The 63646-nt window shown below is 40.6% G+C and overlaps 1 protein-coding gene across 1 annotated transcript; it reads right to left on the reverse strand.

Moving 5' to 3' along the window:
- Window positions 1–17578: 17578 nt before the first annotated feature.
- On the reverse strand, window positions 17579–60041 carry EPSTI1 (epithelial stromal interaction 1). The gene is made up of 11 exons (XM_010129301.2): window positions 59843–60041; window positions 49865–49923; window positions 47794–47877; window positions 43575–43648; window positions 42863–42946; window positions 37328–37401; window positions 26402–26495; window positions 23065–23148; window positions 20229–20302; window positions 18570–18675; window positions 17579–17740 (listed from the first exon to the last, which is right to left on the reverse strand). Exons 1-11 carry the CDS (start codon window positions 60037–60039, stop codon window positions 17579–17581), a joined length of 1092 nt encoding a protein of 363 aa, XP_010127603.2. The 5' UTR covers window positions 60040–60041.
- Between the last annotated feature and the right edge of the window lie 3605 nt (window positions 60042–63646).

Here is a 63646-nt window from a genome sequence, read left to right on the forward strand (position 1 = left end):
GAAAATAAATCCTGTTTATAGTATACTGCTTTCCCAGCTGTAGAAGATTTTAGCAGTTCATATATCATGCATTTACCACCTTCTAAACATTTAAAGAGAGCCTGGAATTTATACCCTTTGATGACTCACCAGTCCCCGTTGCTCAGATGTAATCATCACTCAATAAGAAGTGGAAGAACTGAGTGAACATAATGCTGCAGTGCCGACCGGATTGGCAGAGCTGAGCAAAGTGGATTAATAAATTACAGCATGATCTATTCCTAGTGACGGACATAGACTAGGTCTGATCCATACACGTGCAAGGCCAGGTAACAGAGAAAGTGAGACTGCTGGATACTCAAAACAGAAGTTCATTATAAAAGTTTATAGTAGATTTTTACTGGCACTTGAGGAATTAAACCTTTGGTGAATGAATTATTAACCATTTGCTGGGAGCTTGTGGAAATCGTGGAACAGAATATTTGTAGAATCTGTTTGAATAGGCTTTGGCACAGAGGACCACCTTTGACAGGATAACTGTACCTTGTCCTAGTAGGAAAACAGTTCATAGATCCATTTGCAAGAAAGTGTCCAAGGAAAGGACTAACTCGTCACTACTGGGAGTCATTAGCACGCAGTACAACTGGCCTTTTTCCCTGACATGTGGATGGGTTGAACATAACAGCCAAATATTTGGCCTCACAGCTCTGCAGTTAACGTCCTTTTGCAATTTAACACAGTGAGTTGGTTCTGCCTTCATCTGTGGGCTTTAGCTGTAACTGGGATCAGGCAGTGGCTTGGCATATCAATGATGCTGCCGGGCACCTCCAATATCTCCTTTACTGATGTGCACGACTGCACTGCTTTGGCACCCGCAGCAGATGCACAGTTGGTGTGTTTAGGAGGTGGAAAGAGGTGCGGTAGAAATAGGTGGCAGCTTGCTGAAAGGATTCCCAGGATTAAGTCTGTTGCCAACCCAATCTGCCATAGGAGGTGTCTGCAAATCCCCCCAGCCTGCCCAGAGCCAGCTGTGCAGCTCCTTCACAATGCATAAGACTCAGATGCTCAGAGTTGTTCGCACTGAGATATGTAATTCATGTGCAGTTTAAAGGACCCAATTTCACTGAGGCTACGCTGATTTAGCCCTCTTTATGATCTGACCATACATATTTATTTTAAATGCTGTCAGATTCAAGGTACCTTAGAGTTTTGTGTGGTCTATATTGCCTTTAGGATGAAATAGTGTATCAGGTGACAAAATCCGCAGTACTGGTACTAGGTATTTATAGGTGTTGTCATCCCCTTCAAATGGATGCCTGGCAAACAGCAGCCAAGTGAAGCAAGGTGGCTCAGAGATGAAAAGGTTTTTTAACAACCATAAAGTCATAACACATCATCTTCTCAAGGCCTGACCCTACCTAGGTGCTTCCAGTTTGGGATGTGAATGAACTCTCATCAATTGCAGAGGCAGCTCTGCAAGCCATAGAAGGGGAAGGAACAGAAAGATGCTGGTTAGCCATAGTCAGAGCTCCTTCCTAGCAATCTCACTCCAGAGCTATTGAGTGATGCCCCTCCAACTTTAGCACAACCATGATACCCTGAGCCATTTCTCTCTGCATTTTGTCCCCAGAGTAATTTTTTCCTACCCATCAAGCCATGTGGACTTCATGGAAGGCTGTTCTAGGAAGATGCCACCTTCCCGGGACCACAAAAGGTTTTAAGCTGGCTGGCTGCTCACACACTGTTTCTACAACCATTTCACTTCAGCTACAGACTCCTTTGCTCTCTTCTGCCCCATGCTAATCACCTTCCTTCCACTCCTGGTTCTTCTTCACCTTCCCTTATTTCCTTTGTTTAGCTAATCCTCTCTAATGAACTCCTGAAGAATTAAATAATTAGAAAATGTATCTAAGAATTCATTTGTTGTTTGCCAGTCATTGCTCTGTTCATATACTATATTCCTTTTTTTCCCTACCCTCTGCCTTGCCTGTTTAAACAAAGCCTTTTTGGGTCAGGGACTCTCTGTGAACAGCAATGCACAGCACTGTGTGCCCGTACAATAGACTCGTAATCTCAGTTGACCCTTCAACAACCCGTAAGCTTAGACTGCCACAAATATCAACATCTGATTTCAGCTAAGAGACATCAATGAGTACCAAGGCCTCAATTTTAAAGTGTGATCCCTGTATTTGCCTTAAAGACCAATTTGTGATAAGTGACAGACTGAAGTGGGGAGTACTGTAATCTCATGGAAAACCCTTGTGTTTATTTGTGAAAACAATTTTTTTAAAGGCCTCAGGAATGCTCATGTAGTTGCAACTATGGGAATATGTTGCAAGTAAATCACTTTTCTTGGTGCTTAGGCTGCTATAGTTCGGATTCACGTCACCCAAAAATTAGAAACATACTCTGTGGTGATCATTTGTGTTCTCTCCATAGACAGCAAAGACAGACAGACATCCTCAGAAGCTGAATCATCTTAGATGTCAAAGATTCCCTGCCAGATGGCTCCATAGATCTGCTCTCCAGACAGTTCAGAAAACGGAATTCTTCCTCAGTAAAGACACAAAATAAACTACTCCTGCAGGACCAGTTTGCGTTCGCTTCTCCTCTCCACATGCAAACTACAAACCTAATGCGTGGTCTATTTGTACCACTTACATATTTGTATTCCACCTACCTCACAATGTTAAAAGACCGCTATAGAGGTTACTGTTACTTATGTTAAATTGAAAATAGAAGCAGTAAGAAAGATGTCCTCTATGAATCATAGGTTTTGCAAAATGCTAACACAGTAGCATTTGTTTTCAGTACTTAGAATCATAGAATCATAGAATGTTTAGGGTTGGACGGGACCTTCAAAGATCATCTAGTCCAACTCCCCTGCAAGGAGCAGGGACATCCCCAGCTAGATCAGGTTGCTCAGAGCCTCATCCACCCTGGCCTTGAACGTTTCCAGGGATGGGGCTTCTACCACCTTTCTGGGCAACCTGTTCCAGTGTTCTATAACTCACATTGTAAAAAAGTTTTTTCCTAACTTCCAATCTAAATCTACCCCCCACTATTTTAAAACCATTACTCCTTGTCCTATTGCAACAGGCTCTACTGAACAGCCTCTCCCCATCTTTCTTGTAGGCCCCCTTGAGGTACTGGAACCCCACACAGCCACCCCCAAATCTTAAAAGTTGTTTATTTTGCACATCCACTTTGTGACGCCAGAGAGCTAACCTGCAGGAGACCCAAGTACTGGCTATCCCACTTGAGATCAAAAGGAGCTGCAACTTGTAAGGCAATAATTGCACTGAATCTGTTTATTAAATTATTTTATCTTTATGGATGTTTTTTTTTCCTATCAGTTTAACCTATTTCAATTCCAATATTTCTCATTGCCTTCTACTGGAGACAATTGCCAAGGTACAAAGAGCAAGCAATGCATTTTCCCAGAGTAAACAGAGAAAGCTGAATGAATCTCTCCTTCATACAGTCTTTTTTTGAAGGAGAGTCAAGGGAGACATTGATTTAAAGAGTAAAGTAATTGGCACTTTGGGTTTTAATCTCACATACAGAAAATATAAAAGTTCAAGAGAACAGAGAATTCATCATAATTGATCCAGTGTGACAAGGTACTGCAGAACTGCTGAAAAGTGATGTAAAATAAAGGCCAATTAAAAAAAAAATTCTAGCCCATTGTTGTGGTTTTGTTTAGTGAGGGGGGCCTAAGGTGGTAGCTTCTGTAGGAAACTGCTAGAAGTCGCTCCCCTTTGTTCAGTGGACTCGGCCGGGCCTAGGGCGGACCTGCTTCTGGCCAAGGCCGAGCCGATTGGTAGCAGAATGTCCCGTGATAACGCCTCTGTGATAACGTATTTAAGAAGGGGAAAACAGAAAAAAAAAAAGAGAGAAGAGAAGATGTGAAGAAGCTGAATGGGGGCAGAGGCGCAGAGGGGGAGGTGCAGGCCTCATGGGCCTTGCAGGCCTCACCCTCTGGCCTCTTGCCAGGCAGCCGACTGGGCCCAACTCGTCCCGGCCTGGCTGCAAGAAGTGGAGAGGAGATGAGATGGATGATGTGAAGAGATTCTGAGAGGCGTCTGCCAGCCTGTTGTGAAGAACTTTTCTTGTGAGAGGAACAGCTGCAGATGCCAAGGTCAGTTCAGAAGGAGGGGGAGGAGTAATGCGGCTCCTGGCCAAGATTCCCCTGCAGCCTGTGATGACGACCATGGTGGAGCAGGTTGTCTCCCTGCAGCCCACGGAGGTCTACGGAGGAGCAGAGATCCACTTGGAGCCCGTGAAGGACCCCGCACCAGGGGAGGTGTATGCCTGAAGGCGGCTGTGGCCCGTGAAGGGCCCGCTGGGGCAGCTGTTCTGGAGGGACTGCACCCCCTGGAAGAGATGACCCATGCTGGAGCAGTTTCACGAAGGACTGTGGCATATGGGTGGGATCCCACAACAGAGCAGGGGAGGAATGTGAAGAGTTCTTCCCCCGACCATGAAGCAGCGGAGTAAACCAACGCGTGATGAACTGACCACAACCCCCATTCCCCCTTCCCCCCTGTGCCGCTTGGAGGGGGGAAGGTAGTAGAGACAATGTTAAGCTCTGGAAGAGGGAGGGGTGGGGGGAGGTTATCTTGTTCTCTGTCTCATTATCCTGCTAGTTTTAGTAATAAATGAATAGTTTTCCCCAGGTCGAGTCTGTTTTGCCCGTAACGGTAACTTTAAGGATTTTCTCCCTGTCCTTATCTCAAATCTCAAGCCATTTTTTTTCTTATGTCATCTCCCCCTATTCTCTTGGAGGGTGGGGGGAGTGAGAGAGAGACTGCGTAGTCTGGTCCCAATCAGGGCTGAACTACGACATCTATCCAATTCAACAATTTACTCTCTTTGAAATAAAGGAAAAAATAAAAGAGTTTTATTTTGATTTGGTTTGTTTTTGTGGTTTAAGTTTGAGGTTTTGGGGGTTCTTTAATATTTTATTCAGATTTAAAAGAATTTGGGCAAAATAGGTGAAATTTACCTAAGAACTTCCTCACGTATTACAGCTTCGCAGTTACAATCCACTTGCCTTTACCTCCAGTAAAAGGTCCAGATTAGTTCATTGTAGCAAGTTCTTTTGATTTATTTAAATGGGAGTGGATCAGGTACGTGAATAAAAAGAAGTAGACTGATTTCTAGGATTGAACGCTCTGGTATCTGTTTTGCTGTGCCAGCAATTGCTGACCTTCAGGATGTGCTACAACAGCACATCTGTTTCCCAGACTCTTCACGAAGAAGGAGGAAGCAATTCAGTTGTGTAGATCAACAAAACAAATACAAATCAACATAAAAGCATTCCAACAAGCCTTTTGCACCTTTTTTTTTAAAAAAAACAAACAAAAGAAACTCAGTAGCGATAGACTCTCTCCACAAAAGTAGAGCAAAATCAAAACAGCATAAGGTACTCTACATTAAAGAGGAAATTGTAGATTCTCAAGATGAGAAATGCCTTTTTTTTATGGCTTTGCATTGAACAAATACACTTTAACAAACCAGAAAACTTTTGGCTGCAACTGAGAGGGCAGTAATGAAGAGTAAACCTGGCTGTTTTCTTCTTGGCTGCTGGGCCATGATATTACTCAAAGCTTTTAAGTGACAGATGAGAGCTTTTGTATCAAGGATACATCAAGACTGCATTTGTTATTTTCCTCTTTTCATAACTTTGTAATCCAAGACTTAACTTTTTTCCTTGGTGGAGTAAATATGGAGGGTGGCTACTAAAAGCTTATCTGCTGTGAGGCTGACATTTTACAAAAGTGAGATAGTCGCCTTCTCTGGTGATCACCAGTCGTACCACAGCTTGTGAAAACAGAGCCTCTGGGACCATCTGTAACCCAACGGGAGTTTGGGAATCACTGGCAGTGATGCATGTCTGCAGTATGTCTCCTATTAAGGGGCCAGGGTCATTTGAGGGGCTACTGCTACTATGTACCTACCTCCATGAAAACACCTCACTCCAGGCAGAGACCAAAATATCTAAAACAGGGAGCACCAGCAAAGAAACTCTGCCACTCCCACAGATAAGCTCAATAAAAAAAAAAACACTGTGCCAAAGAGAAGGCAAAAATGCAAAATCTTCATTTCTGGTAATAAAATAAATTCTTATTTCTTTTGGGGTAACAGACAGATGTTTATTTTCAGCTTAGAAGAGGGAAATACATATTTTTTATTCCTTTAGTAAAGCTGTGGGTTACTAAATATGAACAAGGCAGAAAACTTGGACCATTATCCGTAGACATACTGACTGATGAGATGATTGTTAAATTGCTGTTTTCAAAGTAGGATACTGGGTAAGTCCTCTGAGATACGGTGACTGTCCAAAAGATTGAACAGAGAAGATGGAAGACAAATTTTTCAATATTTCCAAAGGATAATGTGCTGAAAATGTAACTATAGATCTGTCAGTGTAATGCTTACCCATGGCAAAATCGCAGGGAGGCAAAATACGACATGCTCAATAAAGAACTAAAGCTGAACAGCATAATTAATACCGGAAAACATGGTTTAATGAAAAATAAAACTTTGAAGATAAATAAGTTTTGGTGGGATTACAAGTCTGACAAAATGTGCATTTGTTAAAATAGCAGAGTTATACAGGCTACATGACTTTCTCATTTTGAAAAAAAAAAAAAAAGAACTATTCAAACTTCAAAGTTTAGGTAAGCAAATTAAAAATTTACAAAAGAGATTTTAAAATAAAAGACTAAATGGGAATGATCTTTCAAAAATAATGTTTCTGGTAGGATTTTCTTATCCAAAGGTTCAGGGGAGGTCATGGATTGGGAGGGAAGGCAAGAGAAATTGGTGGTAAAGGCTGTGGTTGGCACTAACTGAATGAGGGATAAAGATTGCTTCTAGAGAGAGGTCCAGACAGCAGGAAAATCTAGCCTTGCTTTCTTTTAATTAAAAAGCTAGGTGCAAAGATGAAACAGCTAGGAACAGGGAATGTGGGCTGTAAGTGAAATAAAAAAGGAATTAATGTTGGCAAGAAGAAAAACCAACCCTTTTTAATGAGAGCAGACTGAAGAGAGTTCAGATGAGATCCTTAGGATGGTTTGAAATTTGGGAAGCCTTTAATGAGAGACTGAGGAAGCTCAGGTAAATTTTCTCTCATCTTCAAGCTTACATTTCTACCCGACTCCAGTGACAGCAAATGCTCTGCCTCTACTAACAGTCTCAGTATCTGCTTAGTGCCTGCCCAGGATTGCTGGGACTGAGGTGACTCCTTTATGGCCAGGACAAGAGTAAGTGTTTATTCCAGATAATACCAGACACTTACAGGTTCCTCCTCCACAGAGGAGGGAGGGAAGTGAGGATTTCAGTCCCCATGTACTGAAGCTGGTGTTCAGGGTCCTGCAGAGCTATCCAGAGCTGCCTGGGTGAGCAAGAGGAGAGCTAGAGCAGAGCTACCACAGGCAGAGCTTGTGAGAACCAGGACTGGCTGTTGCTAAAAGAAAGGAGGGTGAAGACAAAGGGTTGACTCCAAGATTTAGACAAAAAGAATACTTTGAGATATTGATTTAAACTACTTCTTAAAAAAATAATTTTAGAAGTGTAGAATTACTGTAAACAAGCTACAAAATGGAAAGAGAAAAAAAAAGAGAGAGTTGGAAGCAGCTAAAATTAATTTGGGCACCAAAATTTTGGTTTATGTCTGCAGGATGAAACAACAACTCTTTCTTGGATTGTGAGCTGAAGTGGAAAATGCAGACTGAGGAAAGAAATGAGTGCTAGCAGAAGATGAAAATTGCTATGGACAGATTAGGAGATCACTGCAGGATAGGTGAGGTTCATAGGCACCTCTGGAGGTCATCTAGTCCAATCTCCCTGCTCAAAGCAGGGCCACCTACAGCAGGTTGCTCAGAACTGTCCAGTTTGGTTTTGAATATCTCCAAGGATGGGGACTCAGCAGCCTCTCTGGGAAGCCTGTGCCAACCTCACAGTAAAGAAAAAGGGGAGTTGTGTGTTTAGATATAATTTTCTGTATTTTAACTTGTGCCCATTGCCTGTTGTCTTGTCATTGGGCATCAAGAAGAGCCTGGCTCCATCTCCTTTACTCTCCCTCTTCCAGTATTTACCCATATAGATAAGATCCCTCTACGCCTTATACTCTCCAGGCTGAATAGTCCCAGTTCTTCCAGTCAGTCCTCATATCAAAGATGATCCAGTCCCTTCATCATCTTCTTGGCCCTTTGCTGGACCCACTCCAATATGTCCATGTCTTTCTTGTACTGGGGAGCCCAGCACTGGATCCAGCAATCCAGACGTGTCTCACCAGTGCTCAGTAGATGGGAAATGGGAAGGATAACCTCCCTTGACCCATTGGCAATGATCTCCCTAATGCAGCCTCATACCAAGATGAGAAAGGATAGGATAAGTAGGGGACATAGAGAGGAGTCAGGAAAACACGTCTGCCTCTCAGAAATGATTGCAAGAGAAAAAAGTTATGTTGAAGCAGCAAAAACCAATAGTATTTTGACCATTTGTTCTTCAATGAGATATAGCAGACAAAGAGTCTGTTGATGAAGGAGTCAAGAGTGTCAAAGAAGAATCCATGGATTACAGGCACCTGATTCAATTCAGCCAGTGAAACAGAGGGATTTAACAAGAAAGGGGGCATGACTGAAGGAAAAGGAGGAGGAGTGCTCAACAGAGGGTGTGGAAGGGATTTCTGCCAGAGAGATAGTACTCTAGGAGCAGGACTAGAGAAAATAAACATCTGGAAGTGTAAAGGAGTGAGTGCGCTACGTGAGGGAGCCCTTAGGGAAGACTATGAAGGGGAGCAGAGTCATAGCATGGGCCACAGAAGGAACATCCAGCTCCTGGGCTACATAAAACCTGTGCCTTCTCCCTTCGCATGAATTTCTATTGTTTTGCATAAACCAGAACATCCGTCACAGCCTGGGTGCTGAGAACTACCCTCAAGAGCCCAGTGGTTAAGATATTCTCTAAAACAGGAGACAGGGATTTGGATTCTTCAAACAGAGGCGTGAACTGAACATGGATGAGTACCATAAAATGTAAGCTATGGATTAGCTTCCTTTCTAGTAGCTAATAATATTCTGACTCAGTGTCTGGGTAAGTAGGGCACATACCAAAATTAAGATACACTTATACCGAATCCTGTTGCATCTGGGATATTTTTAAGAGTAAAAGTTGAACAAATTGAATGAAGCTGTCCAAATATGCACGTTGAAAAAAAAAAAAAAAGAGCCCCAAGAGCAGAAAACTCTTTAATTTACCAGGCAAGTGGTGAAGAAATTTCCATAACAGATACCTGAAACTTGGCAAGTTTGAACTAGGAGTCAGGAAGATATTTTTAAAAGCAAGGATAGTTAAACCATTAGAACAAATTTTAGGTACATAACAGAGAATCAGTCTTGTATGTCCTTAAATGAGCATTGCATTTCTTCATAGGAAGGTAGTTTCTGATTTAGGCAGACCATAAAATCTAAACATAGGAATCTTGCTGTCAAGGTATATCGGAATTCAGAATAGTTGATCATAATGTTTTAGTCAGTTTGTTAAAACGAGTTTGTCTCAGCAATGAAAAAGCAAGGGGGTTTCCTCTTATAACTTCCAGCCCCATACCACTCCCTGTTGGAAGGTTTGTTTCTGAAATAGCAAGGAGATGATCATCAGTGCAGATTATATTGAGACAAAAATTTTCAAAACCAAAAAATCCAAACATCCATTTACTATTATATACTAATAAATTGTTTTATGCCACTGCATAAATAGATAATTAATTCAGTCAGCATAAGTTATAACTAGAGGAACTTATTTTTATTTGAACACCTTTATCAAAAGTTTACGCTCATAGGTAGATAGCAAACATACCCAACTTTCAGTTCTTAACTCTTGACAGTCATGAAGTCATTTTCCCAGTTTATCATAAGTTCATTTCATTATAACCCCTTTAAAGAGATATCATAACATCCCTTTGCTGTCCCTGCTCCTTGCAGGGGGGCTGGACTAGATGACCTTTAAAGGTCCCTTCCAATCCAAACCATTCTATGATTCTATGATTCTATGATTTTATGATTCTATGATTCTGTGATGTGTGTGTGGAGAGGTGGTAATTCTGAGATAGTGGAAGCTTTCCAAGAGAGTAAGAACAGCACTTTCCAGAAATCCTGCTAACATCAGTTCGTGGATGCATGTAACATCTTATCATCTCCATTGCAGGCTATGGCTCTCAGACATTTCCTGGGCCACTGTTCATATAGATTTGTTTGCTCTGTTCAGAAAGATAGGAGAGGAAAAATTCAGATACTTCGCCAATAAAAAGGGCTGTAATAGTTAATGTCTGAAATAGTTTGTAGAGAGCATTTAAAGTAAGAGATTGAGATGCTGGATAAGGGGAAACACTTTGAAGATTATGATCAAGTCTCATCTATGAAGACAGTCAAAAGAAAGTAGACATACTTAATGGAAGAGGTTACTCAAGGTGACTTGCCATCACTATTCCTGAATGTGAAAGTAGCAGGTTAATAAAAAGTTCTTCTTTTTCTTTGGATATAGAAACACAGTAACATGATCACAATTTTAACTTGTCAGTGACCATGGTGACTTCCCCTCCCACTTAGCCTTTGTCCGTGGGGTCTATGGGTACCATCTATCAAGCGTAGAGAGGCTGCAGGTCCACTACAAGACCACCTACAAGTCTTCATCTTATTAGAGTACAATACGAGGCTCTGATTAAAGCAAAGACATTTCCTTTAAAACATATGTGCATGCATGTACATATATCTTGCTCTCCAGAGATTTAGTCCCAGCCCTGATATCTACAAAAGGAGGCTGAGTGAGAGAGTTCTTGGAGGGAGAAGTGAGTTTAATTTCCAAAGCAGCAGTCCAATAGCACAGCCAAGTACCACTTGCAATAGAGTGCCATTGTGTACGTATGCAAAAGTCTTCCCAAGGACTTTTCCCAGTGTCAGATACTTAAAAACCAGCTAAACCAGAGAACATTGCCAATCATTTCCTATTAACATCAGCTAGCTAGTAGTATGAGAGATTTGAGTCACTCTCTGAGGCAAAGAGTGCCATGGGCAACTAAAGAGAGACATAGAAAGGAAAGCTAAAATAGCAACATCCATGGTTCAAAAGAAAACGTCAAGTGATCCATTATAAAGTTTCCATATTGCAAGGGTGATGGAAAAATATTGTGGCATACCTGCACAGTGAAAAAAAACCAACTGCTCAGGAAACCTTTGACTTTGCCTAAGATATACTTGTAAATTCTGCAGATACTTGTTCTCGTCTGCATGATTTATCAAACATGTACTGTGGACCTTTCTTTTCCATTAGAAATCTCTTGGTCATGCATCTGACTTTTGGAAAGCATTAAAATATTGTCCTCTGCAGAAACGGGGAGATATAAATTAAATTCCGTTAGACTAGAGGGACAAAGAAAAGCAAGAAACTAAATCTAACCTTGCAGTAGTTTTCCCCACTCATGTAACAGAAGTTAGCAAGGTAAAATAGGCAAGGTGAAAAGCTGCTATAGCACATCACAGAAGATGAGGCGGAGATTGAATAAATTTTAGTGCTATTTCAAGCTTTATTTCTTTTCTGTGTTGTATTTTTCTAAAAACATATTTAAAAGATCTTGCCTACAATACATACATCTGTTTCTTCTTGAGTGTCTGCTGTTGAATATAATAGCAAAACAGTCCACAAAATCCCCACAAAAAACAAAACAAAAAAAACCAAAACCAGCAACACTTCCCCTTCCCATCCCAAAAGAAAACCTTCTACCTGCTTCTTTACTTCAAGTCTCTGAGATGTATTTGGGTGGGTATAGAGTATCAAGTAAACACAGATATTACTGCAGCTTCTGCAGCCACTAATACCTTCTTTTTTTTCTGAGATCCCAAAGACTGGATAATTACATTCTGCAAGAGGCAAAACAATTTATGAAAAAAAATGACACATTGTCTTATTAAAAATTAAATAGGACTTCCATAATCAGCTGCTTCAAATATGCGTGAATAATGACAGCTAGAAACCAGTCTGTGCAGATTGCTCATGAAGTGGGTGTTGAAGCTCAAGTCAGGGTAAGAGAAAACTCACAATGATAAAAGAGCGTTTTCTTGGAGGTTTTTCAAGGTCATTTGGCTAAAGCCAGATAAAAGTGAATATTTCGCCAATACCCTGTAACAAGAGGGAGAAAACAGAATTTAAAATTATCTTTTGCAGCAAAAAACAAAAATCAAAGTCAACTTCTTTAGGATTAAGTCCACTGGAAAATAAGGTCTCTCTATTCTTCCAACAGGTTTTAGCTTTTAATTATGTAAAGACTTAATTAAGGAATTTCTATCTTTTTATAAATTTAATTCACAAAATGTTCTAATTATCTGCAGACATATTAATAACTCTTTGAACAATATATTAACATAGTAAGCTGAAATGGTTTTTCAAAAAACAGTAAAACAAAGCTTAAAAAAGTACATTCATCCATAATTCTTATACAGTTCATATGTAAATATATTATTGGTATTGCAGATATTGTGAAAAACAACAAAGAATCCAATGTGCTGAAGTTCTTCAGCTGTCCACACTTTACAAACCTAATAGCTTTGTGGGCTGCAAAACATGGTCATTTCTCCCCCTGTGGGGAATTGTCTTTATCTACTCATTGTGGTTTCTTTAGTGAATTTGAGTTGATTTTTAATAACTATTTTACTCCTCACAAAACTAAAAAGACAACTCATGGGAGGCCAGCAATATTATTTAGGTACCATCTTCAGCATACAACTCTGACGCAGAAATACGAAAATCACTGTCAGAGCATAAAACAAGGAAGAAAGTCACAGAAGAGAATATCTGCATTTGTGGGAGAAGGCCTGAAAGCAAGGGGCTTTTTTAAGTTGGATTTTTTAAAATTCCTTTTTATAAAATCCTAGCTTTCCAAAAAAGAATTATGTCAAAGCCATCTCCTAAGGCAAGAATAACGTGTATCAGTACCTGAACTGGCTTCAGAAGTCTTCAGGCCTGAAAGTAAAGGCTCTGCACAAATCTTTATATCGGAACTGAGAATTAGGGTAGGGAATCCCTTTCAGAAAACAAAAAAGGTGCAGTGAGCCTTATGAAAAGGTCATTTGAAAAGAGAGGGACTGATTTCTCCGATTCAATAGTGATGTTTTACCGACAGCCCCCGCTGATACAAATATTCTTTTTTGCTCATGGGAAATAGCAAGAAGAATGCAGCCCACGACAAAGTCATCCTCTTTCACTTAAGACCACTGAAAGCTTGCAGAGTCACTTCCTGCATTTCCAGTCACATTCCTCAGCTCCCCAGGTTTATCCATTCACAGTCCATGACACAGAGAACGTGGCTGTATTGAAGTTTTAGCACCAAATATCACTGCAGATGATATTTACGGATGTCTCCCATGCTGTCAGCACTTCTTCTGACTTGAAATACATATTCTGCAGTTCTTCAAGAGAATGTGTTTCAGAATAGGTATGGCCCCAAACACAGAACTGAAAAGCATTTATTTTAAGATTCCCTCTCATATTACTTGAGAATTAAGCCATGTAAGTTGTCAGAATGAAATGTCAAATATGAAGCTACATTAACACCAACATTGGTACTGAAAAGAATTAACAAATTCATGATTCTTACCTTTCTCCTCCTTTACTCCAAGCAGTTTGATCCCTGGATTAAAATTTAAAAAAAACCCCCCCATTAGTACAGTACAAAGTACATGATATAGTGTAATGACATATTTATGGAAGGAATTAGGTTGTTCCAGTTGTGTGGAACTTTCTTGATTACTTGGTGCCCTTTCCTGTTTTTTAAAACTCCACTTAAAAAAACAAGTAAACCCTTCTGCAAGATGCCAGTTCTAGCAATAAATATTTCTTCGGTTTGAACTCAATGTGAATAGCAGGATGTATCGACTCAGGAGATAAACATATCTTGTTTTGGCTGGAAAAAATCAATCTAGAAGTGTTCCAAATATCTTCACATGCCTCAGTCCTTTCTTGATCTCACACAACTTGAAGGAGTGAAAAGTTACTTCTGCTCCTCCTCAGACTCCTACTATTCTCTTTTAGGATGAGATTTTCAAAGGAAGGAATGGTGGAGCTCAAAGTCAAGCCAGGCAGAATACCTCTGCATATGCTGTTTGACTGCCTTGTTAAAGGTAAGTCATTAAGCTCAGCTACAGCATGCCTGGACCTACTCATCTGAGGTTCCTATATTGATGCTTGTAATTATGCTGAGTAGTTTATTTATTTTCTGCCATCATTCTGCCAGGAAAGACAAGCACATTACTCTCAATAAAAATCCCAAAGTGACTAGTTTTAGGAAAAAAAATTAAAAATCTTTCCAACTCAGCTTGTACATCGACTAACCACGTTAAAGCTAAGTTAGCAAACTGCGCTCCTTGTTAAAACAAATGTAACCATTGTGGATTGCACTCTGGAACCTTCTTATATAAATACTTCATTCTCAATAAATGTTAAATAAAAGCTTTGTCTTTTTGCTGGGAAACCAGCACTTTCAGTGCAACTTTAGCCATCTAAAAGTTCATTAAAGACTGATTGTGTACAGAAAACTGTAGCATGCATGCTGGCCTTGTAACTTCAGGGACCTTTGAGCTATGATTCTTCCTTACTGTGCAACAGTAAACCTCAGGACATGCTCCTTCTCAAATTAGTAGCAAATTGTATAAATCAAGTGCTAGTTGAAACTCCAAAGAAACATTCCCATGGACAAAAACTAAATCAAGTACTAACTCACAAACCATGTTTATTTAAAATATTTTTATCCACAAACCATGTTTCCTCAAAACAGATGCATCCAGCATCCGTCAACTTCCTGTTCTGCATATGGGAAAGGAAGAGAATGTGGTTTCCTATCACACTGCGCCTGTGTATTCAGGGCATAGTTGCTTCCCATAACAAATATCTAGAATTATGCATCCACCGAAAGAGCAGAGTCAGCATCCAAGAGAGCATTTCTCATTCTTATGTGTGACACCGGGTGTAATGGAGACATGAAACAGGAAGGTGTAATATGTCATGTTGCCTTCTACGTTCTGCTATAGCTCAGAGAGTTTCAAGAGAACTAGCATTTCATTAAAGAAGAACAGACATATAAATATCTGTTCACCATGTGACCTCTCCCCATTAATAGACTAGACAAAGAGTCCTTGACAGAGCTCTATTGTCATGAAAATAACAAATAAGGGCTTTGTTACAAGCTTGCCATGCATCAGCACTTGGCCTCTGCAAATCCCTTCGTACTTGAACATGGGCAAATCTCATATGGGAGTGAATATAAAAATGTGCAACTGTTTTAAAGCTATTCTTTTGTAAAAGTAGAAGTGTTTCAATATTTAAATAAAACTGATCATTTGTGCCATTACAGTGAACAGATACTGTCTCAGTCATAGGTCCCAGCCGAGTAAGGATTAAATCTTATTGACCAAACTTTGATGTCAAAAGGAAAACTGCTGTTTTGTTTTTTTTTTTTACCCTCCTATCCTAAAAGATTTATCCTCACAGTAGAGACAATGGCAGCCTAAAGGACATCCAAACTTTGTTGATAGCGTACATCAAGACACAATGCTCCCTCAAGGGTAGCTCACAAAAAGAAGTGGAAATTCATTAATTTGACTTCCCATTAAAAAAAGGAAACCACACAACCACCCAGAGAGCACCCTGGCATTTATAACCAATAAGGGAGAAAAGACGACTTTCATGAAGACACTTCTTGAAATAAAACCTTATAAATATTCCTAATAAAACACAAGATGTCTGGAGGGCAGATGAATTAATGAAAACTGGTTTCCTTTTGATTAGGAGACAATTGGGCAATGCAACTGCTTTCATCCTCCCTGCCTAGACACAAACAATAAATTTGCCTTCTCCCGCTTCTCTCCATGTCACCTGGGATATCCATGTCCCCTTTTGCCTCTCCTAGCCCCCAGGAAAGCAGAGCAGAGCTGCAGCTGCTCTGGAGCTGTGCCCACTGCAGTTGGTCCACGCATGGAGTGCCCAGATCCTTCCCACTGCCCTTCAGAGTGGGGCACAGTTTTGGGGCCTCCTCTCTGCCCAGCCATTGCTTTTCATGAAACGTGCAGAAACTCAGTTATCTTCGAGACTTATACTCCCTTTCAAATTTGGCTAAGATTGGGCAGCAGGTGGAAAATCTTTTTACATGTAGACAAGACAGCGCGATCATACAAACTTAATTTCCTTAGGAAACCAGGCTAATAGAAAAAATAATGAAAAATACAGCAGGTATATTGATAACACAGTGCAATGTTCAATTTCTGTAAGTATGAGGCCGTTCTGGCTGTGAAAAGTTTAAACAGGGAAAAAAAGAAGCAGTAAAGAGAATAGAAATTTTCTCTTTAGTGCCACTGTACAGATGGAGCAGGCTCAAAAATTACCTGCAGATCTTAACTTCGGGAACCTTTTTCATTTCTTTTGATCTTAGTACATCATCTGACCCGCTTCAGTTAACTCCCTTGTAATGTAAAACACTACACTGCAGAGTACAAGACTTGTAAGACTTGTAAGCCAGAGTTCAGCAGTTTTTGCTTGAAATTCCAAGTGAAGAGAGAAGAATTTCAGTATAACCAAAGACACTGGGGTTGCAGCCTCCAGCCTATCTTTTGAGAGTTCTTTTTCTTTCTTGCTCTTGTTACCAATATTAATTTGTAATGCCTTTCCATGACTATATACTCTTCCGTAGTTTATTCTTTCCCTGTTTTGTTCAGTCTTCTAATCTCACATCATAGCATAAAGGAAAAATGGATCATCTAGCATTACGCAACAGAAGGCAGGCTCCTTGGGAGCCATTAAGCAAACATCAGAGTAGGAAATTTATCACTTCTACACACCAGGTTTTATTGCAACTGTGTGGATGCATTCTTTGAATATATGTATTTTTTTTTTTAAGTATAGATCGGCTGCATACATCACAGAGCTGTCTGTTGTTAACACTGTGCCTGGGCTGCGTGCACTCATTTGGTAGTACCAACACCTGCCCCGTGGAAGAGGACATATGGCATCTGGCTACAGGCAAAACCCTGCTGCCTCTGCAGACACCAAGCGCTCTGATGGAGATGCTCAAGTTTACATATTGGGGATCTCAGCTGTGTCACACATTCTGAGTTTATCAGGAAAAAGTTTACAAATTGGGATAAAGGACACAAAGTGAAATAAAAATAATTTCTGCCCTTGCTGCCCTTGTTAACCAGGCCCTGTCTAGCAGACATTACCTTTTGCCCCTTACTAGGTATCACTTGGCACTGTCCTACCTGAAGTCTCTAATTCTGCTATCTGCAGACATGCCATCCTTCCAGGAGATGGTTCAGGCCTGCCACACAGAGTACTCTCTTACTCATACTCTTTTACTACCCTGGACATCTGTAGTTTGGGTTCCAACAGCTCCTATATTTCCTGGCACATGATACAGGCCCTACCAGTAAAGCCCCTAACCAACTGGTTCTCCAAGCAGCTTCCTGCAGACAAGAGGTCAAGTTGGATAGTCCTGCCTTCTGGACCTAGCAGGACCAAGAGAACCGCTATATACAAAGGCAGCCTCAGTTCAAGGTTCCCGAGCCCTCCACCGTGGCCCAGGGTTATCCCGAAGCTTGTAGCTGTTTTTTTCCAGTTCCAGTATCTGGAAAACTCCAGCAGCAAGAATATCTGCTTCTTTATCATGCCTTGACTTTCTAGATGCTTGAACCCAAGTCTTCCTGGCATTCATCTGCCAAGATACACATCCGCATCAGACAGTTCAACTAATCCAACTCAAGCTTTTCTGGTTATCAACTAAACGTCTTTCTCTGCACTGGCACATTCACTAAATTCTCTTAGACTCTCATCCTTTTGCTGCTCAGTCTTTGTAAATCTTCCATTTTTTGTACTATGGTTCTCTCAGCAATGGAATTTCAACCTAACGGAAATTTCCATGATGGAAATACTACTTTTTTTTTTTTTTTAACACTGATGAGTGCATTTCTAAATAACAGTCACATTAATGCCTATTAGGGCAGCTGAAAAGATTAAATGGATGTTTAGTAGGCTACAGTCAAGATATCTTTTTTCCAAAGAATCCTTTCAAAAACTACGTATTTGAAATCTGCTGCAGTTGGGTCTTCTTCGTCATAATTTTATATGGATAAAAAATGAACAGTTGTACCTTTCATGGGATTTTTCCCTCCACTTTCAATATCATGTTAAAATATTTACAGCATTTCCAAACATCTTTCATTTAAAGACTTTCAAAAAATCCCTTACAGTTTCACTACCCTTGTTCTAAACTTAAGGAAATACCTTAGATTCAGTTCCTTGCAGTACCTTGCATGCAAAGCAACCAACTTCTGCTGCAAGAGCAGATGTTCCTTCCTCCTCCCATTTGAACAGCTTATATATTTAAGACAGGATTTCTTCTTAAAAGCTATTGTAGGCAGTCAGCCAGGATTTTAAGTTCTGTCAGGCAGGCTGAATGCACACAGACACATAATAGTATCTGGGGAAAAAGTCAACTTTTAAACAATCTCATTGCTTTAATGTCTTGTACCCAAAAAGCTTACCCAGGCGCCATCACTGAGGTACTCCAGACTCCCAGAATATCCAGGCTGGCAGATGCTATTAGGTCGTGTTTTGTTCTGGAGTCGGTCCAGGAAAGCATTATTTACCCTTAAAATACAACAAAAAATGAATAATAATTGAAGGTACCTGAGGAGTTCACAAACTTCTTAATATCATTCAAAACATTCTGCGAGGGGCTTTCAATCTTCTCAGTTCAATATCCATCTTCCTATGGTTTTCAAGCCTATGTTGAATAACCATAGACTGGCCTGAGATAAGGTGGAATTCATTTTCAATTCACTAGGTGCATCCTTATCCTGTGATCAGTCTGTTGTGATTAAAAGGCATACCTCAGCTGCTGCGAGAAATGCACCAAAATTCTCCGCAGAAGGACGACCTGCATACCACCACCCGCCTTATCAGGAAGGTTAGCTATTTTGACAATTCATCTTGGGTAGTCTTTCAGCCTTCAGTATACAAGGAGAGTTTCTAGAAGTACTGATTTCCTAATACCAATGAAAAAAATCCACTTAAGCTTGTTACAAATAGAGACAAGTTGTGTAGTTGAAAACTTTCCCTACCATCCAGCTCTGAAATCAACTTTAGCGTTTTCTTGTACTGCTCTATCAATCTGGAAAGCACGCACACATACAAATACACTTTCCTTCAATCTGTTTTAAATATTTTCAGATCTTCTGAAAACTGTTTCTTTTCTCTCCCCGTTAATGCTTAGGACTGACACACATGCTTAGACGTGACTGTTTTAATGTTTTACAATGCTATTGGTAAGAATGATGTAAAACCCAAGATGCTGGATTATTTCTGTCTAGGGACATGAGATGGACTGGATCGAAAATCCTTCATTAACTTCTATAGGTAATTATCTCAATATCTTTGCTAGAGAAAAAAAGAGAAATGAAAACAGTATGGAGAGTGGTTGCCTACAGAAGTGATTTTTTATATATTTCTCTAATGATACAAAAAAAAAAAGAAACAAATGGTGTTTTTATTTTTGAGCCTGAGAGTTGTTTGTTGTTTGGTTTTGTTTTTTTTTTTCACCAGCAGAAAACAAAGCTGAGAATAAGCTGTATTTCAAGGTAACGGAAAGTCAGTTAAGTGACAGAAGTGCAAGATTAGAACTGCTGAGCACAAGGAGGACACAGCAGTGGGGCACAGCCCGGGGCGCGAAGCAACGCAGCTGCAGAAGGCCTTGCTGCACTGCAGCTTCTGTCTCTAGCGGTAACTTATCCCATGTCTTGCTTTGCCTGTTAACTTCAGCGACAGTGAACTGCAAAATGGGTCATGGACAAAGGAGCCCATTCTAAAATAGAGTAAAATTAAATAAATATTTTTTAAAAACGTTTCTCATTTGAAACTACTCTACTAGTACCTACCCATGAAACTACTAATAGTTTCTGCCCTATGCTGTATCCTACGCTGATAGGATAAGTAAAGTGAAAAAGGCACTCTGAGTCATATTGCATCACAGTAAGCAGTTGTAATGATGGATATCAGTGGCTCACTTGAAGGCAAAGCTAAACCAGAGGTGAGGTCAGGGATCCTCATTGCTGTAGTCTTCTAAAGCACGAATGCCTGTAATTTTGAGACTCTTTCCAGATAGGAATTCAACTACAATGTATTCTCCATTTTTTGTATCATACCTCCTCTGTTCGTTTTGAAGTACTCTTGTCCTGGCTTCCTCTTTCTGCTTTTGTTTAAATTCCATTAATTCAGCCTGGGAATGATAAAAGTGAAAAAAGAAAAAAAGAAAAACAAAACAAAAAAAACCCCTTACTTTTAATTAACACACCTGTGTTGCAAACACAATTAATTCCACACGGTGGTAACTTCAGCTAGAGCCACATGTCATTCTCAGAACTTCTCTCAACAGCATTTTATTTATGAGACTGCGCTACGTTAAAAACTGAACTCAATTTTCTGTTCAGCATGGCACTGGATGAGTTTTGTTTGTGCCCTAAAAAGTGGGAAGCTACAGGACTCAGACATTTACAGTCCTACATTTAAAGGGGTACGCCAGACATCAGTCTGCTTCCCCTTGCCCTTACTCACGAGTTTCAATTTCCCTGTGGGCCCAAGGGGAAAGACAACCAAAGGCATCTAGCAGGAGCAGACACAGCCGTCACACCCGTAGGGTACAAAGGAGACATGTCCTTCACCTCCTGCCTCTGTGGAGCGTGAGGAGAAGAGGAGAACAGGGGCTATGTAGCATGGCGTGTCACCGCCAGCTCCCTGGGGCTCCCCCAAGGGTGAGGGAAGGGCCAATGGTACCTGTTGGTGTGGTGAAAGCGTGTGCAAGCTCCCAGCATTGTAGCAGCCTGCCATCTTTACCTTACCTAATATTAAGGTATATAAACAGTGTAAAAGGGAATTCTTTTCAGAGGAGAGTTTGCTTATGTAATTTGAGCCAGGACTGCGAAGGGAACACAGCTTGTGTGACTCTGCTCTGCATGTGTCTTTGTTTCTCTGGCTCTTGTTCCCTGCAATGCACCCAAGAATTGAAGATGCAGATTTTTCTGCAAAGAAAATTTGGCTTGCAGGGCGAGGGGGAAGGGATAGGAACAGATCCATCTTTCATATTTTCCATAGCAACTGAGCAGTAGTAGGAATAGAAAGTAAAATAAAATGATGTGGTTAGATAAAAGCTTCAATAACCGAATGGAACCACAAAAGTTTTTTAAAAAAAATCAATTTAAGTGGAACATTAAATAAAAACTATGCAATAAATGTATGAAGAAAATCAATAACTGCAAATGTGTTATGTATCAATATTTGTCTAGCCCTAAAAGAAGAAACAGGATTAAGAAATAAAAAAGCCAACCTTAATTTTCACTGTTTTAAATAACTATTCAACCTGAAAATTAAAACCCAGTATCTTACTTTCCAATATGCTGAGTCCTCTCTTGGAATAATGTTCTGAAATATATTGTGAGTATACGATGCGGTGTTCAAAGCATACCGAAAATTTCTAAATCAAGCAATACATACTAAAACCTGTTCTGAAAAAAAAAAAGGAACTGACAATACCTATACGTTTTATAGCTACACTGTGCTAGGAGGTACACACGAGACAGAATTCACAATTACTTTAATAAATATCAGTTTGAAGTAGAAATGAGCCAACATATATCTGAGGGACAATTATTGGAGCCTTTAAAATACATATTATTTACAGTAGGTTTGTAAGTAGTGCATTACTCTGCGCCATAGGTGGGAGCAACAGTGAAGGCAAGGAGCGCTTGCAACCGCCTACGAAGAAAGTGCAGCCTTAGAAGCAGCCAACAACTTCTTAGGAATCATTGGTAAAGAGTCTAAAGCTCTATATGAATCCCTTAAACCAAATTCATAAAGTAGGGACATGGCAATTCACATCTGTAGTTATTTTCTCTATGGAGGAATAAATGTAAAGAATACAACAGCTGCAGGCCTTACACCTGCCAGGACTGGCTTCCAAAGATTTTTCCTCTATATAGTTCCTGGGAATAAGCATGTACCTATTGGAAAGCAATTAAGAGCCTCTTTTTTTTTCCCCCACCTTTTTGTTTCCAGCATCCTGGTTGCTAGAATACTGTGAAATGAGGACACTTATCCCCAATATTTAAAGAAAGATATCCCCTGACTCAGGGGGGCTGAGTCACTTTGTCCAGCTCTAGTAGAAACTCACTGCATGGAATTTGTTGCACTAAGATTCTGCTGCCGGGGAAGTAGTTTAACATTAATTCGGATGTTAGCAACAGCAGAGGCATAGCAAGAGGCCCAGTATTTGCTAAAAAGTTTTCAAATGATTTGCAGTCAATGCTGCCGTCCCCATACTTGCAGTCAGACCTGGAGCCAAGATAGACAACATAGCACAGTGCTATCGCTTTGTGTAGATGAACTTTATGTGGACGTGGTACCAAATCCATGCCAGAGAGACTACAGTGGCTCAGATGCATTTCAGAAGATGGAGTTCAAACTTGCAGTTACAGCATGACTGCTTTTTAGACAATTCAAAACTCTTCATTTAGGTGGTTAGCAAGGGAACAGAGAAGCATACAGACTTAACAGCAAATCTGAGTATTTCCACAGTAGGAAGGCAGGGCACACATGCCTCGATTCTCTAGAAAGAAACTGTTCAGAGTCTGAGGTCACTGTGAATATCTCAGTGAGATTACTTTGCCTGAAGGAGAGGAAATTGATTTCCTTAGCCTATGAAATCAGGTACCATGGTCAAAAAATGCTCCACACAATTCTTCTAATGGAGAGGCAAGTAGGAGCTAGTCATCCAGATGCAAATAGCCTTGAACTCAAAAGATAATTGTCCTGTCCCTGTCCAAATTTTACAGCTTGGCTCATCTCTCTCACAATATTTGAAAACAGTGACTAAATCACTTTTGCTAAAGAGAAGCTCTGTGCGTAGGCTACAAGTAATCAAAGTAATTAATTGGTTTCACAGCATGTAAAAATTATACAATATGCGAACTGTTAATGTATAATTACCTTCTTCCGTTGTTCTTGCTTCATTTCCTCTAATCTTCTGTTTTCGTTCTCTCGAAGAACTTGCCTATAAGTACGGCTCGTAGTCTATTGTTCAGCAGAGAACATAAACACATTGGTGTGGGGAGAGGGGCAACCAAAATCCCAAACCTTATTCCCAAATCTTTATACAGGTGATTAACAAAACAGAAATGGTTGATTGATTCCAGTTACTTAAAAAACAGATTAGTCTCAAGACTAGAATTTAAACAAGAAGTGGTCTAAAGCCTCTCAGTCATTCGATTTGTCTGAAATGTCCTTCTGCACTTCACAACCAGTCAGCCACAGCTCATGCTATTCTGTGTCCCAGTGGCAAGCATAAAAATACTCTGACCAGTCAGAAAACACAATCAGGATATATGATAATGAGATGGGGTATTCTCAAAGAAAGAAAAGTACTGAAAATATTGCCAAGACAACAAAGAAGAAGGGAGGCATGGTAACAGAGGGGAACCCGGGATTACTTCCACAGCAGTATTGGAAAGGCATTTGTGGAGGTAGGGAAAGAGAAGATGAGAGACCAAGTCTGCTATATTATTTGTGGGGCAGCCAAGAGAACTGAAAATTTGACCTACACATAATGAATAAAGTATTCAACTGTATATGCTTTCATTATAATAACTAGCACCAGCCTTTCACAAGTTGTAGTTCTTAGCAAAGAGCCAGTCTACCATTAGGATCTTTTAGGATCCTTAGAATCTTACACATTGGAACTTATACTGTAAAGTCTTTGAGCAGGGGCAGAGCGTAGCACACTAAAGAATGAGCCAGTACAATTTGATACAAGAAGTGTGCAGGTTTGACTTTAGTGAGGAATTTGTTGCAGGTCTACACAATGTTCTTGAAACTTCATATATGGGTGCAGAATGACATCATTAAAACGACAGGCACATCATTTGCTAAAAAGACTAAATAGAGAAAGCAATTATTAATAGCTCAATTTTGAGTTGGGAGGAGTTGTTACATGTGTCCAGGGAGACTCATTCTGGGTCCAATATTATTCATTACTCTCCGTAATGGCTTGGAGAGTTGTGTGGAGTGTATGTTAATCAAGCTGGAAGACAATAAAAATCTACACAGGATTGGTAACACTTTGAAAGACAGGATTAAAATTAATTATGAGCTTGATTAAATAAGCGAGCCAAAAAAGTCACCAATGACAGAGTCACTCCAAACAAGTCAAATTTGTTAACGCACATCAAGTAATATTTGACACTGATAATTGAACAGAGTGTGCTAAATTAATATCACTATGAAATAAATGATGTGAGAGAAATCAGCATTACATTGTCCCAAACTTCTTTCAGAACATTAATTTTAAATTTTAAAAATTACATATATGTATGCGCTATATGCTCCCCTTTTAACATGCATGTCAGGCACTTCCTAAGTTTAGCACACTTCATTATTTCAAATACATTGTTCCTGAATCTTTTAATTACTCCAGACAAAGGACAGGTCCAAGACAACATCAAAATTAGTGTTTATGTCTTCCCACTGGTTTGGTGTTTTGGTTCTACACCAGGTTTCTTTGGACAACAACTCGTTGGTTATGTGCTTCAGATTCCTTATACAGAGCAGAGAGGCTGTGCCTATAGACTGCATCTCATCCAGGCTGGTTAGGAAGACATTTTGCTAACTGCATTGCTAACTTGCATAAGCAAGTGATGAATTGATTCACATAGCTATAGAAATGCTGCCACACAAAAGGCATGTATAACATCAGCTGTTATTAATAAAAAGCAGTACAGATAAACCATGTATTTTATCTGCTTGGATACTGCTGAAGCCAAAGGTGAATGATAGCATGTAATTCGGCATAACTTATTAAGAAACCACTCAAAAACTAGAACGAGAAAGGCACATATAGGTAGGTGAAGTAGAAGGCAAAGTCTAAAAGTAGGACCTGTATGACTGAAATAATTCGGTGTTCCTTCAGGCATCCACCCACTTCTGTATAGATATGCAGACGACATACTAAAATGCTGAAATCCAAGTCGGTCTCAGGGACGTGAGCTCACTTGTCTTTGCAGTTCAATGTTCATACCACACAAAAAGCTGCAGAGCTAAGTCTTTCCTACCAAAGAATAAGCTCCCTACTGTTCCGAGTGTTGGATGCTTCGAGGGAGGTGGTTTCAAGACATCTTTTTTTCCCTTCTCATAGTCCTTCATCTCACTTGTCCGCTCAGGATGATAAAAGACCGTCTGAAAGCCACTCTCCCACAACTGACCTTCTGTCCAGCAATTCTGGGCAGAAGTTGTCTCCTTCAAGCTATAAATCTGCCCACATACGCTAAGATTTCTTTATGGTTTTCAGAGACACAAAATGACTTGAGGAATCAAAGGGGAAAGGAATGTATGTTCAGTATCACCTTCCTTTTTCATGCAGTTGAGAACCAGGAAGAGATACTAGCAGCAAGGCAGAGCTGCCATATATTCTGTTTGCAGCAATTTCTGTAATGGGAGAGTCTTGCACATTTTCAAGGCTTCCAAGGAAATACAGAGATAAATCTTTCCCTCTCTTTACTCAACTGTTGGTGTCCAAGATTGTACATAACGGAGGGTTCCCCAGATTAGAAACTTCTAAGTTTCTGCTGACTAAGGACCATTGCTTGTAACAACAATTTCTGTCCACTCGGCTGCCTGCTCTCTATCTTCCCTCAATTACAACCCCCCCTAAAGGAGAAATACTTCTGTCTGAGAGGAAACATTCCTCACTACAAGTTTTTACCTCGGTAGGAAAGCTTGGTTTAGACACAAAGAGACGAATCATATGTGAAAAAGCCTTTCTGAGGCAATTAGAATAATGAAACTTAAGCAATACTTTATCTATTTACTAATTACATTGATACTTACCAGTCTCATTCAAAATGGGACAAAGTCCCCAAGCAGTCTATGGAATCATTTCTAGGATGCAGTGAGAAATAAGCTGCTTCTCTGACTAGATTTTCAATGCAGTAAAGCATCCGCTGACATGAACTAGTTGAGATTTCATAAAAGCTTGCCACCAACTGATGGGTACAGAGCACATTTAAAATTCTGATCTGACCTTAGAATACAAATCTGGCTCTCATTTATCAGAGATAGATCTGTAAGCAACAAAGGCAGTCGCCTGCTATGTAGGATACTCTGCCAGTGTATAAGAGACAACATAGGCAATCTCATTCAACCAGAATAACTCCTTGGTACTCACTGAGTTATGTCTAGGCAATTAAGCTCAATTAGTATATTCAAATATTACACTATTGACAGCACCCGGAAAGCTGACAGAAAATATTGCACATGCCACGGTTTTGCTTACCCATGCTGTAGATTTTGGGCCACGATTAGCAATCTGACAGGAATCACTCTTTGGCAAACCCAACTCCAATCTGTTCAATAATTCATTGGTTTTGCTACGAAGAAATCCAATCCAAATAGAATTGTTAGTGCTTCCATAAAAATAAATACAGCTTTTTATTCCATTCTTGGAATCTAGCCTAGACATTTTATCACATGACTGCTGAAAAACACCACAGGTGGAACAAAAGGTTATGAAGACAGACAGAATGAAATGGGACAGAAGATATAGAACCTATATTGTAGATAAGGTATTTGCTAGGAGGGATTTTTAAAAAAACAATTCTTGTCATTTGCATATTTGGCATCTACAGCGGCTACACTTTCTTTCCTTGTTGTAAAGCTCCTGAAAAACAGATTCGCATGCTATTGGAATTCATCAGGATGCAACTGTTTCACCAAATTGTTGCAAATCCTTCTACCAGATCAATAAATCTCAGCTAAGTAATTTAGAAGATTATTTTAAGGAATTTTCCTTCGTGGTTAATACAATGAACAGATACAACAGATTACTTAATTAAGCAGCAAGACGTTGAAGCATTTTGTAGCACTGTGAAAAAATGCTTGTCTTTATTTAAAGTAGAATAGCACAACATTGTCATTTCTTGTTCTAGCAAGGGCAATTTTATTTTTCCAATTGCATTCCTTATAAACCAGATTTTCAAAGCAGCATCACTTTGCTCACAGTTTCAACCAACTGCAGTTAAAAAAAGTCACAAGCAACAACATAAACAAATGCTAAGTGTAGGAGTTTCAGTGCCGTGACCGAGAACCAGTTTCCTAACCTGCGGTACCAGGCATATCTATTCAAGTCTCTGCTCACTCAAAGGAATAGAGTTAGAGGAAAGAGGCAATTTTATTTCTGCATACAGCTTTGAAAAGCATGAAAGTACTGAAGTGAGAGCAGAAAGCGTGCTTCAAGAGGCATTCAACACAAAGATTTACTCTGCTAAAAGGGCAACCAGCTAGGTCTGTGGGGGAAAAGATGCCACTACCAAAGACGGCTACCTAACATTGGAGAAAAAGCCTTGGCTGACAAAGAGTGCTGATGACTAACTGCTAAAACAGACTACCAAGTGTGTTTTTATCTTTCACTCCATGATCTGAAATGGTGAGTAGGTGCATTTTTCAAAAATATCCTGCTGGTCAGCGGGTATATTGAGAAGAAGTGGGGAAAAAGAACAAGAACCCACAAGCTCTTCCATGCTACTCTACACAATACAAATCGTGTTACCACTTCAGGTACAGACTACTTGCACAAGCCACAGCAAGTCATGCTTTTAGATTCTCAGCATCCCTATTCTCTCCCTTCCCTCCATTACTTGGGCAGTTAATGTGGACCTCAGCCAACACACAATACAGAAAGAACCAAGTGAAACACAAGATTCCCTGACCTACAAAGCACTTATATATCAAGGTTAAATCAATTAACAGCCTCTTCTCACCCATGCATTAAGCACACATTTTTTTTACTATGGAAGACAAGTGGCTGAGTGAGGAGATTGCACACAATAATTTGGGAAACTTGAAGTTTTAAATTGCAGATTTTGTGTTTCTCTACCTATCCTAAAATTGCTAAAATAACAGTTTATTTCTACACCAGAAAAACTAAGAATTCCTACAGAAAGTCTGGAATATATTTGAGAAGGTTGTAGTTCCATGAAGAAATATTTGACAACATGGGGGTATAGTTGTACGTCTTAATTCCTTACAGATTGCAAAAGAATGACATGGAGTATGTGGAAGTTCTCATTATTTGCATAAAAATGGGATGGAGTGTTAAGACACTGCCTTCCTCATATCAGCACACAGATGAAAAGCTAACTCAGTTTCAGTATCAGAAAAGACAATTGAAAGAGTGGAAGCAAATAAAGCTTCTCAGCAAGACTGTGCGCTGGCTTTGAATACAGAAAACACCCTGCTACAGCAAATTAAGTAATACATTAATAAAGTGTCCTTATCACAAGAAAGGGACTCAGGTTTCCAAACCTGACTGAAGACAAACTCAATCAAGTCAGTCACGTATGTTAATTCATTGTGTACCATCTCTATGGAAACCCAGCAATGCATCTGGAGTTGCCAGATTGTCAAAATATTGTCTGAACCTTATTTTTCATAATCTTAAACCTAAAGTCATAACAATGCAGAGCATAGCATAAAGCCATGATACAGGCGAAGGGGGAAGTCGGAGAGATGACAGTTCAATTAACATTCCAGAGAGGGAAGCATTATCTCTAGAAGGAAATCAGCATATCAAAGTGTCCATAGGTGTTCCACATTCAGACAGTTGGAGCAACGTCTCATTTGCTTGCTAAAACTTCAAGGGCTAATCAAAGATGCTAAAAAAAAATGTGTTCCTCTAAACTAATTAATATTAAGGAAAGAAAAGCATGAGCTGAAAAAAAAGTAATCTGAATATAGTAGCATCCTGATACTCTTCAAAAATAGCTAGGCAAAAGGAGATCCAAAATTTAGACAAACCAAGAAGATGGCACCCTCGTAACAGGCTGCTAACCTGAGTTCTGACTCCATCTAAGCATCAGGCTGAAGCAAAGAGAGCCTTTCTGAAGCACTGGTTAAGCTGGAGTGATCTTATGAGCGTATTTTGTCTTTCTCAGTAGCCCTGTTTCCCATTACACCATTGGGAACAAACCTTTTGCTCTGCTAATTAAAATAGGCTACTCCCATACTGGTACCTTTAATAGCACCAGACACTACCCTTAGCACAGGAACTCAGCCATCTATATTGCGGTAACTGTTCCTGGAACAGTTTTGACCTGTTCCAAATAGCACTTCCCAGATAACTCCTGGCTGCTGTCCGGGAATGAATATCAACCACAAGTAACTCTCAACAGGCATTTGGATACAACTGGCCCATTTTGGGAGGTAAATAAGTTTGCTAGCAGTGGAAGTAGGCAGTGTCAGGCCTGTTGGCCTCAAAAGTGACAGTGATTGATAGTGTTTAATTTATCATTATAGATGCAGTCATGGTGGAGTGAAGCACAACACTGGATTTGGAGGCTGAAAAACTCTTAAGAGCTGTCATGGGAAAATCCTGACTCTGCTGCCAGGTTCATTGAGCAACATGCTAGGAGGGGACAGTGCATGACTGTGGAAATCAGTTCATGTTGCAGATGCTTTCTGTGGGTCCTCAGATCTACGGCTTACCATGTCACAACTATTCTTCAGGTAGAGTCCTTTTTTAAAAGCTGTTATGTAAAAGTATATACTTGAAGCTCAACTAGTACATGTAATATGCAGAAACATGAATCTGCTAGGTGTTCCACTGAGAAAGGTGTAATTTAGGGATTTAGAGTTGTCATCCTGCACTCACAAGCTACTTGTAGATCAGGGAATCCACACGTATTTCTTATTATTTGGGACTAAATGTGTGTGCTGCCCACATTCCCACTGGAGTGAGACAAGGGAGTAGACGTAAAAGCCGGAGCGAGCCTAGGTTCCTCTGGCTTAGGTAGGAGTTCCCATGCTCTAACGGGGTCACCAGCCTTGACAGCCGAAGAGCAGAAAGCTCCACAGGTGACTCCAGTGCACAGCTGTGGAAGATCTGAAGACCTACAACTGATCTCATTGCACAACCTGAGGTCTGAAATCCTGTGCAAAATAAGGGCTTTAACTTCATGTGTCACTTGGTCTTAATGCCCATCTAGTTGGGCAACTCCTGTCACTCTACAAGGCAAACAGAAGAGCCAGTCCTGAAAAGGACTTATCCTTAGAGACAGGAATAAGGATATGGACTCAGATCCCAGCATCTTATTTCACCAAAGAGTCACACAGCACCACTCGTTAAGCTTTTCATTTGAGAACATATTCCTCTGAGAACAAAGATGTGAAGAAAAGAATTTTTCTGCCTACACATAAAGTTCTTGGCTTTAAGTCTGTTTTACAGACTAATATTAAAAATACATCAATTAAAAAGGCTTCTTGTAATCTTAATTACTGCTTCCCAATGAAACCAGTGGCAGTTAATTCTTTTGCTTTAATTGATGGATATTGAAGTGTCAGAATACAGAAAAATATACTGGCTTTTATACTAGTGCTTTTGAAAAAAAAAAAAAGCACAATACTTCCACATATATCATAAATCTATTTATTTCTCTTAACAATTTTTAAAAGATAATGGCCACCCTTATTACTACTGAAAACAAGACAGCTCCTGAACTCCTTGTTTTCTCAAGCTGCAGGACCTCCAGCATTGCAATCCTGCTCTAATGAATGTCCGCAAGTATGCTAAGAGCCATTCAAAAAGAGTAATAAAAAATAAAAACACAGAATCCCAAGCCAGGTAAATCATTATAGCTATTTCAGAGAGGAAACAACATGATTAGTCACCAAGACAACAAAAGTAGCATCTAGTGCTGAATGACATGGAGACATCAGCTTCCAAATTCATTGCCAGTAAGCAATGGTAAAATGATATTTCACTATTTTCTTCCAGTTCAGCTGGAAAACTAAGAACCGTGCATAATGCATAAATACTGTTAGTTTCACATATCTGCCCAGAGATTACATGATTTTTTTTAAACAAAAGCAGGACTTCCCCTCACAAAAACAAAAAAAAAACCCAAAACTGAGTTTCATTCAAGATGCATCTTTTTTCAGTACCAGCAAGCATATCTACACTTCTCCTCACTTCAACATATTTAATTGGCTAAGAGTAACAACTTCTTCAACTTTTGCAGAAATTAAGATCAGTTGCTTAACACTTCCAAAGCCTACCCACAAAAAAATCATAGAATCACAGAATAGTTAGGGTTGGAAGGGACCTTTAAAAGTCATCTAGTCCAACCTCCTTGCAAGGAGCAGGGACACCTTCAACTAGATCATAGCAAGTGTGTTCTTACTAACGCCCTTATTCCTTCCTCAGCGAAGGCTCTGCCTTGCACATTGCCATACGGATCCTGGTCAGGCACTTGCTATGGCCCACAAGCCAGACTGGCTGGTACTAAGGCCATTGCTGCTCCTCTGTCACATGGCCTAACAAAATCGAATGTTAAAACAGAAGAAATTCCAGAAATCGATGCAAAGTTCAATGAGATTGCTGCCCATTTATGCAAGTTTCCCATAGATTCTGTGTTGGGAGACAGAGCAAGAGACTCCAAATTGAGGTATAGTTGGGATTTTCACAAATGAAAACCATTTTCTAAAGTGTGAATGACACTGGGGGCTGATAACATCATTTGTGAAAATAATCCCACCAAAAGGCATGTATTTAAAAATTAAACCATTAAGAAAGTTGCAAGTAGCCTGAGCAAGGACACGAATGGCTTTTTCTGGTGTACAACTATACATGCCTCCTCTCACATCCACTCCTCTTTGTAGAGATTTATCTCAGCAACAAGAAGTTCACAAGGTTTAGGTAAATTCAGAAGGGTACAAGCAACTGCCATGTTTCCTATAGCTGGGCCATGACAAGGGGGACGGTAGTAAAAACACCTTCATCTGTCAGCAACAAACATGCTCTCACCTCTATACGGATTTTGGTTCTTTATCTCAACTTTAATCACACCTGCAGGACAGAGCCCACTTTGGGGTAAGAAGAAACAACAAAAGTCAGCCACATACAAAATTGTCAGTGTGAAATAATGTGCATTTTGTGGGGGCTGGGAAGGCATAAGGTGAAAGATTACGATGTGAAAAAGTTCACCCATTAAATCGCTATATGATGTTGATGGCTCTTCCCCAGTGCCCTTTCCTGGAAAGAAAGGCCATCCCCTGGGTATTTAGTTCACTTGCCTTCCAGCTCAACTCCTTCCAGTAGCCACATACCAAGCTTAATGCAGTATTCACAGACATCACTGGGAGTAATGCACAAGCGTACTAAGGACGACTGGGACAAATCTAATGATAGTGATCAAAACTGCTATCTTTGGCTGGTAGGCACTCTTGTCTGCAAGTTCCTGAGCATGTGTTCTTGTTCTTGGGGATAAGAACAGAAAATGTGGTACTAGTTCATTTCAGGTATAAGGCTTCAAGGAAGTATAGAAATAGGTTTAAAAAAAAAAAAAAAGATGCAACTTTCTCAGAAGAATTCTTTTCATCACTTCCCACCCACACCCAAAACTAATCTTTCCTGTCAACCCCCTTCCTTTTTTTTTTTTTTTTTTTTTCCTGACTGGATGAAATAATACAGCTAGGCTATTCTTTCCCTCCCACCAACTCATCCAATATTCTTGGAAGTTATTTTAGACATCCAGTTTCATTTATTATGTGAAGTAATATGCATAAATCCAGTTTTAAGGAAAATGCAGTTTTGTATAAGTCTGTTGCATAGATCTTCCATTCTGTGTGCTCCATCTGCATGTGCAATCTGCTTCTATATTTTCAGCCAGCTTGCATGGGCAGATTAATGCATACAATTAGAAAGCAACCTCACAGGCGTTCAATAAACTGCCTTCATTATTACACTCAAGAGAGTCCCTTTGGATGTCTATAAAAGCCTAGTTTTCTGCCTGTTAGCTAAATAATTGACAATGTTTAAAATAATCAGGAGCAAATGAACAAAACGAAGACCATTGTGGTGAAAAGAAGCAAACAAAAGATTCTCAAGGCTGCAAACCCTTTTTGTGCGAGCCCCCTTTCATGCTCTCCAGCAACCTATATTAAAAGTCTAGTCAGGTTTACATTTGCACTTCTGTGGGGAAAATTTGTTACCCGCCTGCTGTTTGAACCACACATCATAGGGGACTGAAAACTGGCAAGGACACTAGTATTTATCCTGTAAAAATAGATAAATAAATAAAAATTCTGGTTTGATTCAGGTTTTATTTTCTTTTATTTTATGACTTTTGAGAAAACTGCTTTGGCAGGCAAGTGTGTATCAGCTTGGTTTGGTGAACCTCCTGCGTTGTGTTTGGAATATGCACTTAGAGGCACTCCAGCAAATTCTGTTCCCTGTTCCAAATTCTGAGCAGAATATACTGAGTGCACACATGTACTAGAGCGCAGCAGTGCCAGGAATTTTTACAGGAGTACAACCTTCACAAAAACAGACACATGAATATGTAACAAAGGGAAAGATGAAGTGATACAACAGCCATCATGTACTATTAAAAAGAAGCCCTGTGTACTAGCCTGCTTTTCTCATTACATAAATAGGTATATAGCTATCAGAAACGCAGTGGACCACATCCAGCACTACAGTTTCTGGGAAGTCAAACCCAAATTAAATAAAAGCACCTTCTGAGAGAGCTGGGCTAAAACCTTATGGTGAGACACGCTACAGTTCAGGCAGAGATTCATACAGCCTGCGCAGCAAGCCACAGAGAAAAGCAAGACATTAAGAGGTCATCCCTCATTACAGTTTAAATGATATTTTTTTTGTGTCCTGACTAAAGAGAGACAGCCATCTAACCTCTTCTTCATTCCCATTTGGAAAGATGGACACTCAGTCCTCTCCTCACAGGGTTTAGCAATTGCAAACTATGGACTACGCAAGCATTGATTATCTTTTAATGCACTCTGACAGAAATACAGTGCCTACCACAGGCCATCAATGTAAAATGCATCCAAGACACCATAGAGCAGAAGGAAAGACTCCATTTCATGTGTAAGTAGTTTCTGGTAGAAAAGTGCACATATACTCCTTATTTTCTAGATCTGGTATAGGCAGAGGCAGAACCACAGTAACGCTATTGTCAATAAATCCCTCAAGTGTTTCTTTTCTGTTAATACAAACCGTAGCAATCCTCCCATGCAGCAACTCCCCCAGCCCAAAGTGTGCTCAGGCTGTGCTCAAAGCTGTTCAGGCTTTTTATACACAGCTGGTTTAGGAGATACCTTGCGGGTTTTGCCCATTTTATTCACCTAATAAAGCGTCAGTCCACCTGGGTCAGAGAAGCTGGTGATCCCAAAGGAGAAAGACTTACAGAATTTCCTGCAGCGCTCTGCATGCGTATCTAGACCTCATTCTCACAAGAAACAATTACAGAGTCAAGCAACTGTGATAAAAGATACAGTTGACTTTCAAGGGCCAGTTGTACACAAAGAAGCTAACAAGGCTTTCAAGAGATGGGAAATAACTGGATTCTGCGGATGGTGGACAAGGTTGCAAACAATTGTTTCTTTTGGCATTTGCTTACTTCACGTTACACCCTTTGAAAGGAGATTTCAGTGAGAAGTTCCTGTTTTTAATAGTGACAGGAATTTAATTGGAACAACGAACTTCTGAGCAGCATCATACTTTATCGTCAGAGTGTGTTAATGACATGAGAATCTTAAGTGCCTTTCCATATCAAACAGAAGCGGCACTTCAAACAAGAGAGGTACTGATTGGGCTGTACCCTGTGGAGGCGGATACAGCCAGAGGTGGTGATCAATTTTAAAAGGTTTCCCAGCTAATGAGACTGCTGGTAGGCATTGATCTCCTCAGGAAAATTGTGATGTGGCAGCTACAGATGCTTACAGGGGACACACTAACAAGGCAGCTTATCCTTTCAAATGGCTCCACAGGCCATGACTTTGCAGAGGTCATTGCTTTATATGCAGTGCATGACTATCCTTCCCCCCTCTCCCAGCAAGCAGAGGAGGAGACCAAAATACTCTAGCAGAGACAGCGAGGAAAAGGGAACAACCTCATATTTGTTCTCTTCACCTCTAGACATAGGCTTTTAGATGATGGAAGTAATGAGTCACTAATTTTTGCATAGTATGCAAAAGTACAGCTTTAAACAGCAGGCACTTTTCTGCAAACATGTCTCTAATAACTGGTAGTACATCAGAAGAGTTACTTTACAAGACCTGAGATATTGCATAGTTATCTTTCCATCAATACTGGATGTTGTGCTCCCTAATGCCAATCTGTCTTAGCAATACAGCCTCAACAACATCCGCTGGTAAATCCATTACTGCCCAAGACTCCTCTTCCTCTGCCCACCAGAGGATTCCTTTGGACCAGAGCACGCACTAGTGTCACTCTGTACAGCATGGGAAGTTTTCTGTTAACCGAAACTGCATTCACTACAGGTAGATTTTCAGCTCACTTCCCCCAGGTGCAGTATCTACAGGGCCTTCCTGGTGAATGTGCAATACATAGTACGTACAAATAATCTTCTGACAGTTGAACGCAATCTTGAGCAACTGAGCTTGACAGTTCATCTTTACATTCTGTTGCATCAGTCGGTTTGGTTTCCTAAGACACCACCAGCTGAACGCTCACAAGGTTCTAAATCAGTAGAAAGGGAGTCCGCGAGTTAGTCTCCTTCCCAGCGCCCAGCTAGCCTGAGCTCCTGCACCACCTGGGGACCAACCGCCTGCCCATGTGAAGGTGTTTCAAAGGGTTTGGGCCTGCTTTTGACAGAATCAAGCTTACTTTTAATGGAAAAGGCGCTGTTCAGCAGAATTCATTTCACCCTAAGCAAAAAAAGGTACAGACAGGGAAGGTGAGGGAAAGGAAGAGATATGTCTCTGTTCATAACTGAATAAGCCTTAAGACAAAAAAAAAAATCAGATTAAATGTGAAAATAAGAATCTTGACAATCCCCTCAGGAAAAAGCAAGTCACATAACTGAGAATGCTGCACTGAAAACATCTGATGAGGTTGTTCTCGAGTTAGGCTCAAAGAGCACAAAGGAGTCTGGTCTGTCAGAAACAAGCAGAGATCTAAAGCTGTGCAGAAATTCTGAGGAATCAGGGTGTGTGTAGGAAATCCACATTGGGACAAACAGAGGACAAACAGCAGCTGAAATATCAATATCTAGAGACAAACGTTGGCAATATATTTAAGGAAAGAGCTGTACCTAAAGCCAAATGAGAAGAAATAAAAGGAAAAAGACAAGGAAGGCTGAGATCAGTAAGAAAGCACTAAAATAGCTATACATTAGACAACAGAGTCTGGGCAAATGATGAAGGAACTGGAGCTACTAGCATGGGACAAAAGTGACTCCTTTAAAGGTCATAGAGGAAGAAAGAGCAATCAATCACACTGAGAACACAGGTGAGTAATTTCAGGAGTCAAAGATAAAAAAAAAGCTAAAGGTGACTAAATAGCATTGTGTGTTAATTATGTGATAGAATTGGTTTGGATCAGTTAAAAATAAATAAATAGGGTAGAGTGAATTGGCAAGGCAGGAACTTCACTGCCAATTGAATTAATTATGTCAGGAGTTAAGCCATATCTAAATCTGACATTAAGGAGGTATTCTTGGGAAAAAGATCTTCACAGCAGATCTCTATATTTAAGCTGCAGGACTATGCTAAATATAGGAAGTCCTAATTATTTCCACGTGGGTTAGATTTCTTTACTAGTCACTAAAATAAATGGGTGGAGATGTAATTTAGATTCTGTTTTGATAATTAGTCTTGGATTGAATGATCACATATTAATTCAGTTAGAGAAAGAAAGCACAAGGTCGTTCTATACTTCACAGTTTTCATTTCAATGTGTATGTTTTGAGAAGCTACGAGAAATCTACTGAACCAAATTGCTCACAGAATAAGGTATGGAGGAGGCTTGGAATACTTCACAGCATCACAGAGTGGTTGAGGTTGGAAGGCACCTCTAAAGGTCACCTTGTCCAAAGCCCTGCTCAAGCAGGGCCACCTACAGCCAGTTGCCCAGAACTTTTGATTATCTCCAAGGATGGAGATATCACAAACTCCCTGAGCAACCTGTGCCCATGCTCAGTCACCCTCAGAGTAAAAAACTGTTTCCTAATGTTCAGGAGGAACCTCCTGTGTTTCATTTTGTGCCCATTGCCTCTTGCCCTGAAGTCAAAAGTTTCAAGTCAAAAAGCGAAAAAACAGCAACAGAAGCCAAACCCTTCCAGAGCCCCAAATCAGACAAAAACAAACAAATCAACTAACAAATCCCCCAAAACAGAAGGACAAGCAGATAAGGAATTTTAGGTAACAAGTTTCAAATTTTACTTACTAATATTGATCTTCAAGGAACATCTCTCTTCTTTGCATTTCTTGTTGCCTTTTTTTAACTTCAAGTGTCTCTGCCTACAGTGTTAAAACCAGGAAAACATACTTGAGATTTCCAGTAAGCTGGAAACAAATATCAATTATTTCAGTTCAAGTATTTCAATATTCTGTTTTTCAATGCAACTACAGTAGCAGTTGGGTACAGAAATGACCAATCTGAAATGTAAAAGTCTTCAGACATGACCAAACAGGTCCTAGACTTATCATGAGACTAGTCTGAAAGAGAAAACCCCACTGTGCTCCTGGCAGACCCATCTGTCCTCACAAAGAATCTCATGAACCTTCACAGTTCTCACACCACAGCACTGCTGGGGCCATCACTCAGTATAACTGATGCCACATTGGTTCTAGTAAGAAGGTAGACAATATGAACCACCACCCCAAAGCAGATGATAGTCTTGTAGTGCTGAAAGCACAGTGATATGAGTATGCATAGCTCTGCACATAGACCTGTGGCCTGCAGGAGTGTCAGGTACTGGCCAGCTGAACACACACTAAGACAGATGAAGGTGGGAAACATTTGTATTTAACCAGTGTTAATCTGTCTCAGATACCATGCCCAGTGCAAGAGTCAACCAAAGCCTTGACACATAAAACTCCTGTGGAAATCTGGACACCACACAAGTGATTAAGTCCTTTAACACAAAATTGCACATGATTTCTAGTGGAAGGGTTGTCTAAGCTGCCCCACTCTCTAAATTCAAGTAGAATAAAATGTTAAAATAAAGCAGAAACAGAGAACTTGCTGCAGCAGTAATATGTAGCTCAAGCTAACTTCCAATCAAAAGGAGGCCAGCCAAATTTTTCTTTTTTTGATACACAGGCTGTAGGTGGGTCTAGTGGGAAAAACAGTCAAAAGGCGGTTCAGTGTACTAAAAACACAAATCAGAAGTGCCAAACCAGGATTTCAGCCCTTCTATATTTTGACCACAAGCTCCTGCACTGCAGTTGGTGGGTGGATGCTCCAACAGGAGCTCCTACTCCAGGTTCACAGAAAGGAGCTGTAGGTGGAAATGGCCCATTTGGTCGGAGCCCCAAATCAGGGAGAGGACACTGTAGCTGGGTGGAGGTATTGTGCGAGGCCAGGTAGAATGGAAGTTGTGTGTGTGTAAGTGGGAAAGTGGTTTTAAGACCAGGGCTGTAACCCCCACCTCCATAATTTTCTTTCTGTCCTGCAATTAATAACATTTCAGAAAAATCACAATTCTACTAGCAGTTACTCAATTACTTTGCCTTCCGTGATTTCAGGGTGGGTATTTTTTAATTGGATAAAGAACGACTGTTTGGAAGAGATTTGCAAAACAAGTGCAAATTCCTCTTCGGCATGAATTGGATTAAGAAAAAAAAAATCCTGTCAGATGTCTGCAGATAGGAAAAGAGCCACTATGTTGTGTAACAATGATACAAACTGTTGGAAGGCAAATAACTTAGAGGTTGTTATTTGGAATAAGGCAATGGGAAAATAAACAGGAGGAGAAAGATGAATCTTTGAATGAGGTGTCATTTGAGATGCTGAGACAGTGGTAGAATGTATGAAGAACTGATGCAATTTAAAAAAATAATCCAACAAAAGTAGGGAATATCACCCCACAGTACAGGCAAATTTTGATAGTGTTCAAGGGATATCCTGTTTGCTCCTAACCACTCCATCCAGAGACAGATGATTTTTTAGGCAAAATATTCTCATCCATCTGTGCAACTTAAGAATTTACAGGGAAAGAAAGGAAAGAGGAAGAAAGGAAATCTGGTGGCATCTATTATTATCAAAGGTAATGTTGATACCCTTAAGGCACAGTAATAGCTCTCAGACTTTTCCCCACCACTGTTCAACACTGAAAGCTGATGCCTTCACCTCTGAAAAAGCATTTAACACTGGATCCGCCATCATATTGCAAGGCTCCTGAAAGTTCAAATCCATAGCTCACTGGAGTTGCAGTGGTCTAGCTTCTAGCTAGAACAACATGGTGATATTAACTTTGATAAATACAATCCTTCAATATTATCCCTGTCTCCCAGTAGCTAAAAAAGAAGGAGATATCCTACAGCTATTCTACCACCAGAACGGTGCCTGAAGAAAACTTCAGCATATTGAAATTATTTACTTGTGGCTGGTATGACTGCTTTCTACTCTGGAAGTTTACCTTGGGACTCCTGCTTAGGACGCATACAAATTACAGGCAATGGGACTGGGACATTCTCTAACTAACGACAATCTATCAACAGACATTGCCAAAGCACTCCACATTTGGCACAGTCTTCGAAAACAAAGCCAAGAGTGGAACAGCTGTGATATTGAAGGTAAACATGTTGAAAAGTATTAGCAGAAGGTCTGTAAAGTGCCTGGTTTTAACAAATTCCAGAAAAAAAAAGGCCATTCATGCTGATTAACACAGTCAAATTAAAGAGCACATGATTTGATAAAGAATAAAATGAAATTACAGCTTATTCTAAATAGGACAGTTGCTAAAGATAGCAAGACTTTTACTATGTAATGTAAGAGTAAAAGAAAGAAAGTTGCACACAGTAGAACTACACTGAGTCTTTTGATTTCAAATCTTTTGAATCTTTTAGTATTCAGTCAAGATTTAGAATACAGAAGGAAAGGTTAAAGGCAGGATAACAGGAACAAAGATTGAATGGCAGGAAACAAATATTTAGTGCACTGGAGTATGCTACTTTGTGTACAGCACAAATGCTGAAGGCTTAAAAAACAAGAAGTCAACTATCAGCCATTTGTTTATTTTCTTGGGAACTTTGACAGTCCTTTCATTCAAGAGACTCAAAGGAAGTAATGGTTCAGTCTGGGCAAAATCAACAAAAGGCTGCACCAAAGATACCAAAGAGCAGATGCCTGCTACTAATTAATAAATAATAATAATGCCCCTTCCCATGTACTCCCACACTTTCTGCAAATTAGACATGCATCTCAGCACTAGGGACAAATACAGAAATAGGGACTCCCCTGCTGATGTTACAAAGTCTCTCCAAAATTATTTCAGTGAGCACTCAGAGATCACCAGCTTAGAAGAATATCCAAAGTCATGCAGCCCAGGGTTATCCCATGAACAACTCAAAAAGGACAAGCTGCCTGACATGGAGCGCACATGATCCCAAATCCCATTCACTGCTACTCACGGAGACCCAAGTACCAGTTCTTGCAAACTGGTCTCCTGTGGAACACAGAATGAGGGGGAAGGAACCACCTTGCTTCTATCTGGGAGCCAGAGAGAGACAAGGTAGATGTCAAGAGCATTGATATTCCAGCACCTAACCTCATGGTTAATTAAAGAATGACAGAGACAGGCAGGTGGACTCGTACAGATGGTAAGGCAGGCAGAGCCTTCCACATTTGGGTACGGCTTTGGCAGGCACCCAGTTTTCTCTTGGTCACAAAGGTAATGGAAGAGTGGATACTGCTGTTATCTGCAAAATAAGCATTAAAGCGGTAACATAAACAGATCCTATGTTCATAAGCAGTACTGGCTTACAGTACATCATCCTTGTAATCAAGGAAGAACTGAGCTGAGTACCAGCACCTGTTCTAGTTATTACACATTAGTCTGTAGGGCTTCACCATTCATGTTTGTTGGCAAAGTAGGTCTCCAGCTGTGAAAGTTTCAGGGCCCCTGCTGATAAAGCTGGCTGACCATTATCTCCTTTCAGACTGTCAGACAACTTGGTCTTCATTGAATGAATAACAGCCTTGAGCAAAGGAAAGACTGGCCAGCAAGAAAAGGTGGCTTGTGAATTTGCAGAAAGATATGCTCTCAGATGATACGCTGCAGGTGCAGTTGCCGAAAAATCTAGCACTTCAAAGAACAAAAAAGTTCCTCTCCTGCAGTAACCAGGGCCCCATGTTGGGCCTACGGTCCCTTTCCTGTCACCCTGCTTTGCTTAAACAGAGTTGAATTTTTAATACATAAACCCCTTCCAAGCAGAAATCTTCATCAGCTCAGTCACTATTGTGGAAGGAAACCCAGATAAACAAATTCAAATTAAGAGTTCCCTTTCATGATCCTCTGTTTTGTTTGTTTGCTTTGTTGGGTACATGTTTGTTTACTCAAATTAAACAGTCTGTTTGGCAAATATGTTTGCCATGATGTTGCATTCTCCTTTAGAAGGAACTGATTGTTACAGTTTTACTATCTACAATATCTATAAAGATTTTATAATCTGTGGGAGCGAAGGTAAGGAAATTAAAGAGCATGAAAGCAAAACTGATACATCAATATATTTTTCTAGGTGCAACTATAAATTAGAGCGGTCTTGCAACATTTTTCTTGTCCAGTGCCCATGGGCAAACAACATATGTTTAATAGGTGAATAAAATATAATTAATCCCCTTTCTACCATTGCTATCATCACTACTTCTGGAGCTATACATGAGCTGGTAACTGCTAATGACATTTTCACATGATAATATTTATTACCCCTGTGAGCTACTGTGTATGGGCTTATTCCTAAAGACTAATGCTAACCACTGCAAGATTGGGAACAGACTAATCCTCACCTAGAGGCAATTAAGGCTATTTTTGTTTATGCATGTTCTTGTACACCATCCAGTAGTGATGATTTTTTAATTAACTCTCAGCATTCAGCTTCTGCACAGAAGATGGTTTTTACTGTCGTGCAGACAAAATTTGCAAACTTGAAATCTCCCTTTCTCTCATTACTGTTGTGCACATTAGTATCATACTCCCCTTCTTTTCTTTTTTTTCATTTAAATTCCACATTACATTCTCAACTGAGTGCTACTTGGTTTCCATCAAGAAGACATGAACGAATTTTACAAAGGTTTATGCAGCACACAGGATGAGGAGATGTTTTTTGAGAATTACTAGAAAAAACAAACACAAAATAAAACTGAAGATTCTGAAGTAAGCTGTCGTTGGTGTCAATATATGGCCAATACTAAAAGGAAAAAGTGATCTTACATATTAGCAATGCATCTTGGTGTGCCTCCCCAGAGGGGGATCTGAATTTCAGGGTGTACTCAGCACAATAGATAGACTACACTGACCTTTTCACTATCTGGATGCCTTTTCCACCATGACAGGCTGGATTTTTCTTGTATTCTTCATATGCACAGGAGGCAATTATGGATTTCTATAAGGTCTTTGTGCCATATGCCACAATCTGATCTTACAGAGAAAGCTCATGCCAAACTGAACTATATAACCTGTACACAGAACATTAATCCTGACCCTAGTGTTCTCCCTCTCTGCTAACTGTTCAAGATGGATGGAACTGAAAGGCTGGAGTTTCTGAAGAGCCAAAGAAAAGCTCAAGCCCCAAAGAACACCAGGTCAGGCATCCTTCAGCCAGCTATAAAGGAAAGAAGGACTGGATTTCCTAACCTCTTGATGCACTCCGGGACTACCATTTGATTTAATTAGCCCGTTGCACGTAGTTCAGCAAAATCAAGCATCCAGACATGAACTTCGTTATACAGCTCCAATTCCACAGTAACTGTGTTTACCTTTTCTCTCTGAATTGCTCTCTTTTTCAAGATTTCATCTTCTTCAGCTGCCTTTTTTGCTTTTACATATTCTTCTCTCTTGTGCTGTATGACATAAACATAGAAAAATATTTTACATATGTATACATACATAGAACACACAAGGTAACTTCACAACTCCTGTATTGCACATCTTTCAAATCTAAAGTGTGTTTGAAGAAAGTTTCCAGATTTTTTTTTCTTAAAATGAGGCACTGAATAAAAGCAGGCTGTGCACCAGCTACTCCAATATTGGCTTTATGAATGCTGAGAAATCTAGGACTGATAAATGGGCATCTATGCGAGGAATCACACAACTGACTGATAACTTACAAGCATTTATACCTTTTGTAATAGGAACAACATTTATACATAAGAACTGGATGAGGTGGTACATTGATCAATTAGTTGAAGTGTAGGCAGCCATGCCACAAGATACGGTGAGGCATATAAGTGGCTTTACAGCTGAACTGGTTATCATTTTAGATATGATCTGTGATATGGTTTGCTACATATTTATAGCCAGATTTCTCATTTTCTGAACATTTGTTTCTGGTTTCCTGCTGCTTCCTTCGGGTTTCACGACTTTCTTTTGTCAAGCAGCTGTGAGTTCAGTTTATAGCCATATGAAACACTTCATGAAAACCTTTTTTTTGAGTTCTTAAAATAAACAAATAAATTTATTCTTCCTGACCTTTTGCTGGTATTTAGATTGCATGAGCATCATTTGCTGTTTTTGCCTTGCTTGAGCTTCTGATTCCTTTCCACCTTTAAAAAAAAAAAGTATAAATTACATTTTGCATGAGCATTTTAAGTTCAAATGCCAGTCATTTCAGAATAGAGCAATATAACAGATTGGATGTATGCATATACAGGAAATTTTTCATAATTACAGTAGCTGTCTGACATTAAAGAGAACAGACAAGAGACCTTTTTGATCATTTTATCCATCCATCAAAAGCACTAGCTTGTTATTTACAGAGCAGCCACTGTATCATCCACTCTACCAGCAAGTATGTCCTATAGTATATGATCAGTTTACTGGGGAACTATTCCATTTTCAGAAAATCAGTCATGCTTTGCAGATGAATCTTCATTTTCAGATCCAGCTCTCCCCACCTTTGCTCAGTTTGTCACACACGCATACAGAGTCAGAAATGTTATTGCCAAAAAGTTTCTCTTTTATCAAATTTAGGAGCTTGGAGTCTCTGCCAGCTCTAATGGGATGCTATCATTTGAATATCTTCTAAGCAATGTCTTGGAGCTCAAGGAAAAATCCCCTTTCTGAAGTGGAAATCAAAGTCTTTTCCCATAGATCTCATATTCATATCCAGGTAGCAGAAGTGCCCTTTCCAAAAGCACAGGTTCTCTTTTGACAACATCTGAAGCTCTGGCCATAATGTTCAGCCTTAAATTGAAAAAGAAAAAAAAAACCAAACAAAAAATAAAACTAAAAGCAAAATAAACAAACAAACAAAAAAAACCAACCACACAGAGAAGATGATAATAGGTCTTAAGGGATGGAGGGTATGCGTTTGATTCTATTATTCTGCTCTACTGTTTTCCAAAGTATTTTCTTGCTTTGGAAAAGCAAATAATTAATTCCCTCAGTTGTTTCAAAACACAACAGCAGCTCCCACCCCATTCTGAGGATGAGGGCTGTATTTTCACCCACTGATTTTCTGAGAAGTTCCTCACTATGTGACTCTTAATTCTACAGAAGCAGCTGGACCGTGTGCTACCTGAGGTGCCTGAAATGTCAGACAACCATACCAGATCCTTCAGGAGGGATCACTCGTCACTGAAAGTAGCTTTCTCCACTTACGAGTGGAAGGTAACTAATCTTTAGGTGCCTTTGTGAGGTTGAGTGAATAGGAGATCAGTTCCCTAAGTCTGAAAACATTTCTGTGCACACAAATAACTCCATAAGATTAAGCTCTCAAGACAGACTGGCCATACATTATACAAGAAATCTAGGACTGATAAATGGGCATCTATGCAAGGAAATGCATATGCACACAAATCTATGCAAGGAAATCTATGCACACAAATGACTGATAACTTACAAGCATTTATACCTTTTGTAACAGGAACAACATTTATACATAAGCACTGGATGAGGTGGTACTCTGATCAATTAGTTGAAGTGTAGGCAGCCACGCCACAAGATACAGTGAGACATATAAGCCTGCAGTAGCAGGCCTTGTAGAGGTCTAGGAAAAAAAATTGCTACTAAACAAGTTTTGAAATCTTTTGGATGCTTGATCTTCCTTTATTTCTAGCCATTTATTGGCAACACTTAACACTCCTGTGTTCATTGTACTTTTCAGCACAAACTGCTGGTCATCAGCTCTAAACAAGTATTTCAGTGATCATTCAGATTGGACATCAGGAAAAAAAATTTTACAGTGAGGGTGGTGGAACACTGGCACAGGTTGCCCAGAAAGGTGGTAGATGCCCCATCCCTGGAAACATTAAAGGCCAGGTTGGATGGGGCTCTGAGCAACCTGATCTGGTTGGAGATGTCCCTGCTCCTTGCAGGGGGGTTGGACTAGATAACCTTTAAAGGTCCCTTCCAGCCCAAACTATTCTATGATTCAATGATTATTAGCCATTGCCTATAGCCTTTCAGACAGGTTTAGTTCATTTGAGTTGGCTTGGCTGTAATGTGCTGTGTCGTGATTGGCTTTATATAATATGATCAAAAAAGAGGCAATTGCATTCATCAGGCATGATTTGTTGCTCCATTCATTGCTTATGGGGAAGGGTGGAACTTGCATCTTTCATGGCACTCATTCCTTTATGGTACCTGCAAGTTTGCCAGTCAAGTGTTACAGAGCTGAAACCCAGAATACTTATTTCCCTGTGGAAAGCATGAGTGTTAAGAAACTTTCAACTTTAAGAATTCTCTGGTGATTTGGACTAGATGTGTAGTCTCTTAAAATCACTCTGAGAAAATAACACAGGATACTTTTTTACCTTAATGAGTACCTACAGTTGTGAAATTAGAGATGCCACTTATATTTTTTTTTTCTCCTTCCTTGAGCTCTCTTCTGTTCCAAATTCGTTCCTGTGGGAATTATAAGATCAAATAAACTTTGCACCTTACCTCTTTTCAGAGGCACTGAACATAGTGCATGTGTCTCAGTCTCCAGGGGTCTAAGTGGCAGCTAGACAGTGACTGAAGAGCTCATATAATCTCCTTGAATTCTTTCAGATTTTTCTTGGTTTTGTTTTTTTTTTTCCCTCTTAATTTGCTTCTCTCCCAAAATAAGTTTTTAAATGCAGTAGGACCAGAAGAAGTTAAGACTCCTCACACTCAGTCACTGCAGGTTTGCCACCACGTCCCCCATCACACAGACAGCTTGCACACATCCTTCATAGACACCACACACCAAATTTTTGTTTTCAGATTTCACTTTCTTGAGCAAAAAGCTTTGTGGTCCCCTTGGGACAGAAGCATGTCTACTAGCAACTGCTCACAGGCAAGAAGCAGCTAGTATGTATGAACACACAAACAGCACGTCTGGCCACACAACTGCACGTGATGGTGGGAACACAGGACATTACACCAACTTGCAAAGGTAAGTTCATCACTGCAAACAACTGGGGCTCAGGCTGCAGGGCAAAAGAAACGCGTGGGACCAGTATCACCTTGACCACAAAAACCAAATCTGGGTCGGACTCAGTTCCAATTCCTCTGTCTCCCACCTGGTATCTACTCTTATACACAATACACCACTCCAAACTTATCTTGTGTAGCATGGCAAAGAAAGAACTTCGTTTCCAGGTCAAGGCAGACAATAGTCTGCACTGGGCACCCCAGATTCTCCTATGACAGCCAAGAGAAGGAAGGGGAGCTCTAGATTTACAAAACTAATAAAGGTATCATTATAATCATTCACTTTGTCAGAAGGAATTTTGTCCCATTTCTATTACTGCAATTCTTCAAGGTTATCTCATTTTTACTGCACAGTATCCTCATCATGTTCTATATGGATGATGCTTTCAAGTTTCGTCTTGTCAGCAGGTTCCCTCAGCTCTCTCCTACTTTTTGTGCCAAACACATTAAAGAAAGATACAAAAACAAGATAGGTCTGAAGACTGGTTCTTGAAAAGCACTTCTAATAACCTTCCTCTTGCTTCAGCACAACCTGCAGATCTATTCTCTATACAAGATTGGGTGTGGGTTGGGTTTTTTTTCAGTCTTTTAACTTTTTTTTTTAAGCTAACTCCCAAATAGCACTAAATTAAATGCTTTATAGCAGTTACAATTGATGTACCACAGTTTCTCTCACCTGTCTAGGAAAAAAGTTAGTCATCTTATCAAACACAGCAGTTCAGCTCCCAGTGACTTAAGTTCCTGCAGCTTTTTATCCTGGTTCTCATTCACCCATCTGTTATTTTTATGAAATTGGTAATAAAGAGGCTCATACACACTTAGCTTGCAAATGCCTAAAGCTGCAGGGATCACTTCTGTCTCTTCAGGAGCCAGTCATTGGGAAAGGACACGTACTGGCCCCTAACACAGAGGAGTTTTCTTATGGGTAACTGGAGGGTCTCCGACACATACTGTCTATCTATATACTAGTGCCAAGTGCACACCCCCTCAGAGACATCAACTACAGACAATGTCACCAGCAGGAGGGATAATCTACCTCTTTTTCCCAAATGTTAATACAGACTTTCTGCACTGATCGCAACAGATTTCTTGAGTGACAATCTATGCTGTCTTGTTTCAGAAACATCTTCATTGCTTTGACCATCAAAGAGTGTAGAGGACAGTAGGCTCATGTTAACCCTTATTGACACTGGATCTCTTTAACAAGTAGTGTGTGAGAAAAAGTGAAAAATGTCTCACGTCCTGGAAAATAAAATTTTGCAATTCATAATCGCTGATTTACATGTCTTACCCAGTCTCTGTGGAACCAACTTAATTGCCCCTGGCCTGTGCTCTTCCTTCCACCGCTCCAGGTCATCCAGCTCTCTCTTAGCAACTGAACAGGTACAAAAAGAAACAAATATGTTTGAGCCAGTACTGAAAAGGAGGCAGTATCGTTAATTGCATGTAACCCTGAAGACCCACCCAGGAACAGACAAACTCAAGGGGTGCAGACAACACCCAGGAGGTTACACAGTCACTGCAATGATCAGCTTACAAGGCAAACATTCTGCCTAACTTAAGACTGTATGGCAAGCAAACCCCAGGACTCAATCCCAAAAGTAAAACAAAAAACAGCTAAAGGAATGCTAATAGACTGCTTTTTAACCTCTGAGAACCTATAGGTAAATGCCACAGTATTTACTCCTGCAGGTAAAGCAGACCTTACAATTAAGATTCTATTGTTGCATGGAGGGAAGTGCTTGTGGTGTAACGTTCCTCAGCAGGGAAATGAAGAATAAGTAATTTTCCCTCCCAATCATGTGCTCCCTAAGTAAAAACAGGAGAAATGCGTGATTCGATTCAAATTAAGACACTTCAGCATAGGTGTGCGCACATGAGATGGGTGGCAAGCTCCCAGTGTAGCCAGTGGAAGCCTAGTCAATACAGCCAGGGAAGCCAGCCGTGTGCTCTAGGATGGCTGGATGATTAAACTGCTCTCTTGAATCAACTGACAGAGGTAAAAAAAAAAAACAATTCCTTTCAATAGCAGGGTGCAGAAAGCCTATGGAAAGAGGAGCTGTGTTTTAGAGCAGTACCTCGGTTGCTCTAAGAGCTCAATTCACTCTTACTAAAACCAACATGAATTATATTTTCTAATGGTAGGCTATGACTATCAGATGCTAACATCAGCTCTTTTTTAAAAAGATAAAGCCAGTTCCTGGCAAGTTCCTCTAAAGAAGCCCAAGACAGACACCAGCTTGTTATTTCACTTTTAAAACAAGCACTTAGGTAGAGACTGGATTTGGTGAGGCCCTGTTTCTGACTGTATCCAAGGCAGAAGTTCTTGGCGTGCTTCAGACCTTGCATGTTGGTGGCATAAAGTGAAAGCAGATGTTTATTAGAGCAGCAGCACCTTTGCTGTTAGTGTCAGAGTCAGCTCTATGATGCTCTACTTTTATTCCTCCTTCCAGAAAATTATGATGTGGTTCAGGAGAAGTCCATGTTCCTTCTCGCAACCAAAGGTCACCCAACTCTACGCCAGTCTGCTGGTGAAGTATTTCAGTCAAACTCACAATGTTTGAGAAAAAAAATGTTTTTATTGCACTGTTTCCTTAAGGGCGTGAAGAGTGCTGACTGACACTCCTTCAGCTTCCATATCTTGCAAAAATAAGCAGACAGGAGTGCAGGACTGCAGTGCTTGGTCACCTCTGCATACAGAATTTATTTCATGGCTCTTTTGTTGTAACTTTTGGCAATGAAAGCTTTTTAACACATGCCTAATATTTCTGGCAGAGGCTCAGGGTGTTCCCGCTTAGCTACTTTCACCAGCAAGTCTTGAAGCCAAGCAAAAGTGAAGATATTTTCCATCTAAAATGATATTTCCTATCTACCTTAAAAGATCCACCCACAATCCTTAAATGAACAGTCAAGGACCAACAGTGCTTCTAGTTGCTTTAGACTCTACATGAGAGTACTTTCAAAAATATTTCTCATTTCTATTTTTTCCTTCCTCCCCCTAACCTACAGAGTGTTCCAAGTTGGGTTCTCCATTCTGAATTCAATCCTGTAAAAGTGGGATAGAGCTAATTCCAGCTGAGTCTTGTAGAAGCCAGCTACAATAGCTCCAGCACTGAAATTACCGAAAACCTTTTCCTGGAAAAGATTTATTCTGCATGAAGATTAGCCAGATGAGAAGTGAATCTTACAAAAAGTCTACACAATGATGGAGAATGCTCATAGCACTGACTTTACTGTCACAGCTGCACATCTAAAAGCATTGCAAAAATGAGGATAAAAGTTGCAAGGGCGATAAAGCACATGAAACTCTAGACTTATTCAAGTAGAAATAATGTATTACCATGTTAGACAATTCAACTTACTTTGCTGCAACTGGTTTCTTTTAGTTTCGTTTGGAGTTATCACGACATATGGGGCGACACTAAAATGAAAGAGAACACTTTCTTATTTTTCCTGTCTACAGAAAAACAGAACTGGAAGGGGTTTCCTTCATCAGCAAGGCCAGTTTTCTGCTGTTGTGGCAAACAACTTTATGTTAAAACCAGTATTTATTTTGATTCAGCTCTTCGGGAATTTTTTGGTAAATACTCTAGAAATATATATTGTTATATTTGGAATTGGCTGCAAACGTCAAAGATAACATTTTCAGGCACTTTAAGCATAATCTTCATTTTTCTTATTTAAGTCTCACGCTAGACTGCTGACCTCAAATCTCAGTCGTATCAAATCAAATCACTTCCTTGAATCAAACATTCCACGTGGTAGACAACTACTTCCACAGCTTGCTCAAGTACTGAGGAAAACCACTGTCTATTAGGAAGAGTGCGGGGGCTGACAGTCCCATACCATACCTCGAGGGCACCAAGCACCTTGTAGATTTAGGCAGGCTGCCCAAAACTTGTCCACGGAGCATGCAACATCATACCATTTGTGATGGACCCAGGTGACTTGCTCTTAGCCTGAGCCTCAGTTTCCTTGTCAGCCGTGGGTTTGTCAGGTACCGGGAATTCCTTGGGTGTATTTATCTTGCTGTCCTGCCTAAGGTCTGACTCACTGAATCGGGACAAAGGCCCTTTTCGTCAGACTTAACTCAAAATGCAGTTGCTGCCTCAAGGAGCTATCAATCTAACGTGACAGCAAAGGAGCAGGACAGGCTTCAGAGTGTGTTAGAGACTCGAGGTGATCAAAAGAGTGATGAAAACATGTCAGTTCCATTTGGAGAAAACAAAGGGTTTTATCTATACTGTGTATTGTGTGGGTATGGGTTCACATCGCTCCCACTTAGCAGAAGCTAAGTCACGGGGGGTGCAAGTTTACCAGAAATGCACTGAGACGCAGCTGGCTCTGAGCATCAGAGCGAGCTCACATCTCTCTGCAGCATTCGGCAGGGTTTTGTCGGCATGCATGGGCACAAATATTTTATCCGACTTCATCGCGGGGAAGGCCCAAGGAGAAGCGCAGAAAACAAAGAATAATGAGGGGTGAAGGCTGAGCCTCGTAAAAGAAGAAAGGGCCACAGGAGGTGGCTAGAGGACAAGCTAGGAAGGAGAGAAAGCACAGTTGGCTGTGGAAAAGTAATGAGAGAATGAAGCCCGAGACTAAGTCTAAAAAGGGGAATGAAAATCATGCAAAGACATCAAAGTGCAAAAAGCTGCCCGCTGCCATATCACTGTAATTCAGGGTTTGGGAAGGAAAGTATTTATATCCAATTACCTCTTTCTCTTTGAAGACTTATTCTAGGCGGATATGGATTAATTTATGAGATTAAACTAGTAAAGATGGAGCTGTGACCTTTAATCGTGCCATTTAATAAGGTCCCCTCCCTTCCTGCCAGCTTACTCAGGTGCTCATGAGATTGTTCTTCACCTCTCCACCAAATCCCAGACCCCCAAAGGCAGGAGCTAACAGAGCAGCAATGCCCCTCCAGCATCCGCTGTACATCTGCAACAGTTACTTAAAAGAAGTGCTGACATCTTGCTTATGGCATAACATTCCCCATCACTGGTGGTTTTTCAGATTTTTCTTTATTTGACTGAGTAGGAGCATTTACAATTTATTCCAAACTGCCTTTGACAAGCTGCTATACAGTTTATCAGTTTCAAGAATTTTTTTAGTAGTTTTTCTTGGCTGTTTAAGATACTAAGATCATATTTCTCTCAAGTTCATACACAAAAATTATTAAGTACCTTTTACACTCCCATCCGTTTGTCAGTGAAAAAAAATGGCTGGAATTGTAAGTTGCAAGACTACATATTTCCCCCTCAAAAAAACCATCAGTGCACCTCAGACATCCCACAGCTTCATAGCACTAGAGGGCAGAAGAGTTTTTATATCATCAGATGTACTTTGATGACTTCACATTTTGTTCTGTTGTGTTTTTTTTTTTTAATTGGGAATCAAATTAAAAAGAAAGCAGGGACCTCTGCATGTCTGCACATGTACGGGAAATCACAGTATCAAATCCAGTTCTTATGCTGTGAATCAGTTCCTTTATCTGTTTTTGCTTTTTGGCTGGAAGACTTTGAGTCTAGGAAGCCAGGTGCAAGCCACTCTTCTGACATCTGACCGTGGTCGTTATCCAGGAGCTCAACTGGACAGCACATGAAATATAGCAAAGATTAATCAGTTTACAAAAGGGGTAGAGGTGACACGACACGTACCACCATGGAAAAGTCAGCTCTGTTTTCCAAAGAGCAGCATAAGAGTCACTGTGGCTAAAAGAGTGCTTACTTAAAGGCCTGTTTGCTCTCCATGTCATTGAAACAAAGGCAAAGTTAAAACAAAAAGAGGATTTCAAGTCTTCAGTGGTGGAAGGGAAAGGGAGAACAGGATACCAACTTTTGGTTATCTTTTACCTAGTGCTTATACTACATGCTTTGTTTTAGTTCAAGTAAAAAAAAAAAACAAACAAATGAAAAAAAAAAAAACAAAAAACCCTGAGCATTAGCAAGTTAATCTCACTAATGCTCACAGTTTTCCAGTGTTCACCTTGGTCTCTGGAAAGATAGACATGTAAAAGCATAGCTTTGGGTACTGAGGTTAGGGGAAGGAAGAAAAAGCCCATGGTAAACGTCTTGTGGCGTGGGTGAAACTCGGGGTATGAACCGGTCCTTGCTTTTCAAATCTACAGCAGGAGAGGAGACAGATGGGCTGCTGCCTGAGAGGCTCCATCTGCCCTACCAGTTATAAGGCTAAAATTAAAACCCACACCTAGCATCCCTCATTTTCTTCAGATTTTTTTGAAGGAAAGAAAGTTAATGCAAAAACCCACCACCAGCTTTCACCCTGTGTTTTAGCCAGTTTGCAGGATATGGCATGTCATTTCTTTGTTCAGACAAAACCTCTGATCCAGTAAAGCCTATAAAACCCGCTAAAGCCTGTCAATTTAATTTTCCAGTCAGTTTCTGAGTTGCCACAGTAGCCATAAGTCTGGAGGAAATTATCCTACTTACCTGAGTTGCAATTAAGGAAATGTGAAGATTTGAAGCTATCAGTGATGTGCAGACTTTTTGTATTTTATACCAATATAAAAAGTGCTTCAAAATCCACAACCAGAAAAGATGATAAAGAACTTAACTTTTCGGTTCCCTAATAATGATTCGTATTGTTATATGACTTAATCCTATCTTTGAGATAGGGTTTTATAAATAAAAATACAGAAGTCATTGGAGGAGGGGGGCAGAACATCTTAGCCAGGTTATAGCTCTTCAAAATAGTGAAATAAATAATCTTCTACCTTTATAGATTGTATTAATCTTGATGAGACTTTTTTTTTTGTTTATTTTCCCCATAGAAAATGAGAATATATTGACTAATTACAGAGACCGAGCAGATATTAATGAGAGTAGGAAAATTATAACCCAATAAAAGAATGTATCTGTATTGAAATAAAAATAAAAAGCAACCTCATATGATTTTTCAAACAGATAGACATCGAATACCACAGCAGTGGGAAGATAAATACCGTATAACAGTATATACAAATAGATATAAAAACATTTCAGTCAGGAGAAACATAGAAAAATCTGAAAAGATATTTTACAGTTTGAATGATCTGGAGCAATATGGAGAATACACATCTGCGATCTTGAATTCTTAAGCCTGTGTGTAACTCTGCTCACCTAACTAACGCTGCTCAAGGACGTGTTTCCAATGCTTTCAGGGTACAGACCATAGAAACCTTTGTTTTACTTTCTTTTTGCTTTGTATAAAACAGTTTGTTTCCAAAAAATGAATAAACACAAGAGAACTGCTGTTCGACAATGATGTTTTTTGCAGAGCTGTGCCCTTCAGTTTTCCCTCAAGCCTGCTCCAGCCACCTACCACTGAGAAGCCTTCCAAATGAAGTGTGAAATAGTTTAAAGAGCTACAAAAGTAATGGCTGTTATAAACTATTTCCAGTTCTGCTGTGTTTTATACTGTGGGTTCATTTGTACATGAATGCCACAAAGCTGAAAGCTGAATATTTCGCTCAGCTGGGCAACGTGCTCTCCGTAAGAGGCAGAAACCAAGGAGAGTATAGCTGGAGAGCAACCCAAATGACTAAAGGTTGGGAAAAAGACCTGGGCAGGTTCAGCCTGGAGGAAGGACTCAAGGGAAGATACAGGTGAAATACTGCATTAAATAATGCGTTAAGACTCAATTTAAAAGAGAAAAGAGACCAAACTGCCAAAGACAATTGTGGAATCTCCTTCAAAGGTAGGCTAAGCCGAATTGCATTCAATTATCAGGAATTGTTTTAAAAGCAGTCAAGTCCACGCCACCACAAAGTATTGTTTTCACCAAGGTTCCCACAGCTGATGGAGCAGCCATACGCTGCTAAGCACCACGCTGCTAAGCACCACGGAAGCTGCCAAATCAGAGGGTTACACGATGCCACACCCCAGTGAGCAGACAATGACTGTCCCGTAGGTATCCCTATTTCGCAGTGCATACACAATCAGATGCTAACGGTAATCGACAGCCACAGTCCTGGACCTCAGTTGAGCAGTACTCTCTGTACCTCGGTGGAGCCATAAGCAGGGCTCTGGGAGAGCGTCCAAATCTTGCGTGCAGCTTTGAGGCTCTGGCTTTTCATCTTTATCAGTGGCAGCATCTTACCAGTTTACAGCTCCGACACACGAGTGAATTACCAGGGCTTAACATTATACACTGTCTGATTCATCCAGGCTGCAAGTGTGCTGTTAACATGAGAGGGAGAAAACAAACTGCATTAGCAGAAAATGTTTATCATCAAAAGTCTGCATTCATGGATTTTGTCCTTTGTTTGCCACAGGCTAGGAGTGCACTTAATTACCACAGTTCAGCCGATGCCTGGGAGCTTATTAAGCCAAGGTAACTCACTTCTGTATCTAATCCCTCTGGTCAGCTAAAGCCTTCACTAAAACAGACAACATTTTTGCCATAGTGAGGCTTCAGGATAAAACAAAGAGTTAAATCCTGCAGAAGTGAACTTGCACAGGGAAAGAGTGAGAAAGAAAACAGCAGCAGAGAGAGGCCCAGGAGAAGGTATGAGTCAGACACAAGCAGTAGTTGTGCTGCAGTTCTGCTGCTGACACCCAAATCTCAATTCTCAGGTGCCCACAAGCTTGTAGAGAAATTCCTGAAGTTAAACTTTGGTCCAAAGAGTAAAACTGAAACTCAGAACTGAATTTCCCAGAGTTAAGATGGGGCTTGGATTCAGCAGCTTGGTCTGGGCTCAGCACACGATACCACAGTGGAAAGAACGTCAGGTGCTTCAGCCAGCACCCCATTTGGTACAGTAAACACATCAGTGCTGCGCGACGATCTCAACCATCCTCTATAGCTCCAAGGACATTGTCACAGTGATGGATCAAATCCGGGAGCCAAGGGAGAGCTCTCAGCCCAAACTCAGCTTGCAGCATAGCTTTCTCTCTCCCCTGAAAATGCTTATGTGCCACCAGTCAGCACACGCTCGTGGGCAGACAACACCAATGGGAAAGAGTTCACTGCAGCAGTGTGGCAGACCAACATCGGATCCAACAAAGTCTATGAAGTCAGATGTGGCCTTGTTTGTGCTGTCCCCAGGTCCCAAAGTCTCCGTGCCAGTGATACAGTGAGCGCGCCAGAGCCAGCCAGAGCACCTGGTAACCACCAGCCATGAGGAGCACAGAGCATCCACATGTGGGCAGGCCGGGCACTGGGCTTGGCAACACCAGCGCTGAGCCGAGCCAGCTCCTGCAGAGGCGTTCATGTGTTGCAAGTCAGGCTTGCCAGCACGCCTGGAGAGCTGAGCAGGTCAGATGCTGCACCAGATGAAGATTAAGACCTAAGTTAGTGGCATGTTCATCTCTGCTTCCCCCACTTTCTTTTCAGCAGTATGTTTCCTCCTCCTCTGCCTCTGCACCATAGTATTTGTCATTCTTTTATTGCCCCTGCCCAAAGACAGTATCCTCCCATATGCTCCTTCTCACCACAGCTCATCACCAAGCTATGCATCAAGGGAGTATGTCAGGGCTTGTGCAAACCAAGTTCTTCCCAGAAAGCCTTTTAGGAGAGCATTTAAAAGGACTTATTCACCCCTCCAAACACATTATGAGGAACACAGCAACCCTCATCATCTAGACCAACAGAAATCTTACTGCATAGTTATCCTCTTACATGGACCCAGCCACCAAACACTTGGCTGGAGATAAGGCTGGCTACCAACCACATCAACGCCAAGCATCTCTGAATCGCCCCACTGGGCTGTAAAGATTGGTCCATCAGGCCGAAAGCTAGAGAGTTGGGAGATTTCTCCTGTGCAGCAAATGTGCTCAACTCTAAACAAATTATCTGTAATTCAAATTGCCTTTCTAGCACTCCTGCCAGTGGCAAGGCCGTGGCCAAAACAAGGATTTTGCTAAGCATCCATCTCCAGTTTCACAGATTAATTCAGTGTTTTTAAAAAGAAATTTCAGATCATGAAAGAAAATTAAATTTTCAGAAGAACTGCTAAGTATACTCTATCAGCAAAATATTGAGAGGCCTTACAACACCACATATATATTTTTCAAATTCAGGATGAGGACTGGAAAAGGAAGAAAAGAAAGCCCCGATGGATTTGGCTCCTGCAGTCAAAGAATACAATTTTGTGAGTTAAGCATCCTAGGAACCCTGCTCTCCTTTCACACAAAATGATGAGAGACTGTTACCAGCTGTGCAACAACGTATGTTCAGATTTTATTATTTTGAATTTTATATTTTTAATGGATTTTACAAGAACCCATGTTACTCTTGCCAGCTTTAAACTGGACAGACTGCTGAATGGGGACAGCGTTTTCTTTTTCAGGCACTAATTTATAGTTCAGCCTCTAATTTCCCAACTTTCCTCCATCTTTTCTTCAGTACAGACTTTTGTTTCTGAATAGATACGAACAGGGGCAATTTGGGAATTCACCTTCTACAAGTTAATTTCATGGCACTTAGCAGACAAAATGAAGTAACTTAAATGTAAGCTTATTATTATAAGCAGTTTCGAGCACTTGTCATCCTGGTGATTTTTCTCCATAGCCTGAAACCACATCCTACATAGAACTGAAGGGGGGTGTGCGAAGTTTCATTTCAATTTTGCGTTTGAACAAGTATTTTTCTCAACTTAATTAGGACCATTTTATTATCACTTCTCAGCCTCAACATATCCTATGAGGACTTTCCTAAAGCAAGAGGAAAATTACCCTCTAATATAAATTTTTCACCTTGTACTTTTTCAAAGAGTCAAGTTTGAATATCGACTAGTGAATAAGGCTACAAGAAACCATGTCCCACACATATTTCATGTATCCAGTCTACACAAAAGGTCATCTGATCCCACCCTAAGATGTTGCTAAGATGTTTCCCCACTCCTAATTGCTCTGAAGCTCAGCCTGAGACTGAGAGTTTGCATGGAAGCAGCTCACACACATACACCAGAGGCTTAAACAGAGACTCCAACTCCTGCTTTGCTGGCAGGAAAATCATATCCTGGCTATTTCCAGAGAACAGCAAGCAGCACACAAGTTGGAATAGAGCCACTCCTTGGCACAGAGGTATCCTACTTGGGCCCCTCATGTTCCCTCTGCTATGCATATTCCAGAAAACCTTCTAGGTTAATGCTGGTCTGTGCATTTTTTTTTCTGCTCCTAGCACCCTATGTCTTCAGTTCTTCAATTGTTCTATTCAACCCTTGGTTATCCCAGAGCCTTAAAATCTGGGCTGTTCTGAGAGTGTCCTAATATTTTAGTTTTAAGGATCATGTTCAAAAGGATTGATGGCCAAAACGTCGAGTCAGCTTTATCATTGCTGAAATGTATTTTAATCTGAGACCTTTCTGGAAAGGTAACTTGAAATAACAGAACAAAGATATAAAAGTGAATGTAACAGTTATTTTTTTTATGAATAAAAATCTCCTCTTGTCTGCTTCAGTATTTCAGATAAATAACCCAAATTAAAGTGGTAGAAGGTAAGGAAATCACAGTTTAAGTGGCTTAATCTTCTTCAGACTGACAGCTAGCATCCCCCTCCTCAAGAGAAGGGAGCAAACCTCAGTCTAGTTCACTTCTATTTTTGAATATTTCTTTCCCACTCATATGACATGGTTTCTGTTTGAACCTGCCTTTCCCCCATTGCTTCTTCACACTCACTACATACCAGTGCAGACTTTAATTTGTACATTCCAGGTTTAGGAATAAACTCTGTGTTACAGTTTTATGAAGACATAGAGAGAACCTTTTGTATCACACTGCAAAAAATATTAAGCGCACAGTCCTTGCAGTAGCTGCACAAGTCTTCTCTCTGCAAGTGTCATATAAAGGTGAAAAAGGGAACAAAGCTTTCTATTATTCTTCCCCAACAGGTTATCTAGTTTTATGGGAGATCTCACCATCTGGTCAGAATCTGTGTGAATATATTTGCTCTAGCCTTAAATTCTGCACGAAGCTCAGGTTAACCAACTGATTAAGTATTTACCTAATCTATACCAGGGGCATTGTATCCCAGACTAAATCCAAGCAAAGACAGTTATATCTTGCCTGTGCCAGGCAAGGCACAGGCAAGATATCTGGGTTAGTGCCGGGCACTATTCCCTGCCAAAATTCCCACTATTTCCCCCCTCAAAAAAAAAGAAAAAAACCTACACACACACAAAAATATGCACAGAGCACAAATACATACGCTAACTAGGGCTGCTCTCACTGTACTGTGGATATATGCCAGTGTGAGGGCAAGCAAGACAGAAGATCTTTCATGTTTGGAATTGGCAGAAAATAAACATAGATTGTAACTCAGGAATGGTTGTTTGTTCTCCTGAAAGTCAGTCATTAAAGCACTGACAGATTTCAAAGCTACCCAGCTCTTAATAGTGCCTGTATTATCACTACCTAGTAGGCAAGTATTCATGGGTTACAATGGAAAGCTGCTGATTGCTGCTTGCGATCAACAGCTGGCCACCTCGTTCACAGCGTGGCTCCACCTTCTCCATGCAGAAAGAAGGGAAAGGAAAGTGAAACAGCCTTCACTTCCCATCAGCTGCACTTTGATATGCGGGGAAAAAAAAAAGGCAAGCTAAGCAAACTCAGCACATAATAGTATTAGCATTACATGCACTGTTACTAACAGCTCAGAAAAAGCACATTTGGGGAAAAAGACTGTAAACAACTTGCTTTGATCAGCTAAGCATATATGTATCAGGCACATGGGCTTAGAATACGCAGACACTACTGTCAGTTTCTATTCTGTATTATATCTGCAAGGTAGAGTTTATACAAGCGATCTAAGAATGGTCACTGGAAAACCAGAGATGGACTGAGCATAGATCATAATAAAGCCTAAAATAAAATTGAGAGCTGAAGTTTTGGCTTTACTTTTGCCAGCATGAAGTTGTCGGAAGCTGTTCTGTGTTCTGGACTGCATCCAGATCAGTGCTGGAACACAGCCTGTATCTGTCTCTTAAGCCAAAGGAAGTAATTTTAGACTTTACAGGGTGAAATATTAGGAAACAGAAAACAGGGAGCTAGAACCAGATTTGAAATTTCACTTTGAAAAAAGATGCCAAGAAACCGACACTACATATAGCAATACCAAACACACAGCATGGTCTGCTGCTACTGCATGAGAGTATGCCATGCCATCACAAAGCCTGCCAGACCAACTCGGGTCCCATGTCAGAAGGGTCATTCACAAGTAGGCTTCAGGCTGACCACAGGTGGCTCTGAGAGGACGAGGACAAGCTGTCTGTGTGCCCAGTCCCATTCACAGGCTCTCTATAAAGTATTTCCACCTTTGAAGGTGTGCACCTCAAGCAAGGTGGAGAACAGGTACCCGCTACATACAACACCATCTCAGCCAGACTCTTTGCTACTTACTACTGCTTTTGCTGTTGTTGGTAGACTGATGCTTGGCCACTTTGCTTCTCTTCAGATGTTGTCAGCTTCTGAGGGTTTTCAGCCTCCTCTGTTTTATTGTTGCCATCCCAGAGGTAACCCTGAGAGGAAAATGGGGTACCAGAGACAGCAGCCTTCCTATTTGTGCTGCCTTCCCTCTGTCCTCCAACTCCAGACATCACTTCAGGAGTACCCTGCCTTGTCAGAAAGCAGAAATGCAGCTAAGGCTAGGGAAAGACTCAGAACTCTGAGTTCTTATAAGTTAGTTTCAATTCTGTGTAAGTCCCACCCCTGGCTGGACTCTCAGCTGTAAGACATGCAAATGCATGCACTGGTTTCTGAGTCATCCTCCAGCTGAAGCTCAGTTTGATCATCTCACTGGAGTCAGACTGGAGTCACAGCAACGGTCACTGGGGTGACAGCAAAGTTGATCTATACTAATAAAAGTCAACAACAGTTTGTGCAGTCTTGGAATAGACTGCTTCAGCATAAGCACAGTGAAGTCTGGCTGAAAGCCACATTTCTGAGAATATTTTACCCCAGCACTTCAAATTTACCTATGAGAGAGGGGAATAACTCTAGGTGCTTTCCAGGTTTCTATTTTGCAGGAGTGTACAAAGAAAGCTGAAAGTGAAACTAAACACTAGCCCTCAGATAAATTCTCGGGCAATGGTCATGCATAACTCCAATTCCACCTTTCAAATCTCAATCAGAAAAAAAAATTTAATGGGACTTTCTCAATTCTGCCTGATAAATAGAGGACAAATACATGATCCTTTTAAGTGAAAATGCAGATTCCTTCAGTGAACACATCTGACCAGTGGTATTCTATCTACAGGATTTGGTTTTGTGGCATCTGCAGAGCTGGGGAAAACCAGCAACCTTCTTAATATCACTATTAAAATAAAGATGTTTGGCAGCTCCCAACGCAAGAAAAAGAGAACTAGTAATGCTACTCAAGCTTTATGCAGCAGAGCTAGGGAAATTCAGCTCCACATCTGCAGATCCTGTCACTTTTTGTCTTCAGCTGCTCAAGCTACAATAAAACCACATCACTGAAGGTATTCTTTTGTGCCCAGGTTTCCTGACTGTCCACATTGTCTATAGGTCTTACAACACACCCCACACATGCTGGGAAGTAGTAAGATAAAATGCCACATGAAGAACTACAGACTGCCTGTTTGTGATGCTCCTTGGGGTGATGTATGGGACCTGGTCTCCAGCAGCACACCTCCCAGAGCTACCACATCCAGCAGCACATATCTTCTAGGGCTGCCCGATGAAGGCAGCATCAATGGTCTCTCCCTCCCACCATCCCTCCTAATATGCTCTGCAGCAGGGATAATTTTAATTTGTACACAAACCATTCTGCACAGACTCTGGAGTGCAATGGCTGTGTGTTGCAAAGGGATATGCCAGGGGGTAGCCCCCCTGCACTGCAGAACTGTCTCGCTTCTGGGCTTCTGGGTCTAGCCTGGTCTATGAACTCACAGGAACACTGTGGGAGAGTCCAGTATGGTCATTTTTTGGAGACAGGCAGCAGAAGCCACCCAGGGGCCTTCTCCCTACCCTCTGCCAAGCCCTGATCTCTCTAATCCCAATCTCTTTTGAGATAATGATGTAGCATGCATTGAGACATATGCAGAAGCCATCCTATGTTGGCAGTAGTCTATTTTTTTTTGTTTCTTAGGGTTAGAATTTGTGTCTGGGACATTTTTTAAGGAGCTGTCTCAGTTAGGGGGATGGATGCCAGTTGCCTTTCAGTTGCCTGGGCCATTGCTCAGAGTGCTTGCTCACGCAGCCCCTCTCTTGGTTTGGAAACTGCCCAGGACCCCAGAGTAGAAATAAACATGGACTGTTACAGCCCTCTTTGCCCTGTGTTGTTTAAAGTCATACGTTGTGGGCAAAGGAATACATCTAGTCTGTAAGACATTGCTGAGCCATAATTCCAAGGCAACCCTTGATATGGCCAACAGCCAACACAGGCAAGTGTGTTGTTTAAGGTATTCCAGGCTGCTCTGGGAGAGAGTGTCTCCTCTGCCAGCTGTCTTCAGGAATTTCTAAAAGAGCAAAGGGCCTCACAGCCTTGGAGCAGTTGTGTGGGCTTATTCTTTACTTCTTGTCTCTGTGGAAAACCCAGACATCTTGTCCTGGATAGTGACTGGGCTCTTACCAGAAATCAAATGCACAGCACTTGACAATCTGAGTCATCCCCTAAACTGTCGAAGAAGGTGTTGGGGTAGGCCAGAAGGCTCAAGGCTTGCTGTCCTCTTTCATGCAAGCTGCCAGGCACAGCTAAAGTCAGGCCCTGGAGAAGGTCTCTTAACCCAGGCTCCCTCTTCTCTTCACAATGCCCGAGGTGCTGGTAAATTAAAAGTGAGCATCAAGCTGAGTCGCTTATGTATGACTTTGGGGTACCATGAGGTGCAGAGAGACTGGAGGCAGCGCAAAATGACAAGCAAAGTCATGCCTGAGGACTGCAAAGATTTGTAGGATAACTACTCTGCCTACAGACACTCTATTTGGTAAAAATCCAGCTTTGACATCTGGATTCTTCTTAACCCATGCAGACTGATGTCTTAATAACCCAAATTTAATTACAAAAATTGATTGCAATTAATGTGGCCACTGTTATTGTATCTTCAGTCCCACATTGTTACGTAAAATTCAGATCTAATATCTGTTTCCCATTGAAATTTAGAAAGTTTTGGCTGCAAACAGTAACTGTAGAATCTAAGTAGTTTATATCTATATTACTCAAAAAAAAAGGAGGGATATAAAATGAACCCAGGCACTAGAAGCTCAATCACCTACATCACTTCAATGATAGTTTATTTCTTAGCTCTATTTTGGACAATCCAAACTAACTCTCTCCAGGACAACATCCAAGCTTTGCTCTGAGGATGGTTCACATCAGACACGACCTCCAGAAAGACAGTATGGATATGACTGCACCCGGTTTAGTCGCCTCCACCCTAAACAGCCCTCTAGCAGTGTCCCAGCAATCTCTGCACCTCAAACAGATCCAATGTACCTCTGTGTCGTACTCCACAATACGTCATTCATCAGCCTTTCAGTTTCATGCTACTAAAACACAACTTTTGACGCGCTGCAACACATCCCTCATATTGCTTCAGACAAATTGACCTGAAATATCCCCCAAAATAATAATTTTTAGGATCACAGCAGTACCGCTTGGGGCTCTCAGGACACTTGGATCTTAAGCGCTCTGTAGTAAGGACATGTGTATGGCCTCCACTAGGCTCCTCCTAGCCGCTTAGGCTCCTCCTAGCCTACTGGAGGCCAGTCTTAGGCAGTATACATATAAGCAACTCTATGCCAGCTGGATTTAGGACAAAGACTCAGTCTCCAGCCCTATTTTATTTAGCACTGTGGATGCTAAATAGATGCCAAAGAGTCTGTGCTTCCCAAGTATCAGAATGCCAATGTATTCAGCTTCCTGAAACATGCAAACCCTTACCACATCTCAAATTTCCCAAATCCTCCATAAGAATTTTAACATAGTACTTATATTTTGCTAGACCCACCAAATATTGGCTGCCTATTCCATCCGATGGTTTATGCTTATAGTTGTCTTACGTTCCTAACTGGGTCTGATGCTGTGGTGCTTTGACCCTTGCTAGCAGGCAAGCACCCACACAGCTGGTGGCTTCCTCCCTCCCCACCAGTGGGACAGTGAAGAAAATAGGAAAATGAGTGAGAAAATTCATCTCTCAAAATAAAAGCTTTTTGTCTGTAAAGCTCTGTTCCCTCCAGCTACTATTT

The sequence above is a fragment of the Chlamydotis macqueenii genome, chromosome 1, assembly GCF_036417535.1.
Source record: "Chlamydotis macqueenii isolate bChlMac1 chromosome 1, bChlMac1.mat, whole genome shotgun sequence".
In the NCBI taxonomy this organism is placed as follows: domain Eukaryota; kingdom Metazoa; phylum Chordata; class Aves; order Otidiformes; family Otididae; genus Chlamydotis; species Chlamydotis macqueenii.

Bases quoted from the DNA above. Each gene is read 5' to 3' on its own strand.
- EPSTI1 (XM_010129301.2), bottom strand. From the start codon at position 60,039: ATGTCTGGAGTTGGAGGACAGAGGGAAGGCAGCACAAATAGGAAGGCT. The intron at 47,878-49,864 runs GTAAGTTGAATT...GTACCTGTTCAG, and splicing joins AAGAAACCAGTTGCAGCAAA to TTGCTAAGAGAGAGCTGGAT. The intron at 42,947-43,574 runs GTCAGGAAGAAT...TATGTCATACAG, and splicing joins AATCTAAATACCAGCAAAAG to CACAAGAGAGAAGAATATGT.